This window comes from Hyaena hyaena, unplaced genomic scaffold, assembly GCF_003009895.1.
Source record: "Hyaena hyaena isolate Hyena2069 unplaced genomic scaffold, ASM300989v1 scaffold_177, whole genome shotgun sequence".
Classification (NCBI taxonomy): domain Eukaryota; kingdom Metazoa; phylum Chordata; class Mammalia; order Carnivora; family Hyaenidae; genus Hyaena; species Hyaena hyaena.
Window position 1 is genome coordinate 1,302,667 of NW_024080810.1, and position 72,089 is coordinate 1,374,755.

General features: G+C 39.2%; 1 protein-coding gene and 1 long non-coding RNA gene across 7 annotated transcripts in view; one reads left to right on the forward strand and one right to left on the reverse strand.

Moving 5' to 3' along the window:
- The window catches only part of LOC120237340, a 72,920-nt gene extending 53,860 nt beyond the window's left edge, over positions 1–19,060 (reverse strand). Inside the window, exons 1-4 of one of the 2 annotated variants that reach the window (XR_005529927.1) lie at positions 18,910–19,060; positions 8,350–8,588; positions 5,871–6,046; positions 4,169–4,259 (exon numbers count right to left, since the gene is read on the reverse strand). This is a non-coding gene — a long non-coding RNA (uncharacterized LOC120237340). The remainder of the gene's footprint in view (positions 1–4,168; positions 4,260–5,870; positions 6,047–8,349; positions 8,589–18,909) is intronic. The other variant, XR_005529928.1, reaches the window with a different exon arrangement.
- Positions 19,061–21,614: 2,554 nt separating this feature from the next.
- Positions 21,615–53,506, forward strand: TMEM64 (transmembrane protein 64). Of its 5 annotated transcripts, none has more exons than XM_039240576.1 (4): positions 21,617–22,635; positions 40,524–40,679; positions 46,672–46,840; positions 49,140–50,547. In XM_039240576.1, the coding sequence occupies exons 1-4, from the start codon at positions 21,838–21,840 to the stop codon at positions 49,298–49,300; spliced, it is 1,284 nt and encodes a 427-aa protein (XP_039096507.1). In that variant the 5' UTR covers positions 21,617–21,837; the 3' UTR covers positions 49,301–50,547. The 5 variants fall into 5 exon arrangements, with proteins under 5 accessions (XP_039096510.1, XP_039096507.1, XP_039096511.1 ...); XM_039240577.1 differs by lacking the exon at positions 49,140–50,547 and adding an exon at positions 53,389–53,506 and having other exon boundaries at positions 21,618–22,635; XM_039240579.1 differs by lacking the exon at positions 40,524–40,679 and having other exon boundaries at positions 21,615–22,635.
- Positions 53,507–72,089: the final 18,583 nt, after the last annotated feature.

Sequence of the window (72,089 nt, forward strand, 5' to 3'; positions counted from 1 at the left end):
CCTGGGTATCTCCCACCTGCAACCTACCAAGCCACATCCTCCACAAGAAACCACTTGGAGTAGCCTTTGCATAGACTATATTTGCTCATCCCCATTTAGATAATGAAATGACACCTTTGAAGCTTCCAAAACTTTACCTAATTTTAGATCAAAGTGATCATCATGATCTACCACATACAAAAAAGTAGCAAAATGGTGTTCAGTGCTGCATATAGTTCCGTACAGCAACATTGCCCATCCCCCACAGAACTACATACATACCCAACACCTTAGACTCAGAAAAAGCTGGGGGCAGCTTGAAAAGAATTATCATTTAAACATATTCTAACCATAGCCCTATTCTATTTTTATTTTATTTTTTGTTTTTTTTTTTTAAGATTTATTTATTTTGAGAGAGAGAAAGAATGACAATGACAATGAGCACCGGATGGGCAGAGAAAAAGAATCCCAAGCAGGTTCCACACTCCATGCTGAGCCTGACTCAGGGCTCCATCTCATGACTGAGAGATCATGACCTGAGCCTTGAGATAACTACCTAAGCCGAAAATCAAGAGTGAGACACAACCAACTGAGCCATACAGGCATCCCTATTTTTTTTTTTAATTTTTTAAATTTTTAAAAAATGTTTTAATTTATTTCTAAGAGACAGAGAGACACAGTGTGAGCAAGGGAGGGCCAGAGAGAGAGGGAGACACAGAATCTGAAACAGGCTCCAGGCTCTGAGCTAGCAGTCAGCACAGAGCCCGATGCAGGACTTGAACCCACGAACCGTGAGATCATGACCTGAGCTGAAGTGGGACGCTTAACTGACTGAGCCACCCAGGTGCCCCCTATTTTTATTTTTTAAGTAAGCTTTATGGAGGGCTTGAATCATGACTCCAACACCAAGAGTCGCATACTCCACCAAATGAGCCAGTCAAGCGCCGCACCATAAATCTATTCTAAAGCAAGATAATAAATGCTAAATTCATTGTTTATCTGTTTTCTTCTCCTTTTATTCTGTGATGTGAACTGTGAAGCAGGCTGGCCCTGTGTTAGTTCTTGAAAAAAATAAAAATTTTACATTGACTTGAAATAAAATCTAACACTGTATTAATTTTATTATATAGAAGGCTATAAAATAACTTTAAGTATCATTGCCATAGGATGTATATATGTTTTTTAAATTTTATTTTAATGTTTGTTTATTTTTGAGACAGAGACAGAGTGCAAGCAAGGGGAGGGGCAGAGAGAGAGGGAGACACAGGATCTGAAACAGGCTCCAGGCTCTGAGTTCTCAGCACAGAACCCAAAGTGGGGCTCAAACCCACAAATCACAAGATCATGAACTGAGCAGAAGTTGGATGCTTAACCGACTGAACCACCCAGGTGCCCCTATAGGATTCATATTTTAAGTGCAACTAACACCAGTTAAAAAAAAAAAAAAAAAAAAGTCCCGAAATGCGAATGCCATTTTAGGATCTCACATAAAAAAACCTGACAAAGAGATTTTAAAGAGCATTTTCCTAGTATGCTTTTGCCACACACAAGAAAACAGCATTCCCAGTATGATAGTACATATTAAACCAGATTAGCATCCCCTCCTTACCTGTCTCCTCCTCTAATCGACTGCATATTCCTTGAAGGCAAAGAGGTCTTTGTATCTCCAGAGTTGAGCAGTCTTAAGCTCCATTAACGAATAATAAATGAAAGCTCCTGGAGCTTCCAGGGTCAAGGTTAAGAGTACTAATCATGTAATTAGTACTTCAAAAGGCATGGGAAATTGTGTCACGTGCTGAATTTTACAGCCCAAGTGACTGGCAAGGTGTGACAACAGTATTTTACTCCTCTCAGGTGTTCACCCTCTGTTCCTTCATTTCTGTGTGAAATGTATTAGTTTTTGGTTTGTATTTTCCTTTTTCCTCTCTCCTGCTTTTATCCCTCACAGAAATAAATTACATTTAAATGTTTATTGAATAAACTTGAGTATTCCCAGACTAAATACTAATAATATGTTTCATTAACAACTTTTTCTCAGAAAAAGGGTCTTTCTAGACTGCTTTGACTTCTTAGGACTTTATTATTTAAGACAATGCTAGTTAAGAGGTACTTAATATGAAATATGGTAAGTATATTTTTTAAAAGCACATAATGTATAAATAAGATATTACCACTGCTTCCTACTTTCTCCATTTGCCTCCTTAAAGACACAGAATCATTTGTATGAGGCAGCAACAGGCCCTAAAATAGACTTTTTAAGTTCTACTTCAGTGGTTATACATAAGGTATAATTTACTGGAAATTCAGTAACTCAAGAAATTAATAGTCATTTTGGTATTTATGCTTAAAAACTAAAAAGTACTTTATATAAGTTACCTTAAGCAAGTGGAATTCATAAAAAATTATCTGAAATAGAAATACCACTTTGAACCAAGATTACTTGTGGACCACATGTAAATATGAAAATGGATTTTAACATCATTAATGTATCTACAAACTTTTATGCAGTAAAAACTATTATATTGCCAGATTTATACAGATATGTGTGCTACTTTATGCCAAAAGTTAGAGGTATGTGTTTTATTTTTTTTAATGTTAATTTATTTGAGAGAGAGAGAGAGAGAGAGAGAAAGACAGTGAGAGCAGAGGAGGGGCAGAGAGAAAGAGGAAGATGCAGAATCGGAAGCAGGCTCCAGACTCTGAGCTGTCAGCACAGAGCCCCATGCGGGGCTCAAACCCACGAACCATGAGATCATGACCTGAGCTGAAGTTGGATGCTTAGCTGTCTGAGCCACCCAGGCACCCCTTGAGATACGTGTTTTAGAGCTGAGTTTCAGATATCTTTTACAATGTACTTCAGCTATACTGATATTTCTTTTTCCTTTGTCTTTCTAATGAAATATGAGAATTGCTGAAGCATAAGCCTAAAACTGTCTTGAACATGACTGGCTACAGTCACTCCAATAGATAGCATACACATTAGTCTTCTAATGGTCTGTGACTAAAAACATGGAGGCGATCCAGTGGGTAAAGTAGCTTTACAGTTAATGATCAGTGTCTGGAAAAAGATTCCTGAATGCTTTGCTCATTCATTTAACGGATGCTTATTAAATATAGGCTAGGCCAGGTGATGGGTGCTAGGAATTCAGTAGCAAGAAAACTAGAGTCTCCTGCACTCCTGTAGTTCACCGTCCAGCTGAAATGTAGATTTTTATGAAGAAATTATAAGAAGTCTATGAAAGGAGGATGGCCAGGGGTTAAGGGCACATACACCCTAGTCTGAGGGGTCAGCAATGAACAAAACCTCTATGTATGAGATTTAATTTTCCCAACCTCATCAGTTATGCAAGTGATAATACTTCTAGAGTTAATGTTAGCTAAACACTATGCTTTGGAGGAGGTGAAGAAATCCTCACCTGAAATACCTTTCTCAATGCTGCTCTGAATAAAAGTTATAGTCAAGGGCACAATTTAAATGTTATTCAATAGGAAAAACAGTCCACTGAGTGCCTACTAAGTGCTAGAGAAGACAACAAACAGTCTCAACCCTTAAGCTTCCAACCTAAGAAAAGATGGTTGTGGAAGAACAACAAAACTTGACGAGCATCTCAAGAGAAGAGGCTGAGGGAGGTTATAATGACGAAGCAGAGTCGGTCAGCCGTTAGCAGAAGGATTCTGCTAATTCCAGATGAGTCAACAGCTCTGATTTTGGCATCCTTAGGGTTCTGTGAGGATCTCAGTGCCACTGCTCTGCCTCATAGAGCGTGTCCTTTCACGTAATTTTTGTATTAAAATGCTCCCCAACACACACACCCTCCCCCGTGTTGAATGGCCTAGGACTTGGTAACTCAAGGAAGATCATTTCTAAGTGTAAGAGAGAATGATTATTTTACCCTTGGTGCTCTTTTTCTTAAACTTTTCTCTCCTCCCTTCTTACTATTAATAAAGTAGCAAGACTCTTAAAGCAAAAATTCGAGTGTAGGCCTAGGGCAGAGAAGTCAAAGAGACTTCTTTGCTTTCTTTTTATCTAGGCTTTAGGCCAACAGCACAAAAGGAGTCCTTGTAGAAATCTATGACTCAGCCTTGCTCACTAGGGCTCTGGGCTAATGCCAGAGACTTATTGTAAAGAGTGTGTGTGTGTGTGTGTGTGTGTGTGTGTGCGCGCGCGCGCGCGCACGCATGTGCTTACACTTTTCCACTGGTACCCAAGGAATCAGAAGATGGCTGATTTATTTTTCACAGACTTGGGGGTCCCAAAAGAGCCTCTTTTTATCAAAGATCTAACAGAAGACAAGAAGGCAACAATACATTGCTTTCTTTTAAGAAACATCTCAATTACTTGAAATAGTTTTGCTGTTCCTTCGATATAAAAACACCATTCCACATTCACATTCTTTATGCCACTTTAAGGATAGAGGAGGGAGGAGGGTTGATTGCACTGGCAGATCATAGAATATTGATTAAGCTGCTTTTTTCAAGGGTCAAAGTTTTCCAAGGGGCTCCAGGTCACAGCAGGCCTCTGTGGCTTCCATTTGGCTTGCTGGCAGGACAGGTTAGAGGGGGGTGAGGGGTCAGAGGGACACAGAAAGGTTATCCTCTCCCTAAGTTTGGGGCACCACAAAAAGTTTACTTCAGCTACACACAGGGGAGCTAACAGGGTCCTCTTTGGCTTTCGCTCCATTTCCATTAGTGCTCACTGGAGTTTAGGGCTGGCTGCCTTTGAAGCTTGAAAGGAAGAGAGAGCAATCCTAGGAGCCTGCCTTAGCCTGAGGCTGTTTAGGCCAAACAAGCTTAAGAAAAAGAAGGCTTTCATGTGTTCAGCCCAGTTTACTAGAGCTTTGTACTGTGGCTTGAAGCCAAATTCCCAACTAATAAAATTTTTCACTGTTGTTGTTTGGTTATTTTTACCCTTGAATTTGCTTTATGAGAATAGACCTCTCAGAAGTATTGGGGAGGATATAATTACTTGAGGCAATTTCAGGGACATCCTTGGTACTCTTCAGCAACACATCATTAAATAGTACCCTGAACTCACTCAAACTTCTAAACAATGTAAGCAGGAAAAATTGATTAGAAGTAAAAATGCTATTTTTGTTTGCAGAATACATTTTACTGGTACTGGTGTCAGGAAAGGCCTTGATAAGAAGGTATACAAAGCAATAAAACATTTACAAACCAGCCCACGGAGTTCAACAAATCTTGACAGTGAACCTAGGACCACCCACACAGAACAAAGGTTGCCCATGCTACTACTCATACCTGTTCATCTGCTTTGTGGGGTTTGGAATTTGAGAGCTATCAAAAATTAAGAGAAACCCAAATTATTTGAATACTGGTAATAAAATTACATCTACTGTGAGTCACACGGTGGCCACACTGAAATTGTGCGACGAACTGAACTACTAATCGCCATAATACACCAAGCACTAATTTCCAAAAACCAATGCTCAAGATTTCTCATTGCACATATGTTTAGAAACAGATATTCTCTCCTCCTTGCAAGAGCATCCTATAAATTCTTACTTTTGTAAACTGAGTCTCAAAGATATCTGCCCAGATGTTTCTAGAAAGCCTGGGAGGTGGATAGGAACCCGCTAGTCCCTTAGTTGAGTTACTAGCTGCTCTTCTTATTCATCAGGGAGTTTGCATGTATAACCTGGAAATGCATATTAAATTTTACAGTATTTTGAAAAAGAAGCAAAAATATTAGTTTTATAATATAGACCACAAAAACTAAAGCTGGAATAATGCGGATATTGTTGTTATGATTCTCAGTTATGATGTAAAGGTGCTATTGTTTATTCAGAAAGCACATGGATTGTCGACAGCTGATAAAGATTGTCCTACTCCCTTTACTAGATGACCACACCCACTGCCATGGCTTTACTAACCATTAAAATGCTGGTGCTGAAATTTACATCTCCAAGTTGTATTTCTCTTCTGTGTTCTGACTCGTATATTCTAATGCTTGCTGAACTTTTTGGGAAAAAAATGCCAGCTGGATTCAAACTGTTTAAAGGCATGATCAGGGCTGGTCTTACATAGAGCGGAGGCTCCGTGGCAGCATCTGCAGATAAGTAAGTTAAAGAAGGCAATTTATACAGGCAACAAAAGCAGATGGCCTTCATAGAAACTGATGTGGGGGTGCCTGGGTGTCTCATTCGGTTAAGCGTCCAACTTTGGCTCAGGTCATGATCTCAAGGTTTGTGAGTTCGAGCCCCATGTCGGGCTCTGTGCTGACAGCTCAGAGCCTGGAGTCTGCTTCGAATTCTGTTTCTCTCTCTCTCTGCCGCTTCCCTGTTCATGCTCTCTCGCTCCCCAAAAATAAACATTAAAAAAGAAAAAAGGAACTGATGTACTAAAACTGCTTTAGTTTATTCTTCATAACACATTTTCTCTCTTTGTGACAATATGGATTGTGTTTAATTCCAAATTATATTTGTTGTTTTATAGACCCCAAAAGTCAGTTAGATAAATCATTAAGCTAAAAACAGAAGACTTTAGAGGCACCTGGGTAGCTCTGTTGGTTTAGTGGAGTACTCTTGATTTCAGCTCAGGTCATGATCCCAGACTCATGGGATCTAGCCTCATGTTAGGCTCATTGCTGAGGATGGAGCCTGCTTGAGTCTCTCTCTCTCTGTCTCTCTCTGTCTCTCTCTCTCTCTCTCTCTCCCCCCTTCTCTCTCTACCCCTCTCCCTTGCATGTACTCTCTCTCCCTCTCTAAATTAAAACTGAAAAAAAATTAAAAACAATTAAAAAAGATTCCAAATAAGCACAGTTTACCAATAGGTTGACCCATGATGGACAGAGGAAATATCTCCCATAGATGCAATATCTATATAGACATTACTGAAACGTAACATGAGGTTACCTGGGGTTATGCTAACATGTTCAAACAATATTTGCACGGCAGGTTTGCAAAAGAAAACAATGTAATTAATTGTTTACAGCTGAAATAATGATCATCCCCTCATTTTTAGGAAGTTGGTATTTCAAAATATTAATTCACGGAAAAGCTGAACATGGAAACAGGAGCTCCTGCTTCAAGTAATTAAGACAAAAAATTTATATAGTCCTTTATATGAGATGTTAGTGATCATTAAAAAACCATATTCTAGCCAGAACTGTATGAAGGCATGATTTCTGCTGACTTCAATAGACTACACCTTTGCATAAACTCAGCTGAAATATTTATACCCAGGGAGGTATGTTTTTCCAAGTTCATTTCTGAGAATATTTACACAATGAAGTTTCTCTTTAGTATTTGTCTATGCTTGCCCTTATTTCTCGTTTCATTTGACTATATTTACTATAATAGCAAACACTGTTTCACCAGGGGTAATATTTTTCTATTTGTCTGAGAATATGAGTGTTTTTATAAGTGAATGTTTTAAGTCTTTGAAACACAGGACAATTTTATTCTTTGTCATATCTGATTCTTGCTCTTTTGTGTTTCAAGGTAGAAACTGAACACCTGACTGGCTTCACATTTTTCCACTTATATATTTTATTTGAAAACATCCATAAGAAAAGCTCAATGAAAAAGTATGAAAGAAGATTCACTCCAAGAAGCAAAATGGCTTTGAGTCGAACAAAACTCTTATTCAGAAGGAGTGAAAAAACAGCAACATCAGCACAAAACTAATTTTATTGTTGGCTGTTACTTGAGTAGGTGTTGAAAATACAAAAGTTCTCCTTACTGCTTTAATTTCATAGAACAAGGGATCTCCTAGGGCGCCTGGGTGGCTCATTTGGTTAGGCATCTGACTTCGGCTCAGGTCATGATCTCGCAGTTCATGGTTTCTAGCCCCACCTCAGGCTCTGTGCTGACAACTCAGAGCCTGGAGCCTGCTTTGGAATCTGTGTCTCCCTCTCTCTCTGCCCTTCCCCCTCACTCTCTCTCTCTCTCTCACAAGAATAAACAAACATTAAAAAATTTTTTTAAAAAGAACATGGCATCTCATGTTACCCTTTCCCAAAAGGTTTTATCAGTTGATCGAACATTATGTTATCAAAAACCAATACTACTGAGATCAGCTGTATATACAATTTTAGTGGAAAAAAAAAAGACAATTCATTAAAATGCTATGCATCTACAAATATATACAAATAGATTCGATGTTTCTACTTGATAAATTAGTAACCACCATATGGCATTCTAAGATTATCGCAAATACCTAGCCATTTAAATGAAACTGTAATTCCATTTCCTTTTTGAGGACTTAGACTAAATTTGAGCACATCACTGATGTCATTTGTTTCTGTTTTTGTTTTCCTACTGGGACTATAGTTTCTCAATATCATGGTAAATATTTTACTTAAAATGAATTTGGATTGAGTAAACTGTTGAGAATGTTGTTTATTTGTACCTGCATGCCTCGTGCACTGGCAAGGAGAGCTCCTTGGCACCATTTTTGCCCTGCAAGCCACCCTGGCAAGACTGGCAGAGATTCCTTAGTAGGAATTCCTCACAAGGGACACTCCAGCTTGGCCACCTGATCCTGGAAGACAACGTCGGACCCGGTTGTGCTCACTTGAGCATGAGTGATAAAGACCACACGGCACTCTCCTCCTACTTCCATTCGTAGAATGAAGTCGATACCTTAAACTGCCAATAAACAAACATCAAAATCAATTAAATTTTTAGTATAGAAGGCCAGGATAGAAAGCATGGAGGAGATTTTTCTAAAAATCATTCATAAATCCAACACACAAAGGAGAGCATTTTGGTGTATTTCCTTACAGTATTTTTATGCATACTTATTTTCAGTATATGTTTCCTACACAGTAAATCCTCATTTTTTGTGTCCAAGATAAGGCTGCCTAGTATAAAAGGAAATACGATACAAGTTGAGCACTGAGTGAAAAATAGGAAGTGAGTCAAAATAAAAAATGAAAGGTGTCTGAATGAATGGCTCAGTCGATTAAGCCTCCTACTCTTGGTTTCTGCTCAGATCATCATCGGGCTCTGAGCTAACAGTGCAGAGCCTGCTTGGGATTCTCTCTCTCTCTCTCTCTCTCCACCCCCCCCTTGCTCTCTGCCTCTCCCCTAATTGTGCTCACTCTCTCTCTCTCAAAATAAATAAAGTTAAAAAACATTAAAAAAGGTGATATGAAACATTAAAGTACTAGGGGAGAGGGTAGAACCAGGTTTTCACATTACCTACATCAGGTGGAAGACAGCGGGATTTATTAAGGAAGATGTCCCTCCCAATAAAAGAATCCAGTAGAGACCTTTGGTTCCATAATAAAATTTAGAGATGACTTAGATAATAGATTCCATATTGTTTAGTAGTTTATTTCTATAGGGGAGAATCTTGCATTGCTCATACCAAAGTCTAAATGTAGTCCAAGATATAATACTCAGTGCATTCTTTCTATGTGATCATAAGAGCAATTTTTGTTGGTGTCAACATAAGTTTGAAATAGATCTCGATTTATGGGGTTGCCAAATATAAAAAGTGAATTTCATAAACTGGGAATGTGAAAAGGAATTATGAACAATTCTCTTTACTCTAGAAAAAAAATCTCTTTATTAAATAGATTTTTTAAAGTTTTATTTATTTATCTATCTATTTATTTGTGTGGGGGGGAGGGGCAGAGAGAGAGGGAAAGTGGGAATCCCAGCAGGCACCATGCTCCAGAAGGTGCACTGAGTCTAACAATGGGGCTCAATCTCATGACCTTGAGATTGCAACCTGAGGTGATATCAAGAGTCAAACGTGTAACCGACTGAGCCACCCAGGCACCCCTAAATAGATTTTTAAAACTTATTCTAAATTCGAGATGTTCCCTAGTTAGAACAGAATGTTTTTTCATCAACTTACTTATAAGTTAATAAAGATACAAAAACAGGAATCCAGATCCATAATAATCCTAACTTATAAAGTGAAAGCTTTACAAATACAGGGAACCATTATTATTACAGTTTCTGTCATATTCCCCAGACAGAATGATTGCTGCGGAACCAACTGAATATGTGACTTTCTTAGTTGGTCAAACATATTTGCCCAACAATTCGGTGGTTGGTTTTCTCATTGCTGAGTAGTCTATAATTGTCACAAAAAGAGTCTTTCCTTTTAGTTTCTTTTTTTAAATGAATCAAACAGTGTTGTCTAGGTACATATATCCTTTCCAAGGAGACTATGAATGTCTTGAAGGTTGGGACCATGTCTCTCTAATTCTTATATACCCTGTATCTTTCAGTGGCTGATATACCTCAGGCAATCAGAAGGTGTCTTACAAATGAATGAATGAACCACTTTCATATTAGCGCTCTATGCTCCTTTCAGTATTGCATAACAAAACAAGAAAGGATTTTTTAATTTCTCTGTCTTCATTATCAAATTCTATTAGATAGCTGTAGTAGTTTCTTAGGGCTGCTGTAAGAAATCACAAAGTGGATGTCTTAAAAACAACATAAACTGACTCTTTCACAGTTTGGGATCCCAGAAGTCTGAATTCAAGGTGCAGGCTGCGTCATGATCCCTCTGTAGGTGGGGAATCCTTTTTTGCCATTTCTAGCTTCTGGCAGCTCTAGGATTTCTTTGGCTTGTAGATGCATTCCTTGAATCCCTCCCTATCTTCACATGGCCTCCCTCTCCTCTATTTTCCTCTTCCGTCCCTTGTAAGGACATGTGTCATTTGATTTAGGGTTCACCCAGTTAATGAAGGATGATCTCACCTCTAGATCCTTAGCTCTTTTTTTTTTCCAAGTAAGCTCACATTCACAGGTTCTGGGGGTCTCTATTCAACCCACTACAATAGTTAATTGTACAGATTTCTTCCCATTGAATATTTTAACACTTTTAAAAATAGGCATAAATATTTGTACTAGTTGGTACAAATGTTAGGCTAACATTAAAAATAGACTCAAAAAACACAGTGGCCTAAAGAAGGTGGAAATTTGTTTCTCTCTCATCTTAAAGTCCAGCCAGTCTAGGCTGGTAGAAAGGCTCTACCTTTATTAAGGGTTTATTAAGGGTCCCGATGCCACTGGTCTCTGTCACTGCCCAAGTATCTCAGCCCAAGAAGAGGAAAGAAATGGAGAGCAAGGCATTTCCTTTAAGCAAATGAGGTTGGACTTGCACGTATTGTTTACACTCTGCTATTCCATTGCTAAGAACATGCTTACATGGCTACCTCTCACTGTAAGAAAGACCGGGTAATGGTTTCTCTCATGGGGTGGCTGTGTAGCCAGGTATAACTTTACCACTATTGGAAGGTAGAAGAATGGAGTGGGGATAACTAACAGCATGTGACAGCTTAAAAACAAAACAAAAAAAACAACCAACTTCAATTCCCTGAATCATATATTTCTAAATTAAATAGATTATTAGTGGAATTATCACAAGTTTTGCATCTAATTAAAGCATTCATCATCTTCATTCATAGACTGGGAAATTAACTTTCCTGATTTTTTAAAATTCCAAATGTGTTTGACATTACTTATCTTAAAGGAAGAAATTAATTTTCCACCGTTCAGAAGTCAATTGTTAGACACTGTCACGGTTAGTTGTTGTTATTTTCTTTAAACTACTGTTAAAACATTATTAGAAGACATATCTGTCTTGAGTAATTCATTGCCTGATTTCCATGAAAGAGGTTTGTTTAGCTGGACTTTTCACCCTCCACCCCTTTCCTCTTCCACATGGTGGTGGAAGATTGAATTACCTGGGAGGAGGGTGACAGCCACTGGCTTAGGTTAACATGTCTGCACTAAGGATTCAGACTTTCCCTCTATTGAGCTGTTCAAAGGACTAGGTAGCAGCAGGCTGTCATTAGTTGACTTTCACTCAAAGACACAGTCCACATCAATCCGATCAGGAATAGAGTTTTGATCTTCCTTTTCCTGATTCATGTGTCTCTCTCACTCAGTTCAGAATTTAAGTGCTGAGGAGAAGGAGGAACATACGAATGCCTCTAACCTCAACAATGATAAATGTATTATGAAGCTTTTTTGTTTCCCACATAATTTGTGAGCATAAAATAGTGAATCAGAAAAGTTCCTGAAAGGCTACAGCCAAAGATTATATCTAATGTTGTTAAAGAAAGGGTAACATTTTCTTCCAAAGGAGAGATTTGCTTTCAGTTTACACCCAATCTGAAAGTTATTCTAGTCAAAAGGAGCAAAATAGGACATCTTACCATGACCCTACTCCATAACTTCCTCCCACCCCACTCCTACCTACCTCATCACTACCAGGGGGCAGCACACAGTCCAATCCCAAAGACACAGAGGGTTAATGGGCTACAAAAACAAAGAGAAGCTAATGGGTTGTAAGTATTTAGCAATGAGAACTGGACAAAGCAACCTCCTTTAGAAATCCCATTGGCAGAGATTATATTGATGGGAAAATTCAAAAATTGCAGAAAGATGAAAAAGGGTTTGTACAAGGAAGTGACCATAGCAACAGTCCTGCAAAAGGAAAGAATGGCACAAAACACAAGAAAAGGGTCAGCAGAACCTGGCACCTTAAGAATAATAACCAAGAGAGAAGAGAACAGAGATGGATCTGTAGGCACACTTGGCTGAGGAAAACTTGAAGCTAAAACCAAAACTTCACTGAATGTTATTATGGGTTCAATTTAGGAGCAATTTTCTCATATATTCTTCTCTTTATATGTTGTGGTTTCAGCCAGTTGCAATTTATCCTTCATGTTTTATCTACAAAGTCCTATGTAGTGGGGAAAATGCCTACAGTTATTAAGAGTATATTGAGGCTGGAGAGACCACACCTGATAACTTGCAGCCAAAGTTCTGATGTTCAGGGTGGGCACAGTGGGTAAACAGCACCCCTAGACAGTGCTACCTTAGGAAGGCCTGACCATATCCGCGTGGGCTTCATGGCACACATTTTTGAGTAGTGCCTGCCGAATGACCAGGGCCAAGCCATCTCTCTCTCCTTAGCTATAAAGGCATCACACATAACACCGGCAAGAAAGTCATCTGAAATTTTGTATTTGTTCGATCTCATTTTAAAGATTTTGGTAGCATGGGATTCTTCAAATACATAAATATTATGGTATTTGATTTACATTATGGAACATAACTTTAACATTCTGAGACTCCTTCCCTTTCCCTCATCCCATATATTCAATCATTCCAAGTAATTTAAGTTTATTTTGAGAGAGAGAGAGAGAGAGAGAGAGGAAGGATGGGAGGGACAGAGAGAGATGGGGAGGGACAGAGAGAGAGGGAGAGAGAGAGAATCCCAAGCAGGCTCCACACTGTCAGTGTAGAGCCCAACATGGGACTTGAACTCATGAACCATGAGATCATGACTTGAGCCGAAGTTGGATGCTTAACTGACTGAGCCACTGATGCCCCATCATTCCAAGTAATCTTGATTATGACTCTAGATCTTCTCAAGTGTATTTCATTTTCCCATAAATGAGTTGAGGCCCATTTACTTTGTCTCTTGGACATGTGAAATAATATACCATGTGGTTTCCCTCTCTCATTCTCCTCAAATCGTATTCTTTCTTTCCTCAGACTACACACATTCCAGGTACTCCCAACTGACTACAGGATAAAATCCAGACTAAAGAAGTGGTTCTGAAAGTGTGGTCCCAAGACCAGCTGCATCAACATCACTAGGGAATTTGTATTAAAAAATGCAAATTCTTGCCCTCTCCCACCCTAAATCTGCAGAATCAAAATCTCTGGGGACAAGGCCCAGTGATCTGTGCTTTTAAAAAACCTCCAGAGGATTTTGATGCATGCTCAAGTTTGCAAACCATGGTTAGAGGTTGGCACGATCATTAAGCTATCTGCCTCACTTCCCCCTGGCTCACACATGAACATCACAACTTCAACACCCAGCTCAAGTACCACCTTTGCTGCAAAACGTTTTGTGATTCCCAAATTTAGTCACTCCTTCCTCTGTGCTGCCTTGTACCTAACACTCCACGCTATAGCTGTTTATGCCTCTCACACTGCAAGAGGGAATCTGTGAGGGTGGAATCTCACCCTCAGTGGTCCTTTAAAATGCTGAAATCATAGATATTCCCAGTAAGTAATTACTAATATAAGACCTTATTTGGTGGTTTAACAAGCAAGCCTGTCTACTCCTGTTTGTTTTTGTTTTAATTCCTTTCTTTTAACTGAAGATGAATCTTCCTCTTCCAAGGTAGATTGCTCTATTCTTCCACTTCAAATGGGAGCACGGATTTGAGAGGGAATGACATGAAGAGATAAGGCAAAAGAATATCAGCCAGATGGGCCACTTTATGCCCGGAGGTCAGCAGAGTATGGCTTTCCTCCTGAACTCATACTTCATAAATGAAACAAATAGTCTTGATGTAATCCAAGCTTTAAAAATATTCTCTAATCATATTTTCTTCATACATATTGATTTAATAGAACAGTTGAATTGCCATGAATATTTAATAAATGTTAGAAAACATAATTATGTGTATGGTGTGCCTAAAAATAATAGACTTAGTCCACAGAAATACTCAGTATCAGTCTCTGATCTTATTTTCTATACTGGGAAACAAGGCTCATTGTCGATAAGATATTCTGATTTTCTTTTATTCTTTCTTTTTAGACAAAGCTTTAAACATAATATTTTGTACTTATTTTCTCTAATATCTTATATCATGTTTATTAATGTACCAGCTAGACTAAGCCACACTTGGTGTGTACATCTATTTGTATAGTAACTGATTTATAATAACTGCAAAGAATGGCATTTTCATCCACTATCTTGAATGAACAACAGTTTTCGAATTGAACCTTGATATACTGTTTTCACAGAATTGAAAATACTTGAAATTAGAAATACCAAATCTTCTGACTGTGCCTGACTGGAAGGTAAATCTGTAGCATCACCCTGTAATCTTCCATTTTCTTACTGTGAGTGGTAATTAGCTAAACAATTGCTCAGCTGTTATGAGTGGGTACTTCCCCCTTGTCCACTAATTCTTACCTGTCACCTCCATCAAGACTCACTTCTTCTGGGTCAAATATGTATAGAAGAGCAGTGTAAGAGGAGAGGGAGATTGGAGGTATACTCTTGGGGGAAGATGTGTACATAGTAAAGGAGGGACAGGTGTGTGAACAAAATGATGGCAGATCAAGGTTGGGTAAGATTGTAGCATTTCCCATCACAACTGTAGTGATAGAGGGAGTTATAGAAGAAGACTGGTTATATTCATAATTAGCTCATGGAATTAAGGAAACCTTCACTTTGAAGTATGTAGTTAAATATAACCCAGGAGCAGAATGAAGAACACGTGTTAGAAGTGGCCAGCTGTCAGGAATCATCTACCTTGCCCTGCCATCCCAAACCTCTTGACATCACTTTGATGCACCCATTACCCATGCTGGGTAACCGAGTTAATGTCTTCTTCACAATTAGACTGTGCTTCCTGAAGACAGAAATGTCTTAACTTCATCTTTATAGTCTCAAGGCAGCTAGCAAAGTATATATTCCCAATATGCTCCTGTTGAACAAATAAGTTCAATACACATCATTCAAAAAGAATTAGTTGCTAACACTGAAATAGCCAGGGTCCAGATACCCATTAAGCAAGACTGAAAAGAGAAGGGATGTGTCTTATGTGAAGTGTTCCAAAAGTGTTCAAAGACTTTGCCTTCCTGTCTGGAGACCTTAAGAACAGCACTGCTCTGATACCACTATTTGATGTATTGTTCTGATATCACACTTTGATTTCGTTTGGCTGCAGGAGTAATCACTGAAGGCTGCTTGGCATGTGTGTTTATTTGGTACAGAGTTTCACGAACTTTTGGAACTCTATCACAAAAGAAGCCAGATTCGGACACCTGGGTGGCTTCTGTAACTCTATTACAAAATAAGCCAGATTTGGATGCCTGGGTGGCTCAGTTGGTTAAGCATCCAACTCAGTTTCAGCTCAGGTCATGATCTTACAGTTCATGGGTACGGGTCCCACGTTGGGCTCTGGGCTGGCGGTGTGGAGCCTGCTTGGGATACTCTCTCTCCCTCTCTCACTACCCCTCCTCTGCTCATGCTGTCTCTGTCTCTCTCAAAATAAATAAGTAAACTTAAATTTTAAAAACACACAAATAAACCAGATTCTAATTTCAATCCCAGAACCCTATACTCTCACCTAAAACATACCCATCAAAGGTATAAATATGAGACGGAGAAAAGTAAAGTCATCACAATTGTGCAAAGACTCTAATTGTGCATGAGAAACAATTTGCATGAATAACAATAAATCTCAGCAGATTCACTTGAACTATTAATTTCAATGCCCACATATCACAATGTATTTATCATTAGGGATGTACTTAAATTTAAGTGGAAGTAATATTGTGAAATATTATGAAATCCATAATTATAAAATAATTTAGAGTTTGCAGAGTAAGACTGAATTAGTTTTTAATAGCATCTTACCATTTTGCATTCAAATGTGGTTAATTAACAGTGTTTGGTTGGATTCCCTCTTCTGCCTTCTTTCCTGTCCTCACAGATACTAACAAAATAAGGAATCCAAATGGCAGCTCAAGGGAAAGTTCATAACAAGGAGGCTGGAAAAATTTGCCCACTGTAAGACAGATACCTGAAGAGCTGAGAAGATAAATCAGGGAAATTCTTTGTGATCAGGGTAATTCATGGAAATCATGCCCTGAGCTATCAAACGGGAGAGAAAAAATGTCTGCATCTCTCCAAATAAACCCTCCAATGACAGACTCCATTACAATTATAAATCAGCACTGGCAAATTTGCATTCATTTCTACATCGTTCCTTTAAACCTCAGAGAAAGCACTGCCTCATCTCCATCTAATCCTTTCCCCAGATCTTCATCCCATCCCCCCTCATCTTGTTCAGAACCTAGGTTCATCACTTTTGTTTCTCAGACCTTTTCTCTCCACAGGCTTCTTTATCTCAACTTACAAACACACTACAACATCATCCAATCTCCCCATCTTCCTCACCGGGCATTTCCTTCTAGCTGTCACCTCTTTTTTCCTTCCTTTCTGTTCAGGATCATCAGAAAAGCTATTTAAACTCTGCTATATCCCTTTCATTCACGGTCACACCTCTGCAATTTACCTTTCATTGAAAGTACTTTCCCTAATGCCCCAGTGGCTACTTTTAAAACAGATTATCAAAGGGACACTTATTGGTCTTCTTTCACATTGAACCCTTTGTAACATTGAGCACTGCTAACCCCTGCTTCCTTCTTAACATTCTCTCTTCCTTGGATTTCTAGTATAACAATTTCTTCTTATCTTTCAGAATCCCTGAACTTTGGGTATAAAACCTGGTTCCATCACTCCCTCTGTGTAGCCTTGGGTAAGCTGTGTGAACTCAGGCATTAGTTGCACTGAACTTAGCAGCCTTTGACCTTTCCAGCTGTCAGTCTGGGTCCCAGTGGCCAACAGAAACCATAGTAAGGAGAGTCTTATCATGGGAGCATTATAAGGATGGTGATGCAACAGGAAACCATTACCAGAGCCAGGATGGAGTTGGAAACTTGATAAAGGAACTTTGATCGTGGAAGAATTCAGTCACTGCCAAAAACACAGTGAAGCTGGCTCGGGAAGAGGTAAGTGCCCTGACCATCTCTTACTCCTGCTATCCTCCAGCCTTCTTCTGATGCCTTTCATTGGTCAAACCTAACTGGAAACCCAGAGCACAGAAGAGGCCGGGTGATGCAAACCCTAGAGCTCAGCCTCCTGAGACACAGCAAGGCGGGGACAAGGAGAGAATGAACAGAGCTGGAAGACCAACAGAGTGCAGCCAGGGCACGAGCACCCTCCCTGCCACCCCCTCATTCACGCAAAAATATTTAAGGTTCCACGGACTATTCTAGGGCATACAGAGGATCACAAGACAGAAAAGATGGCCATTATCATTGTGCTTTCATTCTCCTTGGGGAAGACAGGAAAGCCATAACCATATAAATTTGAGGTCATAGATACAAATGAAGAAAAGGACTGACTACCATGACTCTAAGGTAGACTCTATCTCTGAGCCAACAGAACTTAAAATAAATAAGAAGGAAGGAACAGTAAACTTTCTAAACATGAAGGGAGGAGTATTTAAACAAGAGAGATTGGCAGAGGCAGAGTGCAAATACGCTGAGGTGGAAACCCATTGGGCTTATCCCCAGGAGAGACAGGAAGCCAGTGTGGCTGGAAGGAGGGTGGCGGGGGATGAGGTAGGAGTGGTTGGCAGAGACTAGATCATAAAGGGCTTGGTAGGCCAGGCAAGGAGTTGGGGGGCGGGGGAAGGGTTGTTAATGCAACAGAAAAGTTTTAGGCTGGGGGCAGGAGGTCAGAGTGTTTGTAAGTTGCGACGTATCTAATTTCCATTTGTAAACTATGCTTCCACAATTCCGTGAAAAATAAGCTGTAGCAGGGCAAGACTGGAAACATGCTGGTACAGTCTGCATTGCCCCGACTCGAGTTCTCACGTTCAGGAGGGCTAGGTGGTGTTTTGCGTAGGGGCCGCACTGTTTGCGTCAGGTCATGTGCCTGACACAGGGGTAACACAACTATTGACTGGTTGGCAGCCCATGATGTGGTTTAGAGATAAGGGCTCTTGCAACTGGACTGTGCTCCTCGGAAATGTGGATTCGAGGATGAGAAGATAATTAATTAGTAGTCAGTAGTGTGAGGACAGATCAAAGAGGCAGAGAAAAATGGAATTCCAATGGGGAAGAAATGAGAACAGCTTCTATTTAGAGGTGACTTGGTTCCTAATAACTACTCATATATCCATGTAAACATTCCTGCTTTCATCCTTTTAATTATGGTGGTTGCTGGGTCTCTCTTTTTTGCATGCAAAATAGTCTAATGAGCACACTAGTGTCCTCAAGATTTCATTCTTCTTCTTCACAATAGTCAGAAGTGACAAAGATCTGCTCTGGTAACAAATAAACCCCTCAAATCTCAGTTGTCTAAAACAACCAGTGTTTACTTCTCACTCACTTTAAATAGCCATCATGAGGTGAATGGGACTCTTTTCTGCATCATCCTCTCTCCAAGACCAAGGCTTACAGAGCATATACTCTCCGGAACATTGCTGATTGCCATGGCAAAGAGAAAAGGAGTTCTGGAAGGTTTTGCATCAGCAGTTAAATGCTATGCTCACAATTCATGAATTCAGAATGTGTCCCGTGGCTCGTCCCAGCTACAAGGAAGCCAGGAAATGCAATCCTACTTGTACCTGAAAGAGAACAGAAAATATTTGATACACTTACCACCATTCACTCGTCTATAACCATGGTTTTAACTGCTGCCTATACAGCAATGTCAAAATTTCTAGGAGATGCCCCATTTTCACTCCTTATCCATATTTTCAACTACCTGCTGGAATGCCACAATTGGACTATATCATAGCCATTTCAAATATCAAGTACCAAGACTGTACCCTTTATCTTTCCCAGAAATGTTCTGTGTTCTTTCTGTTGGTTAGGGGTCCCATTATCAAGCCACTATATCAAAAAAGAAACCCAGGCGTTATCTTTGACTCCTCCCTCTCTTCCCACATCCAGTTAGTTGCCAAGCCTATAGATATTTTCCTCTAATTTATTCTCATCCTGCTAACTCTATGACCATTACCCTACGTCAGTCCTTCATGGGCTCTTGCCCAGAAAATTCTGTTAGCCTCCTTTCTGGTTTTCCTGCCTTAATCTTTTCCTATAAACTGTGATCATTGATTCATTCAAGAAACACTCATAGAGTGCTTACTGATTTTTAGTGCTGAAGTAAGTAATGGGTCCACCTTGATGAAATTCAGTCAAAAGACAGAGATTGCTGTAAACAAGTTTCAACACAGTGGACAAATGTGATAATAATTATATAGCAAATAGTGTAGAAATGTAAAGGAAACATCAAGTTGAGCATGGTACTGATGGGAAGGTAGTTTTGGAAGCTTTTAGAGCAGAAGTAAAACTTCAGCTAAATGAGGAGGCATTAGGAACTGCTCTGCCACGTGAGCCACAACAGCTAGAAAAGGTAAAAGAAGTAGCATGTGTCTGATATCATGGAGGTACTTTTCCTGATTCAGCCAAATTAAGGTGGATTGAGACAAACGCCCTGAAGGAGCAACCAGGAACCTGATCAATAAGGACCCAGTGTCCCAGTCAGTTATCCAGAAGGCAAGTGGTGGAAAGTCATTCATTGAGATAAGAAACTCAAAAGGAAGAGCAGGTCTATGGGGATGATACTTTTAAATATGGATCCCTTCTCATAGTTGAACAGTGATTCCGGGCATAGTGACAAGTATCTTACTTTAGTACAGCTGACCCTGGAAAAATGTGGAGATCTGACCCCTACACAGTCAAAAATCACAAGGTGTAACTTTTGACCTGCCCCCAAATTAACTACTAATAGCCTACTGCTGACTGCAAGACTTAGCAATAAATAGATGGTTAACACACATTTTGTGTGTGTATTATATATTCTTATAATAAACTATGCTAAAGACGTTATTATGAAAATCACCAGGAAAATACATTTACTGTGTTTATTGAAAAAAATCTGAGTATAAGTGGACCCATGCAGTACAAACCAGTGTTATTCTAGGGTCAGCTGTATTTTTTTTTTTATCCTCACAACAATTTTATGCAGTAAAGTTGTACCATTATCTTCATTTTGCAATTTAAGAGCAAAACACTGAGATTCAGAGGGTAATGACCTGACTACATACGCACTTAGTAAATCTGTTTTGCATTGGAGCCCAAGTTGCTCTCTGTCAACAAAGCCATGCGGAGTTTGAGGTACCTATAGGAACTCCACCTGCATGTGTCCACAGACTGGGGCACCAGGGAAGGACTGGATTGGTAGTCACCAACACATGGGAAACACGGTGGGGTCAAAGTGACGGGCATGAATGAGATGGCTCAACCAACTCTAAAAAGAAGGAAGAAAGGAAAGAGGACCTGGGAACGTTAAAGTTAAAGGGGAGAAACGAGCAAAAAAAAAAAAAGTTTGAGGAGTCATTTGATAATGTGAATCCTTAAGAAATGTCCTTCTGTGAACCTTTCTGAGAAGTCCCTAGTCCAGGTGTCTGGCACTCCGTAATGGACCCTTGGGGTCAGCAGGGGCATTCTGTCAAGGGTGGGCCTTTCTACCTAAATTCTTCAGCTCCTGAAGGGCCAAGTGATGACCCGAAACTTGCACGAGGACTTCACTACCTGGGTGGGTAAACAATTAGCAAACTGTCCTCAGAGCAAGCACATCAAGAACTCTTCCTCCTCCAGAGTCGCCAAAGGAGCTGTGTGGATGTGAGCGTCCCGAGTTGCTCCACCGGATCAGAGGTTACTGCAGAAACCGCCCACAGGCCATGGGCCAGGAGCCAAGCGGCTAGCGGACTGGGACTGGGTCCCACGCGGGTAAAGAGCGCGCGCCCGCCACGGGAGGCCGAGAGCACGCAGGGCCCCCAGCCCGTCACCGCACTCTCCGCTTCACCGCCACCTCCCCCCTTCTCCGGTGCCCGCTCCCCCTCGGATCCCTCTCCGCTCCAAACGGCCCGCCCTCGCAACCCCAGCCGCGGCAGGCTCCGCCGCTCGCAACACCCCTCCAAGCCCATCCTTGTGGTGGGCCGGACTGCGCGTCACGGGGGGGCGGGGCCAGAACGCCGCTCGCGCTAGGCCCCGCCCCCGCCCCGCCCGAGGCCCCGCCTCCTCTGGCCGAAAAGGGGCGGGCCGGCGGCTGCTGGGTCCAGAGTTTTCACACTCTCCGCCGGACCCGTCCCTCCGCCGCCGAGTCCTTACCCTTACTCCGGGCCGTCTCCTGCCCCCTGAGCGGACGCAGGGACTCGAGGCAGGGCGTGAGGGGCGCCATGAAGGGCCGCCGCCTGACAGGCGCCGCGGCGGAGGGGCTGGCCGGGTGAGGGCCCGCGCGGGCCGAGGCATGTGGAGCCCCGGCGGGAGCCTGCTCCAGGCACTCCCCCGGCTCCTGCAGCACGCCGCCCTCCGGGGCCGCGCCGAGCTGCCGGCCCGCTGGGCCACGCCGCGGGCGGCGGGCGGGGACGGCGCGGCCGATCGCCACCCCCGCGGGGGCGGGGCGAGCGCGGCCGCGGCGGCGGCAGCTGCCTCGGGCGCCCTGCTCGGCGCCTATCTGGAGCGCCACGGCCCGCCTGCGGCCTCGGAGCTGCCGGCGCCGGGCGGGGCTTTGGCGGGCGGCCCCGGCAGCGGCGGCGGCGGCGGCGAGGTGGTCGGCGTGGCGGAGGTGAGAAACTGGCGCTGCTGCTGCCTCGGCAGCACCTGTTGGTGCCGGAGCCTCGTGCTGGTGTGCGTGCTGGCCGCGCTGTGCTTCGCTTCCCTGGCCCTGGTCCGCCGCTACCTGCAGCACCTCCTGCTCTGGGTGGAAAGCCTCGACTCGCTGCTGGGGGTCTTGCTCTTCGTCGTGGGCTTCATCGTGGTGTCGTTCCCCTGCGGCTGGGGCTACATCGTGCTCAACGTGGCCGCCGGCTACCTGTACGGCTTAGTGCTGGGCATGGGACTCATGGTGGTGGGCGTCCTCATCGGCACCTTCCTCGCCCATGTGGTCTGCAAGCGGCTGCTCACCGCCTGGGTGGCCGCCAGGATCCAGAGCAGCGAGAAGCTGAGCGCCGTGATTCGCGTGGTGGAAGGAGGAAGCGGCCTGAAGGTGGTGGCGCTGGCCAGACTGACCCCCATACCTTTCGGGCTTCAGAATGCAGTGTTCTCGGTAAGTGGTATCCCGCTGCCCCCGTCGCTTTCCGGGACTGTTTTCCAGCGGTCTTGTGACGGCCCCGGGAGGGCGCTCCATCAGATACATGCCAGAAGAGAAGTGACATTGACCACACGAGTTACAGTCCCGCTGCGTCGCACGCTGAGAAATCTTACGCAAATAAAACAAATTGAAGTCGGAGCCTCAGAGGGAGATCTGGTACAGAAAGAAGTACTCCTTTGTGGCATAAAAGTTTGATTAAAAACGAAGAGTCCTTTTAACTTTAAGGGGAGATGAATGGAAATGTCCATTGTAAACATTTGTCACCGTCTTTCTGTAGCAGCTTTGGCAACAGCCAGGGAGTGAGGGCTTCACTTAACTAGCTTTTTCTCTTGCTGCATAAACGCATCCCGGATTTTGACTCAAGTTTTTAAGGACGCGGGGCTAAAGGAAGTGTTTGGGTAAACAGTGGAGGGACTAGCTTCAGGCTCCATACTACGGAGTTTCCTAAAATTTGTAGTAGGCCTTTTCTTCATAAAGTAGTTGGCTTTAGTACGGTGCAGAGGGAGAGAGTCTCCAGTTCATTTTCCTTTGGAGGAACTTCGTTTTGAAATCACCAGGTAGGGGATAAAATCGGACGGATGACCTTTTGCCTAGGGAGCATATATTTTCTTCTTTATACACACGTTCCACCTCTCTCTTTTTTATTTTTGCCTTATATTCATATGTTCTGTTTCTCCAATCTAGTTTTCTCTAGCTCAGTGCAACTGAGGGTTAGGAATACTAGTGAGGAGATCATCTGACTGGAAGAAAGGAAGCCAATCTTTACAAACTTCGTGACTTTGGAATGAACTATTAACTCTCTCTTAACTTGCTTTCCTCTTTTCTAAAGTGAAAAGGGCTGAACTAGATTACCAAGTTCTGCAAATTCAGTGATTGTAAACTACAAAGAGTTCATTTAGAGGTTTCTAGGAACTCAATCCTTCAGCTTGACTTGAATGAAACTGTTATGGAAGTTAAGAGATACAGCATGCAAAACCATAGGGATGGATGTATTTTATATTGTGTTAGCAATTGTGATACATTGTATTGTTTCAAAAATAAGTTCTCTAGAAACTTTCTCATTTGGTTTTGTATTAATCATTCCAACCACCGATTCCTAAAAGATAAAAATTGGTATTTTTAGGAGTGTGGTATCCTTTTTTTTTTTTTTTAATATTTTTATTTCTAGGAGAGAGAGAGAGAGACAGCATGAGCAGGGGAGGGTCAGAGAGAGAGGGAGACACAGACTCTGAAATAGGCTCCAGGCTCTGAGCTGGCAGTCAGCACAGAGCCCGATGCAGGGCTCGAACCCAGGAACCGCGAGATAATGACCTAAGCGAAAGTCGGACGCTTAACCGACTAAGCCACCCAGGCGCCCCTGTGGTATCCTCTTAAAGCCCAAATGTCTTCTGGTTCATTTTTGTGAATAATTTTTTATCACCATTAATAGCTCCTAAAGCAATATATAACTTTAACAAACCGTAACCACCACGTTAAAAAACTTGGATAAACAAGTGTTTATCCAAAAAAAAAAAAAAAAAAACCAAAAAAACAAAAGAATAATTCTAACCAACCTCCCATTTTTGTGATGAAATTAAGATAGTTTTTTCTTTTTTTCTTAAATGCCTTTTGTAAATCTCATGTTGGTTCTAACCAACAGCAACAATGATTGTAGAATGAAGCTCTTGGAGGCATGGAAATAGCTAAGAGGTTTTCTGTAAACAGAGTTTGGTGTTTATGGTGGTTTGATATGTTTTTTGACTTAAATTTTCCCCTTTTACAACAATCTGTAATATGAAGTGTAAACATGGAACTTTGACCCACCCTTGGGTAATAATGGATCAAGTGTCCTAAGACTTTGGAAGAGAGTTGGGACTAAGGAACCTGAATCATTTCCTTCTGTTAGTTTGCTTTGTTCTCCAGTATAGCTTGCATGCTTGTGTGTTTTCCTGTTCACCTACTGTGTGCTTACTATCCTAAGCTCTTAACAAATATTGTTTGTAATCTTTAAACCCGTCCTGGAGAACGTGATTGTGCATATAGTGTAGACTGTTGTTTAATAGTTTGGAGCACAGGACTGGTGCTCTAGAGGCCTGCTGTCTGCATACAATCTGCTGACCTTGGTCAAGTTGCTTATCCCCTCTGTGGTCAATTCCTTATTTGAAAAATGGGGGAAGTGGTACCTACTTCACAGGATTATTGAGACAATTACATAAGATAAATACATGCAGTAGAGCCTGGCTTCACAAACACATGTTGGTTTCTGTTACCATTACTATTGTTATTACCCAAGGGCACCTCGGTACTAACTAAACGGTAAAGTAAAACTCTGCACTGTAGTTTGACGATAGGGTCTCAACCCATGACTCTATTTCTGGATTGCATATTTAGTACCTAATGTAGCCCTGAATCCTCATTATGTATTTATTAATTAAAGGTGAGACAGATTATTATAATGTCTTTTTAAATCTGTGAATAAAAAGTTATAGTCTGTGCTTGTAAATAATGTAAGGTAATTATGTGGTTGAAACCACACTTGACAAGAGGCAAGTCTCAGGTTGGGTCCATGGGTTCAAGAGAAAAGAAGGAAAAAGAGAAAAATGTTCTCTTGAAATAGATATTATTGGCATAGTTTTACTGGGGAAGAGACAGAGGCTCAGCCCTCCAGGGACTTGTTTAGGGTAACTCACCTACCAGGTGGGGAGCTGAGGTTGGAAACCAGGATGGGCTGATGGAGGTGTGTTATACTGTAAAATTCTTACCTGTAGCCCGAAGCAGGGTGGCTTGTAAGAGCCAGTGGGTATAGTCTGTTACATTTTGTTCATTTCTGTTATTCTTAATTATCTGCTTAGTCGCTCTTGCAACCGAAAAGTTTACTGAATTCACCCAGGGTATATGGATGAAAAGAAAGCTTAGTTTAGACTGATTTTTGCTTCGTTTGACTTTCTCTTCTGCTTTCTACAACTTCATTCTACTTCCGTCCTCTGTGCCCCATACTCCTCTGCCTGCCCATAGCTGCCTGCTTCCCAGGCATATTTCTCTGGTCTTCTTCTTCCCTTCCTGCTTTTTAAAGATCCTCCTCCCCCCCCCCCCTTTCTCCTCTATTCCACTTAAAACTCATTTTCTTAATGCCCACGATTAAAGAAATTTATCTGAGCTTACCTTAAAGAGGAAGTGAGATATAGATCATGAGAGGCATAGGCTTTGGAAATAGCCCTTGATTAGCCCATGAGGAGTTATGAAGGTTAACTAAGCTAGTGCAGTGAAGGTGGTATTTGCCTGACACATAGTCAGTCCTCAGTGTTTGTTAGCAATGATTATTTCTAGAGGTGGAGGTAAGTGGTATTTACGTTTTAGAGGCAGAAGTTGATTGTAAAGGTTAACATACAGAAGGAAAGGGGTTTTCCCTTGCTTTGTGTCTCTTATTAACAATATTTCTTTGTTTTTCCCATGTCTGCTATAAAGGGATATGCAAGCTGACACGCCACTTATGAAACTGTTGAAATAGGAAAAAAGTACACAGAACTTTATAGTATCAATTCTTAGATCATAAGAAATATAATTTCCTAAGTACGTATTTAAATTCTTTTCTTTGTAAAACAGGGACCTATTGTTTTTGCTGGAAAACAGTTAAAGCCTCCCGCCCATTTTAGTGTAGTTATTACTGCCTATTAAGACAAACTTATAGATTTATAGTTTATATGTGCTTCTAACTACTGTTCTTATCTGGATACACCCCTAGGATGAGCATTTTTTTTTTTTTTTTTAAGTTTATTTATTTTGAGAGAGAGAGCGAGCACAAGTCAGGGCGTAATAGAGAGAGAGAGAACCCTAAACAAGCTCCTCACTGTCAATGCACAGCCTGATGCAAGGCTCGAACTCGCAAACTGAACCATGGGATCTTGACCTGAGTCAAAATCAAGAAATGGCCGCTTAACTGACTGAGCCACTCAGGCACCCCTAGGATGAGCATTTCTTACAACTTCGGTCAGGACAGGCTACATTATGCTGTAGTGAAAACCCCTAAATCTCAGTAGGTTAAAAAGTAAAGGTTTGCCTACCTGTTGACAGATCCAGATTCAGCTTGGTTTGGGGAAGGGGCAGGAAATCCTTGCTTTTTGTCACTTTTACCCTGGGATCCAGGCTGACAGATCCACCATCTTTCACTTGGTTACTGTGACATGGTGAATTGCATACTGGATTTTAAAGCTTTCATCTGGACATAATCTCACTTTTCACTGGCCTGAACAAGTTACGTGGCCAGCGCTAATTTCAAAAGAGCCACACAGGTGCCAGGAAGGAGATAAAACTGGGGTGTTTGGGAAGCAATCTTCGTGACTCTGTCACTGGATTACCTGTCTCTCCCGCAACTAATCTTGGCCAATCCTGTGGATTCTGCCTCCTGAACACTTCTCTGTGACCCACTACCATCAGTCTGGTTCAGGCATCTGAGCCTCCTACCTGGTTTCCTTGCCTGTGGGCCAAGAATTTCCAGTGTTTCTAAAATGCAAATCTGATTTTGTTACTCCCCTGCAGGAAACTCTCCGGTGGGTTTTCTTTTCTCCTCAGGAAAATTCCAAACCCTCACAACATACATACCTCTGCAGCCTGTCTCCTGCCATTCCTCAATTACTAAGTGCCTTTTGATGTCTTAACTTCTTGAACCCCCAGCATTCTAAGAGGTACATGTGATATTTCTGATTGAAACAGCCAGTCTTGCCTAGGTAGCCTTGAAACTTCCAACTTTTCCTTTTTATCAGTTGCTGGAAGGGACACTAGTTCTATAGGGAAGGATGGTTGATGGAGGTGTAGAAGGAGCTGGAATCCTAAAAGAGTAAAGCCATCAAGCAGAAACTTGTGTTTAAAGTTGAAAACTAAAAACATTCATGAGAATAACATCTCATCCTATATTTAGTGAGCATTACAATGGTCTTGTAAGATCTGTTCTAAGAGGCTCCCCTTGGAGACATCTGGACTTTTCTACAGTTTACAGTTACCTTCTGTGAGATGTCAATTTTAATTCCCAAAATATTATGTGATAATTGGTTGTTATGGGTAACAGAATTCATAATGATACTTGCAGCTTCCAGAAGAGAGATCCTAAAAATCATTCTCCATCTCTTTAAACTTTGGGCACAGAAACACTTAAAAAGTCAAGGATCTGATAGGTTCCTTTTCTTAAATAGTTCCCCATGGGAAATTTTGTTCCCATCATCTTTTAGTCTTTGAAACCTAAGCATGAAAGATTCTCTTACTCATATGTTATATACCACTTTGCAGTGTGCAGAGCAAATTTACATTTATGATCCCCTTCATCATCACAGCAGCCCTTTGAGGAGATATCCATGAGTAAATAGAGGACAGATGTCACACACTTGAACTCAGACTTGGTCCTAACATTTACTGTGACATATTGAGATACTTACAGTTACTCTTTTGAGCCATACTTGCTGTTGTAAAGTGTGTCTAGAGAGACCTGCTACATGATATGATAAGATACATAGTTTGCTCATTATTTACCATTTCCTTCTCTCTTTCCTCTGCATTCCGAAAAGAGGATGTTGAAAGTCAGAGCTTTTTTAGTCTTATAGCTTAAAGAAATATTTGTATTGTGTAGGCACTGTTTTAACGTGAACATATTACTTGTTTGATGCTCATATCAACCCTAAACCTCATCTTACCACTAAGGCAACTGAGTTACCAAGTGGCAAAGTAACCCAGGAGCATACAGTTAGTAAACAGTAGAGTCATGAACTTACCTAATATTCTATCGTTGGTCCAAGAAGAGCTGCATTTCTCAGAGATTTCCTAGTTGCAGATCACTTGCCCTATAGCGCATCACATGAATGTTACGGAGGGCGACCCGTGTGTCAGGCTCTGGGCAAGGTTCTACGTGGTTGCATTAGACATCATCCCAGGACTTTACAGCAGGGGTCAGCACCCTGGAGTCCCTGGCTCATCCCAGGACTTTACAGCAGGGGTCAGCACCCTGGGGTCCCTGGCTCATCCCAGGACTTTATGGCAGGGGTCAGCACACTGGGGTCCCTGGCTAGGCCGGCTGCCTAATACTGTATGGTATACAAACCACCAAGGTTTATTTCATTTTTTAAAAGTTTATTAGAGAGAGAAAACACATGCAACAGGGGGGTCGGTGAGGAGGGATGGGGGATGGGGAGGGACAGAGAGACTGAGGGAGAGAAAGAGAATCCCAAGCAGGCTATGCACTGTCAGCGTGGAGCCTAACACAAGGCTTGAACTCACGAACCATGAGATCATGACCTAAACTGAAATCAGTTGCTTAACTAACTAAATCACTCAGGAGCCCCCAAATTTTTTTAAATGATTGGGGGAAAATGTCAAAAGAATATTTTGTGCGTGTGAGAGTTACATGAAATTCAAATTTCAGTGTCTAGTGTTATTGGACTATGGCCATGCTCATTCACATTTATATTGGTTGTGGCTCATTTTAAGCTAAAATGGCATAGTTGCAGTAGAGACCTATGGCCTACAAAACCTAAAATATTTCTTGCCTGGCACGTGATGGGGAAAGTTTGCATGCAGGCAGTCACCGTAATAAAGCACCCGTTAGGTCTGAGCCCCGGCAACTTTCCCGGCAACCGGAAAAGGCCCTTCCTCTCTCCTATGTATCTTACTTACTTTGTACTTAACAAAAGTATCTTCTCTTTTTTTTTAATACTGTGACTTTTCTTTCTTTCTTTCTTTCTTTCTTTCTTTCTTTCTTTCTTTCTTTCTTTCCTCTTTCTTTCCTCTTTCTTTCTTTCTTTCTTTCTTTCTTTCTTTCTTTCTTTCTTTCTCTTTCTTTTTAGTTTATGTATTTGGCGAGCACACACACACCCACAGAAGCACACACACATATGCAGAAGTGGGGGAGGGGCAGAGAGAGAGCGAGGGAGAGAGAGAATCCCAGGCATGTTTCACTGCCAGAGAACTGGATCCCAGGGTCACACTCATGAACCATGAGATCATGATCTGAGCCAAAGTCGGCCGCTTACTGGACTGAGCCACCCAGGTGCCCCTAACAAAATTATCTTTTTGAAAATAAAAGCAATAAATATATAGGTACTGTGAGTAAAATGCAAACAAAATAGAAATGAGTAAATTTAAAAGTGCACCGCCAGGCCCATCACCCTGGATTACTTCTCAGTGGGACCATTTTAAAGAATTACGTGTTAGCTGGAGTGCCTGGGTTAAGCATCCGACTTCGGCTCAGGTCATGATCTCATAATTTGTGGGTTAGAGCTTCATGTGGGGTCTGCTCTGAGAGTGTAGAGCCTGGAGCCTGCTTCAGATTCTTTGTCTCTCTCTCTGTCTCTCTGCCCCTCCCCTGCTCATGCGCTCTCTCTCTCTCTCTCTCTTAAAAATAAACATTAAAATAAAGAATTATGTGTTAGCAAACTGTTAATTACTTTGGTTATTTTTATGAGCCCATATTAGGTTAGAAATAAGCAACAAAAAGATTCTCTATTGGTTTTGGGAGGGGCAGCTGTGAAACTGGTATACTAACTAAATTACAGCAAAAGATGATTAAAGATGAAGTTGAAGCAAATATAACTCATGAATTTTCCTCAGGTTTGCGCTGAGTAATCAAGAAAAAGAAAAGTTTTAGTAATTTAGTTTATAGTCAAACTGAAATTGATTTTACAACTAAATAGAAGTTTTTGGCTAGTGATTATAAGACCACAGTTATAGTAGTCTTAGCCTCAAGGACTCTTTGGGGACCTGAAGTTCTCAGCTCCTGTGTGACTTTGGTGAAGTCATTTAATGATCTGGCCCCAAATTTTCTTATTTGTAAAGAGAGAGTTTAGACAAGGTCTCATATGGTTTGCTCTTAAGAAAGCAAATGTTCTGAGCAACAATTTAATGTCACCTTTTGCTTTAGCAGTTTGGTGATAGTATGTTTATAAAAATTTTTTCTCAGCTTATATTCTTAGTCTGTATTATGCATATAACCACAGGGTCAGATATAGTCAATGGGTTATGATACTTGTCACTGTCCTAATGTGTCTGATGATTGTTTCTTCTCACTGTTAAAATACACTGATTCACTGCCAGTGGTACAGTGTGGATGCAGTAGGAAGACACAGATCAGGTTGTGCTTTGAAGGAGTTTGGGGTCTATCTCTGAAGGGTCAATGATGGCCAAGTTGACAAATGTGATGCTACCTCAGCCCACACCCTTAGGCCACACGTACAATGAGTACAACTGGCCCTTACTTCCTTGAAACTGTTTGCCCTTCTTTGTGCTTTTCTTCATTTATCTTATCAGTTTCTGTGGTTTTTAGCTTCATCTTTGGGCTTACAATGCACAAATCAGTATCTCTAGTCTACTGCATCTTTTAACACATACTCTATGTCTTATTGTCCCTTTCTAGGAAAAAAAATAAAATAAAATTCTTTAAAAGCAGACGAGTCTTATTAAACACTTCAACAATATTTGTTTAGCAGTGTTCATTGTAAAATTTGAAAAGTATAGTAAGTGGAAATAAGAAAACAACATTAACAGTTTAGTGTTTATTTTTCTGGTCTTTGCATTGATGAGTGCATGTGCTCTCCTTAGATAACATTGAGTAAACGTTATAAATGATTTTTGTGACCTCTTACTGAATGTAATGAACATTGTGGTTATTACATATGGCACCAGAATGACAGACAATGACCACACAGTCAACTATAGTTTTCTCTCTTTTTATCTTTATCCATACTGAGAGCTGGGTCTTCTGTATAGAAGGCATTTCATAAATTTTTGTTGGGTGAGTAAAAATAATAAGCCCATATAGTTTTTCAACTCTATAAATAAGAACTTTTTGACTATGTTCCAGAAATTATATGCAGTAAAGTAGGAGTGTATTTTTTTTTCCCCTGGGGAAAGGGTTTATTTAGTGTGTGTGTGTGTGTGTGTGTGTGTGTGTGTGTGTGTGAAACACAGAGAGAGAGAGAGAGACAGAGAATCAGATTCTCAAATGGATCGGTGACTCCTAAAATATTTAGGAACGATTAAAAACAATTCCTACTTTAGGGACATCAGACTAATGAAAAAGTCTGTGTATGTGAAGATGGTGTGTGCATTGTAGGTAGACTACTGACCTAACCATCTTTGTCAGTAGAAGCCTGTACATTGAAAATGTCTTCAGCTGGTAGAGGCAGAGTCTCTCAGAGTCCCTGCCTTGTTTTTCCTTTCCAGTAGCAAGACTTTTCCTAACACTTTCACAGTTGCCACTTAACCAGAGGGTCTCAGCCTTGACATTGGTCAAAATACAGAGATTACTGGAAATGCTTTTAGTATTTATTTAGTGTTCACTTAATAAGTAACTGGTAAGTATCTAATCTGTTCCCACTGCTATTCTAGATGCTAGAGTTATAACAGTAAGTAAAGCAAAGTTTATCCCAAATCCCTTAAGGTGCTTGCAGTCTAGGGAAGAAATAGCATTCTAAGTATACTATGGCATACATTTTGATGATAATTTCCATTTATAACATTATTTCCTTTTGGGGGACAGAGGAAGGCAGTCTCAATTTCAGAACAGATGATTACAAGTAGACTCACATCCTAACCTGTTTATAAGCTGGCAGTTATTATAAGTCTCCACATGTATAAACAGTTCTGATGTTGATATAGTCAACATCCAATGAACATATATTTAGCACCTAATATATAGTGGCATCACGCTAAAGACTAGAGACACAGTGAAGAATAAGACAGATAGGTCCCTTTCTTTACAAAATTTATAATCTGGGGAAGGGGTGAAGGGCAAACAGATGGTGAAATCTTCAGGTATTCACTAGAGTGAAGGGGACTGGGGAGTGACAGTGTCCTGTCAGAGAACTTGAATGCTGTTCCTAATGCAGTCCTGGAAACTCAGGGAAGGTTTACTAGAGACGTTGATGAGTGGGCAGTGAAAGACAGTTTAGGACTTTGGCCCAAGTAAGAAGAATGGAGGAAGGGTGCAGATTTCCTTGCCAGAAGGAACAATGTGCAGTGGCCCAAAAGGAAAAGAGAGCAATTCTAAGAACAAGAGAATTTTGATGTGCCTGGAACATAATGTGATTTGAAGCTTGAGATTATCAGAGGCTGGATCGTGAAGCACTTTGCCTGTTGGATAACTTGTACCTTTTTCTGATGGCAGTCAGAAAGAGTTAAAGCAGGATTAGATTTGCATCTAAAGTTTATCTTTAAATTATTTAATTTTTTTATTTTAGAGAAAGAGCAGTTGGGGAGAAGGGCAGGAGAGAGAGAGAAAGAAATTCAAGCAGAGTTCACCTCAGTGCAGAGCCTGATGCAGGGATTGTTCCCATGACCCTGGGATTATGACCTGAGCCAAAATTAAGAGTTGGATGTTCATTTTGAACAAATCAGAAGACTGTAGATGCTGGCGAGGATGTGGAGAAACGGGCACCCTCCTACACTGTTGGTGGGAATGTAAACTGGTGCAGCCCCTCTGGAAAACAGTGTGGAGGTTCTCAAAAAATTAACAATAGAACTCCCCTATGACCCAGCAATAGCACTGCGAGGAATTTGCCCAAGGGATACAGGAGTGCTGATGCATAGGGGCACATGTACCCCAGTGTTCATAGCAGCACTCTCAACAATAGCCAAAACATGGAAAGAGCCTAAGTGTCCATCAACTGATGAATGGATCAAGGAGGTGTGGTTTATCTATACAATGGAATATTACATGGCAATGAGAAAGAATGAATCTGGCCATGTGTAGCAACGTGGATGGACCTTGAGGGTGTTATGCTGAGGGAAATAAGTCAGGCAGAGAAGGACAGATACCATGTTTGCACATACAGGTGGATTAGGAGGAACTTAATGGAGGACCGTGGGGGAGAAGAAGGGGAAAAATAATTGGGGAGAGGGAGGGAGACAAACCATGAGAGACTCTTCAATGCCGAGAACAAACTGACGGCTGATGGAGGTGGGGGGGGAGGGAAAGAGAGGTGATGGCCATGGAGGAGGGCACTTGTTGGGATGAACATTGGGTGTTATATGGAAACCAACTTGACAACAAACTATTTAAGAAAAAAATTAAAAAGAGTTGAATGCCCAACAGACAGAGCCACCCAGGCGCCCCCACATTTGCATTTTTGAAAAGACTTCAGCAGGAATGAGCATAGGTGATGAGTGCACATTAGGTCTGGTTGTGGAGACTAGAGAGGGGAGACTGAATAGGAATTGAACAGATTACTTAGGTATTTAGAAAGTGGAATTGATAAGACAGGGCAAATGATTGGATTCGGGAATGAGGGAGGAATGAGCTGTGTGACTGACTTCTGATATGTCTAGCTGGAGAAACTTGAGATAGAGGTATTTTGGGAGGGAGGGGAAAGGAAGGGAGAATGGGCAATTAATATTTTTTCTTAAACTGGTTTTGAAATTTTTCTATTTCTGGAAGTGAATACTATAGTTGACCCCCAAACAATGCATTGATCCCTGCCCCCTGCTCAGTCAAAATCTATATATAACTTTTGACTCCCCCAAAAATGTAACTATTAATAGCCTCCTGTTGACCAGAAGCATAAGGAGCCCATTCATAAATATTTTTGTATGTTATAATATACAAATAATGTATTATCTACTATATTTTTACAATAAAGTAAGGTAGAAAAAAGAAAATGTTATTAAGAAAATCATAAGAGAAGTACATATATAGTATTGTACCGTATTTACTGGAAGAAGTCCCATGTACAGGTGGACCTGCACAGTTCTAACCCTTGTTCAAGGGTCAACTGTAGTTGCCATTTCCAACTGTTTCTGAAACACTGATAGTAAGTATTTTGAGCATGTATATGTAAGAAAACACAATTTATCAATAAATAGTAATTCTATGAAAAGATCAGACTGTACTCATTTTTATTTCCTTTGATCATTCCTTACTTAAAAATTATTTTGGGGATTCATAATTTTTTTTCTGTATAATATTATTAAATATGGTTTTAATTGGAATTTACCTTCATACAACCTTGTCAATAAAACAGCCTCCTATTGTATAGACCAAGAAAATTCAGGAAGGCATAATTTCTAAAACTAATATTAGATTCACAGAACTGTGGATAAAATTTGAGTTCCTCTGAACACAGTAGATCACTTTTATATTCTTTATTAGATCTATGTCAAGATATTCTGTGTAAAAATTAAATAAAGTTTCTTAGTGGATTAAATTAAAGCTGGTAAAAACATTGCATAAGTAGCTGTAAACTGAGAAAGTGGAGGGGCGAGAGACAGGGTTGCCTGGCGAGGGTACTTTGTGCTGTGCCCCGGAGTCCGCAAGCATCTGAGTGATCTATCTGAAGACAGAGGTTCTCTTACTGTGAGCCCCAAACATAAGTCAGCTCTTGCTCTTCAGAGTTCAGCATTTTTCTTTTTCCTTTTCCGGGTTTTTTTTTTCCCCTCCTCAGATGGGCTATTTGTTTTCAGGATTTATTTGGTATAAGGTAATGTTATACATTAGCCCTTACGGACCCAGAGAAGTGAATTACATCTCCAAGTACTATTGGGAATAAGAGTGCACAGGAGCATCTGGGTGGCTTAGTTGTTTAAGCATCTGACTCTTGACCTCGGCTCAGGTCATGAGCTGAGAGTTCCCGAGTTCAAGCCCATCAGGAATGCATACACTTTGTGCTTCTAGAGTATTAAAAGCAGGGGAGGATAGCAGTCAAGTAACATTCACCATCTCTCAAACTCTTACTGGAGTATTTATGATCATAGAAATCGACTAATAGGATAACAGTGGTATCCTAAGTTGAGATTTCTGGAAGTTCTTTGGAGTAGGAAAGTAATCTTGAGCCAAGATCCCAGGATATTGTAGGCAGGAATTCCAATGGAAATATTCTGGGCTCACATTTAATATCTTTCTGGCAAGTAGGCAAGCAGACAAATTTTTAAGAAGTTGGTGGATAAGAACTTACTGGCGAGAGAAGTTTGGGTAGGTCTCTTTGGGAACAAGTATTCTCAGTTTATTATGGTTTTCAAAGAATGAAGCTAGATGCAGATTCTGAGTAAGGCCTTAGCATACAGGAAATGCTGTATTACAGTAATCTGGAACCTGTTTAGCTTAGTATGTTAGTAATAGTTGAAAACCTGTGTGTGTATGTGATTCTGTCTCTGTTCTGGTTAACTTATTTGAAGTCCAGCAACATGGTTTATAATGATGAGCCAAAATTAGTTTTTTGCTTTCTTTGGATATACCGCTTTTCAGAAAGGGCATATATATATTCATATGTGTATATGTGTGTGTGTCTATATGTGTGTGTATATATATATATATATATGAACAATAGCACTTGCTTTTTCCCCAGGATGAGGTTTTGTCGAAAAGGATTTTGGTGAACTTTGATATCTGCTTTGGACAAAGGGCTGGTTAAAGAGTTGAGTTGCAGAGCTGTTTCACATTTATGAGATCTGTTCTTAACATCGCCATTTGGATAGTACTGATGTCCTATCTGAATGTCAATTTTACGTCTTAGAGAAATTTCATTATATTTAAAGACTATGGACTGAAGCTTTGCATTCTGACATTTTGGGAATTGAAATGTTTATTTTAAAGACAAATTCCGGGGTACCTGGGTGACTCAGTCAGTTAAGTGTCCGACTCTTGTTTTCAGCTCAGGTCATGGTCTCATGGTTCTGTGAGTTCAAGCCCCACATCAGATTGCACTGATGGTACAGAGCCTGCTTGGGATTCTTTCTCTCCCTCTCTCTGCCTTTCTGTCTCTCTAAATAAATAAATAAACAAAAGAAAAAAAGATAGCTTCCAAAACATGTAATGTCATATTAACTGCAATATCATAATGTTTATGATTCATTTTTTATCATATTTACTCATTTTATATATTTGACATGTTTATTCCAAAGAAAGGTCTCTGTTCCTATAAGTACTCCAAACTGACAGAGGAACCTTTCTTCACCCCATTCACATGATTCCTTGACTAGAATCCCCAGTGCTTTTCTTCTGGGTAGAAAGTCATTTCTCCTTTCCCCCAGGCCCCTAATAAGTATTACCCCAAGTATTTGTCCTGTACAGTATTCCCTTGCGAGTGCTCTGTAAACAGTCAGAGCCTCACTGCCAACTTCACTGATACATCCTGTACTTTCTGTGCCACATTGTCCTTGTTCGTTCTCTTCTTAGAGTGGCTTAGCTTCCTCCTCCCACCGGCCTCTGCTTGTCAAACGCGTATTTAGCTTTCAGAGTCCATTCTGAATGCTTCTTTTTTCACATGGTTGCCCTTTGGCCTGTATTCCTGCAGCTCATGTTAATCCCTGTTTACTCTTTAATGCTCTACACATAGTTTTTCTCAAGGCTCCCTTCCTGAGGTAGTTGATGTGTCCTTGTCGGTATGTAAATCCTTTGAGGTAAGAGCTAGATCCTTCTTTCTGTCCCCTGCAGGTACCTACCAGAACATCTTGGCCTGGGCAACATGGAGTCCGTGATTGTTTAGTTGAATTGTTAACCAGTCACTGTAGTGTTCTTTCCAAACCAGCAGTGGCCCATCTCCAGTTAATCGTCTATGGGTAGAGATGAATGTAGCTTTACTAAAAATAGGACTTACCTGATTATTAGATAACATTAGATTGTAGTTAGACTAGCGGTAGGTTACTCTTTTAAAGTATTAGATCTAGGAGCACCTGGGTGGCTCAGTCAGTTAAGCGTCTGACTTTGGCTCAGGTTGTGATCTCACAGTTCGTGGATTCAAGCCCCGCGTCAGGCTCTGTGCTGACAGCTCAGAGCCTGGAGCCTGCTTTGGATTCTGTGTCTCCCTCTCTCTCTGCCCCTCCCCTGCTCATGCTCTGTCTCTCTTTCAAAAATAAATAAACATTAAAAAAAAAAAAGAATAAATAAAATAAAATACCAGATCTTAACATTAGCAAATAAAAGTTTAGTAAAATGGCCAAAATCTTTCTTACATACAAGTAAACCTAGATGGGGCTATAGAAAAGTTACTCTCAAAATTGATAGCAGTACCAACCACAACACAAATGCCTAGAGATAAATGAATAAGAAATATATAATATATGTGAATAAAGCCATCAAACTTTAGTAAGAGATGTAAACGTTTTGAATAATTATAGGAACATTTCTGGATAAAAATATTGAATATCACAGGGATTTCAGTTCTATTCAGATTAATTTAGAAATTACCTTAATCCCAATATAAAATTTGCTGATTTTTTTTCTTTTTGAATGATAGAATGATCCTAAAATTTATCTGTAAAAGTGAATAGGTATGAATAGTTATAGCAGTTCTAAAAAGAAGAGTAATGAAGGAGTTTGCAGGATAGGAAACTGTATCCAGATATTAACTTATAGTCTTTACAACAATCTGGTTTCAATACAAGATTTAAAATGTTAGAGCCCCCAATAGATCCTTTTATATATACCTACTTCATTTATAATAAAGTAAACATCACAAATCATAGGAGAAGTTATTAATTACTCAATAAGTAGTGCTAGGAAAACTGGCTACTGCGGAATGAATAAGGCTGCATTTCACCTTTAATTAAATTCCAGAAGGGATAAATGGTAAATGTTAAAAAGGAAAATAGAGGGGCGCCTGGGCAGCTCAGTCAGTTAAGCGTCCGACTTCGGCTCAGGTCATGATCTCACGGTTTGTGGGTTTGAGCCCTGCATCAGGCTGAGTGCTGACAGCTAGCTCACAGCCTGGAGCCTGCTTCGCATTCTGTGACTCCCTCTCTCTCTGACCCTCCCCTGCTCACACTCACTCACTCTGTCAAAAAAAAATAAAACATTAAAAAAAATTTTTAAAAAGGTAAATAGAATCAGAAGAGAAATATAAGTAAAAAAAATAAATCTAAAAAGACATTCTAAAGCTAAATAAAAGGGTAAGTCAGAGGAAAAAAGGTAATATATGATTATGTAAAAATTATGAAACATTTGTATGTCAAAACATAAAGTTAAAAGATAAGGAGCACTTTAGAGGAAAATGTTTGCCAAATATAATAGACAAAGGTTGCCCTTATATATAAAGAGCTCTTATAATAGAATATATAGAGAACATATATATTCTTATATAAGAATAAATAAGAAAAAAATTAACATTCCAATAAAAATGGACAAAAATGAAAAAGGAAAGCCATAAAGAAATGCAAACAGAAAAATGTATATTTAAAACTAGTATTAATATAAATTAAAATGTGTAGGTTAAACGGTCATAAAATATCATTTTTACCCTATCAAACTAGGAAAGATTGAAATTTAATACTTTAAGTTGGTAAGAGTATGATCAAATAGACATACTCATGCATTACTTATTGATAGATATATAAATCAGCCTGAACTTTTTTGGAAAACAGGTTTCATTGCTGGGACCAATAATTCTTTTTTTTTTTTTTTTTTTTTTAATTTCTAGGAGAAAGCGAGAGAGAGCGTGAGCAGGGGAGGGTCAGAGAGAGAGGGAGATACAGACTCTGAAATAGGCTCCAGGCTCTGAGCTGGCAGTCAGCACAGAGCCCTACGCGGGGCTCGAACCCATGAACCGCGAGATCATGACCTAAGCGAAATTCGGACGTTTAACCCACTAAGCCACCCATGCGCCCCTGGGACCAATAATTCTACTCCTAGTGATCTATCCTAAATAGTGGAGATACATATTGTATTAGTCATTTCTTCCTATGTACCTCTCCAGAAGTGGGTGACTTAAAAATAAGCTTTTATTATCTCATGGTTTCTGTAGGTTGGGAATTCCTATGCAGCAGAGCTGGGTGCCTCTGACTCAGGTTTCTTTCACAAGCCTGCAATCAAAGTGGCGGCCAGGACTGTTGTTATCATACTGCTTGGCTGGGGGAGAATCTGCTTCCAGGCTCACTCAGGTGGCTCTTGGTAGGTCTCAGGTCTTAGCTAGCTGTGGGCTGAAGACTTATTTCCTTGCCACATGGCACTCTCCACAGAGCTGCTTCCAGCATGGCTCACCTGCTAGAGGGACAGCCGGAGTTCTGTTTTTTTGTAACCTAATCTTGAGAGTTACATCTCCTCATTTCTGCCATAGTCTGTTTGCCAGGAGTAAGCATCAGGTCCAATCCACATTCTAGGGGAAAAGATCACACAAGAGCATGAAAACAGAGGAAAAGTTGATGGGAATATTTTAGACACTCCCACACAGGTTAATATACATTTCATTGGACTTTTTTTTAAATTTATAATAGCAAAAATGCACATACATAATCACATATATACAAAGAAAACAAAGAAGCAATGTAAATATTCCATAGCAGAATGCTTAAATTGTACCACATCCACACATTGGTAGTGTAATTGCTTAGTAATGATGTCTACCTTTTCTGAGCATCAGTCATGTGCTAGGCATTTGCTACCGACTGTACAAATATTTCTGATCCTGACAACAACCATGTTATTACCCTCATGTCACAGATGAAAATACTGCTGCTCAGAGTCAAAAGAGTTCATTGAAGTTCAGCACTGGCATGCCGTTAGAGGGTTGTCTGGCTTCAGAGGGCAGTAACCACACTGTCATTGAAGCTTGCTTACGAAGATTACTAATGACATGAGCAAGACTTACAGAACTGTTTTTACAAAGTGATCCGTGTATGTGCACATTTATTTACATCGAAGAGAAAGATTGTCACAGATATTATCTTTTAATGGTAGAATCATAGAATATTAAAATTTTTCTTTAAACTCATATCATTCTACATCTACATCCTGCATGTATTCCCCTTATAACCATTTAAAAAAATCAAAATGCTTTGTAAAATATTTCATCTCCTTCTCCTCCCAAGGAAAAACCATTAGCAAGACTTGTACACACAGTTTTATGTAAAATTGAAATTTTACTTGATAATGAATCATTCCCTTTAATCTGCTCTTCTAGATTACTGATCTCTCCTTACCCAACTATCTGATGGCATCTTCGGTTGGACTGCTTCCTACCCAGCTTCTGAATTCTTACTTGGGTACCACCCTGCGGACAATGGAAGATGTCATTGCAGAACAGAGTGTTAGTGGATATTTTGTTTTTTGTTTACAGGTGAGTTTAAGGTTAAGGGTTCTCTCTCACGCTCTTTTTTTCTTTTTATATGGCTTTGCTTATTTAAACCTACTGGATTTCATTGAGAATAATTTAAGAGAGTTTTTCCTTTTAATCTCTTTTCTTATTTTTTCAGTTATACTTCATAGTTTTACAACATTTACATTTTAACTGTGTGGACATATGGAAGTGTATAGAACTCAACTGATGCTTATTAAAAATTCTCTTGAACAAAACAAAAAAGGGAATGACAAAAATAGGGTTCTTTTTGCAGCAATTTTCAAAGTCATCGCTCTATTTTGAGTTTTTGTGAAGTGTTGGTAATACTATGTTTCTGAAGATAATTTTAGTGAGATTTGGTAGGGTTGAGATTTTAATCTTTATTTTCAAATTATTGAACTCTCCAATTTGGTATTTTTTTAAAGTATTATACTGGGGCACCTGGGTGGCTCCATCAGTTAAGCATCCGACTTCAGCTTGGGTCATGATGTTGTGGTTTGTGAGTGTGAGCCCCACGTAGGGCTCTGTAATGACAGCTCAGAGCCTGAAGCCTGCTTTGGATTCTGTGTCTCCCTCCCTCTTCCCCTCCCCTGTTCTCTCTCTTTCTCTCTCTCTCTCTCTCTCTCAAAAATAAATATTTAAAAAACATAAATAGATAGATAGGTAGGTAGATAGGTAGATAGATAAAAAAAAGTATTATACTGGCAGTGTAATTTTTTTCCCAGTACAATTTGATGTAGAACAAAATATTTTTTTAGAAAAGATAGCTTTATAAAAGTGTCTGAAGTTTTCCATTACAAATTCAAATAAGATTTGCATAATGGATTATTGCCATACAAATTATAATATAGTTTAGGGTACATACAATTCCATATAAAAAGTTGATAAAAGAAAAAATCCTGTTATGTAGGCACATTTATTCAGCGCCTTTAAGTTGCAACAGGAAGAGTTCAAAATTCATTTCTTTAGTTGTGCTATAATTTGCATCCTGAGATTTACCAAAGTATAAAATCACCATAATTGTTGATGATTTAGTAAGATGATGATAATAACTTTTCAGAGCTTTATATGCCATATATGTATGTTCATGTAATCCCTACCAGAACGCTAGGAGGTTTGTCCTTTTCATATGTCCAACTAATTGTGTACCTCTCTTCCAACTCTTCAGTGACGTCAGCAGTGGCAGGAGTATTTATACTATGGAAAACGGCAGGTGCTCCAAATCCAGTGATCTACCTGTGATCTCCAAGAGCTAGTTTATCAGCACACCAGTGAATAGTAATTGGTCTAAAGTCTCAGCTGCAAAAACATAAAAAAAAAATTTAAAAAAATAGAAAGGGGCACCTGGATGGCTCAGTCGGTTAAGCGTCCGACTTTGACTCAGGTCATGATCTCATGGTTCGTGGGTTCGAGCCCCACATCGGGCTCTGTGCTGACAGCCAGCTCAGAGCCTGGGGCCTGTTTCAGATTCTATGTTTCCCTCTCTCTCTGACCCTCTCCTGCTCGCTCTCGCACTCTCTCTCTCTCTCTCTCGCAATCTCAGAAATAAAAAAAAAAACATTAAAAAATTTAAAGTCTCAACTGCAAGGAATGGGACCAAGACACAAACCAAGGCAGTTGGTTCTAGGAACCATGCTCATAGCCAGGACGATAGTTTACTGGTGTGATATTTATTTATCAGAGTTGATTTTCTCTGTGCTTATGTAGTACAAGTTTAGTAAACCCATAAGCCCAGGAATGTTTACATTGAACTATAAATAAAGCTTATCAATTGAATGGCTTCCTTTAAGAAAAATTTTAGAGGGGCGCCTGGGTGGCTTAGTCGGTTAAGCGTCCGACTTTCGCTTAGGTCATGATCTCGCGGTTCGTGGGCTCGGGCCCCGCGACGGGCTCTGTGCTGACTGCCAGCTCAGAGCCTGGAGACTGTTTCAGTCTGTGACTCCCTCTCTCTCTGACCCTCCCCTGCTCACGCTGTCTCTCTCTCTCCTAGAAATAAATAAAAAATATAAAAAAAAAAAATTTTAGAATATTTTTACTATTTGGGAATCTATTTTGTTTTTATGTTTTTTTATACAAAGTTATACATATATATGTATATATATGTATATACACACACACACACATAATATATATGTGTGTGTATGTGTATGTATTTTAAAGAACCTGAATGATAGATTTTTTTAAAAAGTTTATCTTAATGTTTATTTTGAGAAAGAGAGAAACAGAGTGTGAGTGGGAGAGAGGTAGAGAGAGAGAAAGACAAACTTGGAAGCAGGCTCCAGGCTCTGAGCTCTCAGCACAGAGCCTGACACAGTGCTCGAACTCATAAACTGTAAGGTCATGATCTGAGTTGAAGTGATACTCTTAACCAACTGAGCCACCCAGGCACCCCATGAATGATAGATTTTTTTTAAGTTTATTTATTTATTTTGAGAAAGAGAGAGAGAGCACCTGCAAACAGGGGAGAGGCAGAGAGACAGAGAGGGAGAATCCCAAACAGGCTCAGCGCTGTCAGCACAGAACCCAACGCAGGGCTCAAACCCACGAACTATGAGATCATGACTTGAGCTGAAATCGAGTTGAAGCTTAACTAAGTGAGCAACCCAGATGCTCCTGAATGATAGATTTTTTAGCATATATTTAAGCACATATTTATGTTCTTTTAGTTTTTTGAAAATGATTAATCCATTTGAAATACCTATTTTCCCATTACATTATACTTGAGTAATTAGAATGGGTCATTATCAGTAATTTTCATAAGATTTTCATTATTTGATACTTTGTTTCTATACATCTTAGTAAATCACTTAACTGTAATTAGTTGAGTTATAATAGAACAAAATAGTTCATGGATTTGTCAGTAGTGCTTCTAAAAATATAGGGTCTTGGTTTTTTTTCCAGTGATTTCTTATTACCCCTTTGAGCTGACAAATTTAAGCTTAGGATATAAGGGGGGGGGGAAGGCACCTATTTTTCAGTCCAGATGTTTATAAAAACAACAATAACTACCACCAAAAAAAGGCATTTTTATGCCTCAGATTTGTTGATGTTCCTTATAGTTTAGTATATTTCAAAAAGGATTTAATTCAGCTTACAAAAGATACACAGAATAAAACAAGAGAGGAAAAGAAGTCATCTTGAAGGGGGAAACTAACATAGGAACAAAGGATGAAGCTTAGGTTAAAATTAGTAGAATAAGTGTGTTCATGAGGCTTCTCATATTTGCTAGAAATAAGCCACACATTTGCCTCTGAGCTTTATAGCCACCTAAATAGAATCCACAGTGTCTGTAAAATTAAAGGAAATCAAAATAGATGTTCAGAGGAAGGAACAACTATTTCTTGTACAGAAATCCAACTTAAGATTCCGTGGTCTTGCAATTCAGTTATTCATTTCCATGCCCTGTATTTTTCTGTGTGCCCACCAGCCAAAATCCTGGATAAATCCAAGTTTTGATATGTTTTGCACCTGTTGTTCTGGGAAAATCATACAACCAGATTGGTAATATTTAATTCATAGTTGCAAAACTTATGCTGGTTTCTCAACATTTCCCCGTAGCCTGTTTCCTTGTCTTCCCACCACCCGTTTGCTCAATGACCATTACAAACCTATCTTAGCTCCTCACAATTTTGACTCCTGTCCCCATTTTCCACTTCATTCTCAACAGATTGCCTTTCTTGATTAACAGAAAAATCAGGAGCCTTCAAGTGGGAAACCCATCAATTTCCACCTAAGAAATCTGCTAACTCTCTGGTGTTCCCCTCATGCCCTCAGCCTGCTCTCTAGTTGACAGTGGAGGAGATGCCTTTTGGTAGAAGGCTGGTCCCTTTGTTTGTGTTTGATTCTTTTGTGTTCATCGGGAAGCTTTGTAAAACAGGTTTTTGTTTTGTTGTTTGTTTTTTTTTTTTACACTTCAGTAAGGGAGTGTGTGTTCGGGGAAAGAATCAGCACAAATTGCCAGGCCCTGGGTCTACAAGGGCATCTGGGGAAAATCCCATGTAAAGATTTTACCCTCACTGGGAACGTGAAAAAGTTTTTCACTAGATCTAAGCCTCCTTTCTGTGGCTGCATCATTAGCTTTGTCAAAATCAGATGTACTTTCCAGTTGTCACCCGGCTTGAACTCTTAGCAACTTAAAATTCTTTTTAAAACCATTTTTTCCCTTAACGGTTTTGATTTTTTTTCCCCCTACTTCCCTGGTTCATTTATCACCATCCCTTCTTTTTACCCCACAGTTTGTATTCCTCAAGATTCTAGCCTAGGCTTTGTGTTCTTACTCTGAAAACTTTCCTTCCTGGAAATCCAGTTATTATGGTGGCTGCTGTTATGTTTATTTGAATAAGGACTCCCAAATACACATCTTCAAGTCAGTCTTCTTTCTAAGCTTTGGACCCATTCACTTCACTGTCTTGGATATCCAATAGGTACCTCAAGTCCACCATGTCTGAGGCAGAGCTCAGCATCTCATCCAGACCATCCCCAACTTAGTTTTCCATGTCTTTACATGGTGTCACCATAACACTGATAAGTATCAAACTTACATATCAGTTAGTATATCTTATTTTTTTTTAGGAGAGTAAGCACATTTGAAGGCCCACTTTTAAAATACCTAATTTTCTCAGAATTAATGGGGACCTGGGCGGCTCAGTTGGTTAAGCATCTGACTTGGGCTCAAGTCATGATCTTGCGGTTCACTAACTCAAGCCCACATTGGGCTCCATGCTCACAGTGTGGATCCTGCTTTCAATTTTCTCTCACTCCCTCCCTCTCTCTTCCCTCCCCTGCTCTTGCTGTCTCTCTCTCAAAATAAATAAATAAACGTAAAAAAATAAGAATTGTATTGAGTATTGGATACCCATTTACTAGTGCCCCCCCTTGCACAAATTCTAAGTTACCACCCCCACTATGCACTCCCTCTACACTTCCCTCACTGCTTCTATTTAGAATACTGTTCCCGCAAAACTGTTAAATTATGGATAGGCATTTATTTTATATTATATTTTAGTGCCACTATGGTTGGAGTGGCCTTTGAACTTCTTTGAAACTTACTGGGACATTAAACATCACCTGTCCTCACCTTGTTGCCTGAGAATATTTGCTCCAAACTCTAAAGAACTGATTTACAAATGAAATTAGGAATAAACACCATTTAGAAGATACGTACTGCCTAGACATTCTGATGAACTGTACGTAAAATGCTAAAGCACATTAACATATAAAGAGGGACCCCAAGTTCCTATTAGACAGTGGGAGAAGCCCACATAGTGATGTGAAGTCACATCACTAGTTGAGTAGTTAGGTCAAGACTGCGCCTGATTTTGATTTCGATGCTTTTTCTCATATCTCTTTGACAGGCATTTTTTTTCTTGATTATCATGTTTTACCTTGTTTTTGTTTTTCCCTAAGTACAATTTCATGTTCATGATCTCTTGTTAATTTCTTTTGAAGTTTATTGGTGTTTCACTTTTTTAAAGTGGTTCATAATATTTTAAATTTTGGCAGCACTAGATAGTTCATTTGCAAATGGTAGTGCTTCTCTCTAAGTGGGCTTAGGAATACCTATGGACATTTATAGTCCTGCAAAGATATGATATTATGTTAATTACATTAATAAAGTTTAGCCAGATGTTGCCTCTATTTTTAGACTTTTTTTTTTTTTTTAATTCCTTGAAGGAAGCTGCTTGGTACAAAGAGACAAGTTTGACTTGTATCAAGCAAACCTCATTTATATAGACTACAAAGGATGTATGCTTGCCTTGTGCTAACCTGATATCCTATGATGGTTACTTCTAGATTTCAGCCCTCCACTCCCAGTAGAAGCAGCCAAGGAAAGAATGAATGGACTGTGTATAACCCATTTAAAAATCTTACCTGACCATATTTAAGAAGTATCCTGCTTGAAACATTTCTAAGCAAAATATTTATTGGATTTATTTCTCCTTTTTTTCTGTATAAAATATTATTAACTGTAATGTTTTATTTTTATCCACAGATTATTATAAGTATAGGCCTCATGTTTTATGTAGTTCATCGAGCTCAAGTGGAATTGAATGCAGCTATTGTAGCTTGTGAAATGGAACTGAAAACCTCTCTGGTTAAAGGCAATCAACCAAATACCAGTGGCTCTTCATTCTACAAGAGGACCCTAACATTTTCTGGAGGTGGAATCAATATTGTATGACTCTAACAAAACGTATGATTGTCAAGAGCTAGTATGCTGTCCAAGGCCTAGTGGTCACCTTACCAGCGGGCAGAGACAAGTTCTAATTGTATTACGGCACAAACAAAACTGACTAGTTTTTAAATTGCACAATTTTTTAAAGGAAGAATCATTTTCTGGATATGTAAGTGTAAATGTAGATGCAAATTTGGGCTGCACCTCTTTATTGTTTATTATGCCCGCAATGGCCTATAGGTCTGCACTTTAGTGTCTTTTAATTGTTTTCTTTCTGGGTACTTATGAACAAAGAAATAACCCAAATATTTTTCTGCTTAGCGTCTTTATTTATAAAGTCCCTGAGTAGTTGTATGCATCTTCCCTACTTACAATGATGAGTAGAAGTATGTAATTTTAAATGTATATTCTTTAGATGTTCTTTGTCCTTTCCAGAAAAGATGGTGTTTTGTTCTATTTTGTTTTGTTATTTTAAGAGGGACCATTTTGTTTCCCTTTTCTTTACTAGTTAGAAAACAGACATTAACTTTTGGTTGAATGTATTTTTGCAAGCATCATTGCAGGGCCATTTACACCTATTCACACAAGCTTAAATCCTACATTGTGGGACTGAAGTGCTCTTAAGATACCTTTTTATTTTCACTGTGTAATATGCAAGGCAAAAGGGAAATTATTTAATGGATGGTGGCTCAAATTAGAACTCGTGTTCTAATTCCATTACATTGGCTTTACGCTTGTTAGATCTTTCATCAAAGGGCTGTCCCATTGCAGTCTTACTGAAAAATTTTAGTAAAATAGATTTCTTTTTCTTTTTATACTCATCATTAGGCTTTGAGATAAAGATCTACTCTTTTAAAATGATGGGCTTTCCATCATTAAAGATGTCACTCAGGTGGCCTTGTTTGATCAAATCGCCTTTTTAAAAAACCAAGCTTTAAAATCATGTTTATAATCCCACTGAATTACATATATATTTGTCCCCGTAGTCTTCAGCTTTAAAACTATAAATAGAATATTGACTTAATACCCAAATTTGTATTATTTGCCCTACTATAAAGTAGGTTTATTTTGTTTGTTTTTTGGTACTTGTTTTCCTCTGACAAGACTCAGGAATTCTGAAATGTGAAATTAAGTCTCAATTCTTTCTCTTGTAGCATGAATTGAGTGTATTTATTAATAGCACTTAGGAGTATAGCATACAGTAATTTGGCATATGATCCATATGACATATGTAATAGTCACTTATCATCTTATGTTTTAAAAATGGTTTAATTGTGAACTTAATGATTATTTTTTTTACTACCCTGATTATAGACATGAATGCACATTTTCTGGTTGGTGTCTTTTTTGGCTATGAAGAGTCTACCTTATCAGAGACCTCCCATTTGCCTTTTCATCAGAGCAAAACCTTTGCCCTTATTTACTAAAGTGCAAAAGAGTTCTTTGGGAGCAGGTTATTTCTAGTCTTATGCTAGAAAACACATTGCATTTAGTCATTTTAATGCCTAAGTTTTTTGCCCTATTGCAGTTTTAATTGTTTTCCTTTCCTTTATAATGCATAAATTTTCCCACTTTTGGATATCATTTATATGTTCATACCAAGAAGACCTCAGTGCAAATGATCTTAGAGGCACCTAGGTCTATAGTACTTAATTGGCCTCCAGTCTTTCTTTCATTGGTTTTATATATATATATATATTAATATATATATATATTAATATATATATAAATATATATATATATAAATATAGTACTCGAATATTCTTATTCTTTTTTAAAATTCTGATTACTTGCTTAGGTGTTTTTATTTTTAAAAATAATTTTAGTTTAATAATCCCAGTGAACAGTATGCTTGATTTATTCTTTTCTGTCTAACTTGACAACATTTTTCTTGTGCTTCTTGTGTGTTGGTTAGTTTTTGTTAAAGGAATCATTTAAGATCACTACTTTCATACTTGTGTTACATACACTTCATGTGTTTTGAAGTGCGTTTATTTACTTAGTATTTTGTAACTTGAATAATTTCACCAAATGGATACCTTTGGGTAGTTTGTAATGAGTTCTTCCAGTTGTTACATTTTGCTTCCTACTTAAATATGTAAAGAGAAATACATTTTCTGTATTCTGCCAGTCATAATTTTATATAAAAAAATCATCCATTTTTACTTAAAACAGTATGGATTTACTATTTCTAAAATACTTATCTAAAGCTGCAGTTTTCCTGTTCTTCATTATTTCTGGCCTCCAAGTAAATAACAATCCATTACATTCATTCTGTTTGCTAGCTGAGCTTGGTTCCTGGGGTTCAGACGTACTCTCTAGAAGTTGTACGAAGCATCGCCATGCCTTACTCACTCCACCTTTAACCCTGCGCCCCAGCTTTATGGCAGCAACAAATTCTCCAGGATCTTTTTATGTGGCCCAGATAATGCCTCTAGTCATGTAGTGTGTGTGTTTGTAAAATAAAACATTTTTGATTTCTCAAACTGCAGTATAAAGTTGCTTCATGCACATTTTTTAAAAAGTATATAATCTACATAATTTCTAAATCCGATGAAAATATGGCTTGATTTTTAATTCCTTGGGCCTTTCCCCTAGTTTTCCATACTTTCTGTTTTATTGTTAATGATTTTGTGTACTCTGCCAAATTTTGTGATGTAAAATTACTTTAAAAGAGTACCTCTGTTTAAAAACATGTATATAATAATTTACTAAGTGCTTTCGTGTCCATTTTCATTTGATCATCCGATTTGTGAAATAAGTTGAAATCTGTACTCTTTGGTTTATGAAAATAATAGAACCAAATCTCTTGTCTTTAGAATGTGTGTTTTCAATTTGTGTTCAATAATGACTGTATGGGTTTGTTCCACATAGACTTGGTTTATGCGCTTTGTAGCCAACTGCAAACCTCTCTAAGGTGACTTTCCTTTGATAGGGTCAAATATAGAACTATAAAACATTTCCTTCCTTGAGAGGCTAAGTTCAGGAGTCACTCTTACTTGTCCTTGCTGTAACTGAGCTATGTGGTGAAGCTACAAGCATTTCCCGGCATTTCTCTGTGTGTTAATGTGCAATGCTGATTTGTACTGTTCTTGGGGAAGGTGCCATGGCTTACTTATGTCAGTATTTGTGGGACTAGCTTTACAGTGCTTGAGAAGATAGCTAGGTATGTGCTGGGGTGATACAGGTAAATCCTTATGCATGGTAAATCGTGCTACTTATTCAAAATCAAGTGGCATTTGCAGAGAAAAAGAAAAGCTTATGAGGTCCTCAGGAATAGTGGTACTGACCTAGGTTGATGACTTTGGTGATGGAATCAGACAGGCCACTCACTGTATCAGAATGATGGTCAAAATAACACTATCTGGTTTTGAGATTAGATGTTGCTAATTTCTGTTATAATTAGCTATTTAGGATATAATTTTTTTTAACAGTCATTTCTTTAAGTTTAAAAGCCTTTAAAGAAGGGAGAGGAATCATGTGTTCCACAGGATATTTGAAACTCAGGAGTTCTAATAACCTTGCATATTGAACATAAACTGTTAATTTATTTCACAACTAAATTATAACATGGTACTTCTGAACTGCAAAGTGATTGCCACAAACTATTTTCTATGGTAGCTAAAGATTTAAAATAGATCATTCTAAAGGTGAATCAGTAAAATCTTTGATAATTGATATCCCAGATCACTTGTGTGCCTAAGAAAATAAAAGGTAATATTTTATTTTCTTTCTTCCTTCTCTTTCTTTCTTTCTATAATTTGATGGATATAGAGACATATGCCATGGGAGGGAGTAAGTCAGGAAGAAGGGAGGACATGCTTCTAAGACGGAACGGTGGTAATTGACCTGAGGTGGGGGTGGTGACGGTGTATAGCAGAAGTCCTATGGAGAAATGACCCTGATGTCTAACATTGGCACTTGGTCTTCCATTTTGTTTTATTTTTCTCCTGACAAAATTGGTCATGAAATTGCTACTTGTCCTTCAAAAAATCGTTAGGAATTTGTCCCAGGCTGCAGTAATGTTTATGATGTCTTCATAATGTCAGAAGACTTAGACGAAGATAATTTCCTGTTGATCTCTACCCTGCTTCTGTGACTGTTTCCTTGAGGGCATATTCCTGCTGTCATAGCACTTTCGTCTCCACACCTAGAGTACCACTTGCCCTTGTTGATTTGTAGCAGGTCTCATACTGTCCAGTGTATGCCTTTTTTGGCCATTATTGGTCAACATTCCTTGTGAAAACACAAAGAAGGGACACCACACATTACAGACTGCTTTCAAGTAGAGAGGTGCAGTGGAGTGCTCATTAGATAAGGGTGTTTGGCAATGAGTGTGCTCATTACCCAAGGCTGTACAGTACTTTCTGCCATGCTTGCCCTCCTTGGTTGAGACCACCTGTCAGCACTTGTTGCAGGGAAAACAGGTATAAGCAGTATACTGTATTAGGACTTCAATACCGAACATGTTTAGAGATAGCATTAAATGCATTGTAGTGCTAAAACAGCATATGTGTATATAGTGAATTTAATCATTCTGCCATGTTTCAACATAGTTGATTATCCAAACTGAGTAATTACTGATACTGTGGTCTTTGACTAATATTCTGTAGGGTAATCTGCTCGGTGAAAGACTTAACAATCACAAAATATGCAGAGAAGTTGAATAGAAAAGAGTAGAATGTGCATTGAACAAAAATGGAATAATTTGAAATTTACAAAATTCTTACAGTAGGTATACAATTAGAGTGGTATGTTGTAATGTGAGTGTATTATCCTAGGATGCATAAAATCGATGACTACCATATAGTAGAAGCCAGGAGGGAATTCTTGGATTCTGTCTTTATCAATCAGGTATAAAGACATTTTCAGTAGAAATGTTTTGAAGCATGACCTGTTCCATACTCCTGATCTCTCACAGTCCTGCACTAAGTTGACCTCAGCAAGGAGGGCAGGGAGCTGAGAGGTTTTCCATTAAGGTTTTTCAGTTCATTACTCTGATTTTAAGTTAATTAACTGGTTTTGTGTCATCACATTTCTACTTCAAGCTTACAAAAGAACAGCTTTGCTTGGGATTCACATTCTAGGTAATTTTCATAGCAGTGCATTAAATTATTAGATGGACTTGGAACAGATTGTGGGAACATTGAACCTGAGATTGTCTTTCCTTCCCTCCACTTGGCTGCTATGGTCTATAGACTGCTGGGCACAGATGAGGCTTGCTTTCTGGTGGGGGTTTTGGCAGAGAAAACCAGAGCAAGGCCTTCTCCGCAGGGAAGAAAGACCAGAGAGCTGCAGACCTTGGGGAGACTTTCACTTTGAAATTGTGGGCTTTCTGAATGGAAGTTTGATATGGGCCCCACCAAACTATGTCCACTCTCCATGACCTCCAGTAGGCTGAGAGCAGCTAAGCAGCCTGAATGTTTCCTGCTGCGTGAGGAGGAGAGAATTCAGGAAGACCATACCCAGAGAAGCTTCCTGCAAACTTCTCCAAGGAATTCATGGCTTGCCTGCTTCACATTCCATCCCTGGCATTTCTGAGATCTCATGTTAATTGCAGCATTGTTTTTAGCGTCAAACAACTAGAAACAAAGTGCACACCGCCATAGGGGATTGGCTGCGCAAATTATGGCATACACACCCCATGGAGACGAAACAGCCACTTCGTAGAAAGGAAGAACTAGGTGAGAGCCAACGAATGTGGAGGTTCACTTCTGCCAGCCAGTCACTGGGCGAGGTGGGGATGCTTGAGCCTGTCCATTCCTGCCTGATGTGGGATTCCTTTGAAAGGAGACATTTTCTTAGGGACACCCCATCAGTCTGTCTGAGGCTTTCTCAGGACTGAATTGCAGTCTGAGGCCAACCTTCTCTCCTTTCACAGCCCCTAGACTTGGTCAAAAGGCCCTCTGCCAACTCCTGCTTCCTCCCCTTTATCTTCACAGGCCTCTTCTCCCAGGAAGTCTCTTGTGTTTAGTTCAACGTGCATCTGTTTCTTAGATGATCAGAACCCATACAATCTGCTGTGATGCACTGAGGGAACAAAACTCGCCTCTGTGATATTTCTACCAAAAATGCATAATGTGACCCTCTTTATGAGGAAACACCGGACAAACCCAAACTGAGGTACCTTGTAAAAGCAGCTAGCCTGTAGTCTCAAAAGCTGTCAAGATTGTGATAGAAAGTGACTGAAAAACTGTTCCAGGTTGAAGGAATAAGAGAGAAGATAACTTAATGCAATGTGTGATCCAGTATTGAATTTGTTACAAAGGCTATTGCTAAGATAATTGGAAAACTGAAACTGGTTCTTTGTGTTAGAGAGTGACCCCTGTCTCGATGGCGTGGGAGGAAATACTCACTGGAGAATTCAGGGATAATGAATGGGTCATCGTGTCTGAAACTGGGTTCAGAAAGTCCCTGGAGAATTCAGGAATAATGAATGGGTCATCATGTCTGAAACTGGGTTCAGAAAGATAAAGATCTTTCTTTACACTATTCCTGAAACTTGCCTGTTACTTTGAAATTCTCCTCTTTCAGAAAGTAAATGTGGGATGTGGAGAATGGACTGAGAGGGGCCAAGAAGGAAGGTCTGGAACAAGTTGGAAGGCTATTGCAAATGCCCAGTAAAGGATGAGTGGGCCAGCAGGTCTGGTAAGCAAAGAGAGATTCAAGGTAGATTTAAGTGATAGAATTAGCTGGACTCATTAATGAATTGGATATGAGGGATCAGAAAAAGGGGTATTAAAGACAATTTTTTGTTTCTGCCTTTAGCAACTGAGTGGAGGCTAGCTACTCAGTGTAGCAAGGAAGATTGAGGGAATAATAGGTTTGGGAAGAAATTCAAGAGTTCGCTTTTAGGTATTTTAAAATTAAGAAGCCTGGTATTAGGGGGTAGTTGGTTATATGGGTCTGGAACTCAAGTCTGGGATAGAGATTTAAATTTAGTAGTTAACAGGATGTAAAGCCATTGAGGTGGATGGGATCACTTGCAGAGAAAAAGTAGGCATTAAGGAAAGTCTCTAAATTAAACCCTGATGACCTCCAACATTTACAGGTCAGTTAGAAGAGGAAATGCAGCTAAGGAGACCAGTTATGATGAAACACCAGAGTCCTGGATTTGTCGGCTCCTACCTCAGAAAATGTTCTTTACTAGAACTTTCCCTCAGGCTACATGAGCCTACCATTCCTGCCTTCCAGCATCCTCCTTCATTGTAATAGTGGCTGAAAACAAGTTGAGCTCTGAAGGTGGTTTTAAATTTGCACTCGTATTAGGCTCACTCTTTAAAAGAACTTTGGGAATTACTATTTCTCCTGGGTCTCATTAGAAGCTTCCTAGGTTTAGCAAACAGATAACTAGTTGACTTACTACCTACGTAAGAGGGAGAAGACTATCCTCATTTTCAATTCACTATCATTGTTACCATCAAGGGGAATTGTACATGTTTTCTTAAATACAGTTAGCTTAAGTAAGTTTACTTAAATATTCTTTCAGAAAACCTCATTTAAAAGTTTTTAACTCTGGACCAGGACCCTAGGTGGCTCAGTCAGTTAAGCGTTTCAACTCTTGATGTTGGCTTAGGTCATGATCTCATGGTCTTGATATGAAGCCCTGTGTCAGGCTTTGCACTGGGCTTGGGGTGGGACCTGCTTAAGATTCTCTCTCCCTCTCCCTCTGCCCCTTCCCCACTGGTGCTCTCTCCAAGAAAAAAAGAAAAAAAATTAACTCCGATCTGTGTCTGAAAGATATAAACATACATAGATTTTATATATTTTTATATGTTTGCTGTTACACAAATTCAATAAAATAGCCAATATTCTATAGATAAAGATAGGTGGTAGTTCTTTTTGGGCTCCCCAGTAATAGTTGAGTAGGAAAGCAAAAACAAAACTAAGTAAGCAGGAAAACAGTTTCTTAGGAGTGAAAAAAAAGGGAGTGATCTTGATGATATTTCGATGAGGGGATTTTTAAAAAAATTACTTATTTACTTTGAGAGAGCATATGCGCAAGTGGAGAAGGGGCAGAGAGAGAGAGAGGGAGAGTGAGAATCCCAGGTAGGCTCCATTGCTGTCCATGCAGAGCCTGGCGGGGCTCCAACCCAGATGCTTGGCCAACTGAGCCACCCAGGCGCGCCTGGTAAGGGGATTTCTAGGAAGATGTCACAAATACTCATAGTGATCAGGAAATCCATTCCAGGGTCCTGTAAGGTGTGTACTTTGTATAATCCCTACTCAAGATTGCCTTGAGAGTTCTTGAGAGAGCTGATGTTGAAAGACTTAAAGCATTTCACTTAAACTGTCAGTTTAACAGTAAGAGTTCTGTCTCAGCTCTGCCATTCACTAGGGAGAAGCTTCACTAAATGGACTTTGGCTCTGGCTTTTCCCCAGGTTCCTACTCTCTGGCCTCTCACATTTATAAACAAGCCTAGCTAAAGTTCTTTGCTCCTAAGCCTCTAAAGTGTTAATAGTGGAATCAGTAGTAGTAGTGTGTCAAGTTAGTTGAACGCTTGCCATTCAACTTGCCATTGCACAGAGCAAAAGAAGAGACCAACTGGACAGTCTTTCTTCCATGTCACCAGTGTATACATGATTGCTTTCCTCCTTTTTCCCAGAGTTGACCAAGGGCCCTGAATAGGGCTCCGCTGAAGCAAATACATGGAGATAACGTTTCATGAAGTTTTAGAGATGCTTACCAAGGCGCACAGTTCTCTTATTTCACTCTCACTCTTCAGAGGCGTCTATCTGTCTTGTCTCTGCCTTGTTCATCACTGCATTGCCGGCACCTAAAATAGTGCCCTGAGCCTGGTAGATGCGTTAGAAATATTTGTTGACTTAGTAACTAGACTAAGTAGCATAATCTCGTGTAGATTGTGTAGCAAGGTTATGATGTGCTTGCATTACTGGATTTAATAAATATTCCAAAAAGGTTGGCTCTAAGTCATTTTTCACTTTCTATATGTTATATAAAAGCCAGAGAATACAGTATAATACTCAAAATTATGCTATGCCAGAAGGTCTTTCTTTTTCTGGACTACTGAAAACAACATTTAATTTCCTGTGAATTTAATAAAAACTTTCTGAATATTTTACAAAATTCATTAAAGGATATTAGAGAACTCACTATAATGGAAATAAATGGTCATTAGGTTTAGAAATTCATTTTCTTGCTTTGCCATCAGTAATTCAAATGTTTACATATTTAAAATCTACCTTTATGTAAGAAATTTACATATTTCATAAAAATGGAGTAATTTCTTGATTAATGTATTTATGTTAGAGATGCAGGGGAGAGAGAAAATATGAGTGAATTGCCTTTTTGTGTCCTTTGCTGAGGACATTCTCTGTCACTGATACACAATTGCAAAATCTTAACCCTCTGATATTTGTAGAAATATTTTTCCCAATCTGTTTTCATCTGATTGATAATTTACATATATCTATAATTTTAATTAAACATTTTTATCGAGTTGTAAGAAATAATAGAGATCATGTTCCCTTTACTCAATCTCTCCCAGTGGCAGCATCTTCCAGAACTATTAGCACAGTATCACAACCAGGGTATTTACATTGATCCAGTCAAGATATAAACGAGTTCTATCACAGGGTCCCTCATTTTGCCCTTTTATAGCAACATTGCCCCTTGCCTCTACCCCAGACCTAACCCTGGCAAGGGTTAATCTGGTCTCCATTACTACAACTTTGTCATTTCCAAATTGCTACTAGAAATGGAGTCATACAGTATGTAATCTTTTAGAACTGGCTTTTTTTTTTTTTTTTTTTTTTTACTCAGCATAATTTTCTGGAAATTCATCCAGGTTGTAAATAATTAGAAAAGAATTCAGTCTCACTAATAATTAAGGAAATTTAAATGAAGATGACAATGATACTATGCTGTTAAACCACCAAAGCTTTAAAACACACACAAAGAAGGGAGACTGGGTGGCTTAGTCGGTTGAGCGTTCGATTCAGTTTCGACTCAGGTCATGATTCCAGGCTCATGGGATGGGGCCCCAAGTGGGCCTCTGTGCTGAGTGGGAAGCCTGCTTAAGATTCTCTCTCTCCCTCTGCCCCTCTCCCCTGCTTATGCTTTCTCTCTCTTTTTATAAAATAAAACACACACACACGATAACATCAAATGTATGCAACATTGGAGGAAAATGTACACGTTAGTAAAAACAATAATAGCTAATCTTGATTGATTGTCTGCTATATGCCAGACAAGGTTCTAAGCGTTTTACCTATATCAATTTACCTAATCACAACAACTCTAAGAGGTAAGTGCTATCTATCATTATCTACATTTTATAGATTAGCACACCCAGCACTGAGAGGTTAAAGTAATTTGCCCAACATCATGGGGGCACCTGGGTGGCTCAGTCGGTTAAGTGTCCAACTTTGACTCAGGTCATGATCTGACAGTTCATGAGTTCAAGCCCCATATTGGGCTCTGTGCTGACAGCTCAAAGCCCAGAGCCTGCTTCAGATTCTGTGTCTGCCTCTCTCTCTGCCCCTCCCCTACTCATGCTCTGTCTCTCTCAAAAAGAAAATAAACAGTAAATTTTTTTTTAAATTTTGCCCAAAGTTATGGAATGTGTAAATGGCAGGGCTAAGGCTCAAACATTTATTTCCTAGTTTCTTTTTTAAATAATAAATATGCATTATTGGTAACATCAAAAATTCATTTGTTCACAATTGATGCTCCCCTAAGGTAGCAACTAAATATTCTGGAAACATAATTATTTCAATCCTCCACTCCATCCCCTGCATCCTACAGAGGCAGTCCAACCAATCTGAATTGGTATTATCACCACTGAAAGTTATATGTAAGTTATTTCTATGCAATCTATAATTTGAAAAATATTTTCCTCTTGTTTCCAAAGCTCTGAAATCATGGCTATCAATATCTCATAAAATATATTACAAAATAAAATGTATGAACATGTTACTTGGTGTATTTCCTAAGGTCCATGATATCTGAGGCCTTTATAGTAAAAACAAGTTTGTAAGGCTCATTTTTAAAAAGGCAAGGGGGAGGGAGAATTTATTTTAGATATATAGATTCAGATTTTCAGAAATGAGAAAATAAGTCAACTGGCCTGCTGGTATCATTCTCTCAAAACAATGTTTTAAAATTGTAAGCTTTGTGGAACCAGAATCTATACTAACTAAATGAGTTCTAAATAATCAAAAGTATAGAAATTACCTAATTGATTTCTGAGTATGGTAAATGGCACATAGTAATTTATATAGATTATGTTGATGATATAATATCTGTCTACAGTTGTAATAAAATTTACCATTTTCCCCTCTGATAATAGAAATTAATGAAAGGCAAACAGTGTTCTTCATTGAACTTTTGTCACTATGGTTGATTTGCTTTGTTCTCAAAGTGTTCTTTTTTTAAAAAAAATTTTAAGTCTATTTTTTTATTTTGAGAGAGGCAGAGACAGCACAAGTGGGGGAAGCGGAGCTAGAGAGGGAGGGAGAGAATCCCAAGCAGGCTCTGCACTGCCAGCACAGAGGCCACTATGGGGCTCAAACCCACAAAGCCGTGCAATCATGACCTGAGCCAAAACCAAGAGTCAGATGCTTAACCAACTGAGCCACCCAGGTGCTCCTAAAAGTGTTCTTATTTTCTTTCGAGTTTCAAAACTTTTTTGATATGTATGCTAATCAGAGGAAGAAGAAAATTATATGAATGGTTTAGCATTACTCGAGTAGTTAAAAGTAAATTCTTTATTTTTCTATACTTAAAAATACTATTTCATGATTACTATGGTTTGTCTGTAAGTTGTGATTAAAATTATGACCAATCATTTATGTTTCCAGGTAAAAGTGTTGCCTATATGAGCTGAATATTATTGTCATTATCCATATAACTGGGCAGGTGTATTGGCAGTGTAGCCGATATGAACACAGTAAAAAAAAAGTCACTAAGATGTCTGTGAGTCAGAGCACATTTGAACAATTCCTATTTAACATGTCATGTGATAGCTCTTATTCAGATTCATGTTCTTAATACTGTCACTCAAAATAATCACAATAAATGTATTCTAGTATTTTGACCCTAGTGCCATTTTAAATTAATATTGACATTTGTTCATCTTGGAATTTCTTTTTTGTGCTTCTTGAGATTTGTATTATCTCACAGAATTATTATGTTATTTTGTAAAAAGATTTCTTTGTAGAAACTCTCCATACAGAAAATATAAAGTACTCAAAATAATTCTCAACAGATTTCAGATATGGATTATGTGTTCTAATTTTATCTATTGGGAAATAAAGTACTAACTAAATTTGCCCTTCACCCATAGAACATATGAATTGACTAAATGAGATGCTAATTATATGAATAAAGTAGAGATAGAAAGTCTGAGAATTAAATCCTATTTAAGTATTATCCCTTCTTTATATTAACAAGTTCTGTTTAGTTCATATATTATGGCCCTAGTTCCAGATAAGTAACTTTATTTCTTGCCTTCATTAAATTCATGTTCAGATACGTAAAATTTTCACATTAAGTTATTATTGTGCAAAGCCCAAATTATCTTAGATTCTTAATAAGAAAATACTGTTATGGTCAAAATAAATAACTCAAATGATATTTAATGTAGAGAATAGATTCATTTCTGAAATAGAGATCTGTGCGGTAAATCCTGTAAGTTAGATCCTGTTTACCCATTGAATTCTATTATGTATCTGGAATTATTCTTTGGAAAAACGTACACCACAATCTATTTTAGCTATGGTACTGCTCTTAGGAGCAGAGTAGGGACATTTCCATGGTAACAATAAAGCATTTTCTCTAGTGACCCACCCATCTCCTGGGAAGTTCCTGTACTTCTTTATTCTATGCGATCTGGCTTCCTCCTCTTTGGATAGTCCCAAGGTAACAGCTAACAGTTTTTGAGCTCCTACTGAGTACCAGGCACAATTCTAAGCACTTTACAGGGATCATTGAAACCTGTGAGGTAGAATTTGTTAGCCTCCACAGATGAGGAAACTGAAGAGCAGGGAGCTCTCATGGCTAGGAAGAGCTGGAGAACACAGTTTAATTCCAGAGATGAAATTAAGACCAGTGTGCTATGTTAGCTTCCCATTTTCTACACTAGAGCCTATGCTCAGGTATGGGTCTCCTGGGTTTGCTGGAAGGACCTGCAGCCCAACACCCCAGTCTGTTCTCTTGGCCATAAGCAACTTCATCCACTTACACCAGCACTACACAAAGATGATTGTTTTCAATTGTCATCATTATCCATATAACTGGGCAGGTGTATTGGCAATGTAGCCAATATGAACACATTAAAAAAAAAAGTAACTAAATTGTCTGCCATAGTGTGAAAGTATTTGGCAAGCACATCACCCTAGAATAAAGTAAACATTCAGAGGTAAACATATTAACTGTGTTTCCTAATGGGTAACTGACATTAAGATAAAGTTTCAGATTCAGCTGTCTTTTGACAAGAGGTCACATGTACACCTTACATAATCACACTTTATGTCGCTTCCTGCCCAACTATTACAAATGAAAAAGATTTGAGAGCAAAGGCTAATAATTTCTTCCATTGATATTTTGTTATAATTTATATTCATTGTTCTTCCCTGGCAACATTAACTCTGACTAGATGCCCCACAAAGTCCTAACATCATTAAAGCTGACTTTATTTCATTATTATTGATAACTCATTTTGACTGTTTATTTGGGCTGCCTGCTTCCCAATTAATTGAACTGACAAATATTTCACCTGGAATGTTGAGGTATGACAAAACACATACCATAAGGGTACATAAGGTTAATAAGGGAATGCTTTCGGAAGAAAAGGTGTTTGCAGGTTCAGAAAAACAAGAGGAAGAGAAAAGGAATGTCCTTGCATAAGAGCTCTTGTGTAGCAACTAAAGTGACTTTGGAGACTTCACATCACTTCGGTACCAGAATGAAATTAAGACAAAATACTTTAGAATCCCTGGGAACCTTAGCTCAGAATGAACCCAACTGATAATTCCAGCTGGCTTAAAATATAGACACGTGTACTCAAACGTTTTCATTGTGTTTAAAATGATGAGTTCACAACTCATAAATCATGTCACCTCATCTGGAAGTGTGGTTTGTGGTTTTCCATATTTTACCTCAAGAAGTTTTCAGGTAAAGATAAGCATGTTACAGAGCAGTCAAACAGGAAAAAAAAATCATTTCCTCTTGATTGCAATAGCCAGCAATGATTGCCCACTTACACGTGTCCAATCCTGTTTAGTAACTTGGTGGGGGCCATCTTTGTAGCTTTGACTCTTTGTCATCTGGGGTGGATAACTGAGTCCATGTGAAATACCAGGAAGGAGGAAGCAAAGGTGACTTTGAAGTTGTAAGCGTCACTAATTCAATGGTAATGGGACATTGTCAAGGGAAGTATTACCAGGAAGAGGAGCTGGTGGGGTGTGTTTGGGGTGAAGATGATGAATTCTTTGGAAAACATGTAGATCTGAAGGAACCAAGGAACCCAGAAGAGATTCAAGTGGCAATTTCATGAAAGCAATCAAAAATGTTTGTGGGGGATCATGTATAAAGATTAGGACTAGAAGTTTCAGTTGGGGACATCTACGTATAGCCTTAGGGGTAAAAGAGACATTCTGTCTAAGAAAGAAAGGATAAGGATAAAGAGCCTCATCACGTTACCGGGATACCCAGTTTCACAGGAGGAGAAAAGTTGGTGACAAAGGCTGACAGAGGTGATACAGTCCACTTTGATGTTCCTAAACCCACCAAACATAAGCCCCCTTCATCCTCAACCTGGAATGCTCTCCCCACAGAGTTAGGAGGCTTCCTTTGTGCTCCCATTAATACTCTGTATCTGTTTCTGATGCTACATTCACCACAGATCATGACAGTTACCTGGTCAGGTTTCTTTCTCACCTGCCACACAGCAGATCTTCACTGAATGCATGAACTGGGTGAGTGGAATGAGAAGACGCTGTGCTCAGGCCACATTTCAGAAATCGAGATCTTGGCGTTCTTGTAAATTGGTCAGATGACATGTTATTTCAAGGAAAATATAACTGAATGCCCATTGTGTGTCAGCCATTCCTGGGAAAAAGCCAGAAATTTTTCAACAGTGTCAATAAGCCTCTTCATTTTTTGGCTCTGGTTTTCTAGGTACTGGCCTCATCTACATGAAGGCAGCCTTTCCCCAAGAAACAACAAAGTTAACATTCACTTCTCCCAAATGACTCTGTCCCTACAGAGGTTGAGGTCACTTTCCTGCCTCTGTGAGCCTAGAGCAAGCGGAGGTGGGGGCAGTTTGAAAATAGCGTGAGATATGGAGACAAAAACAATGCAAAGTAACAGAAGTCCATTCTAGAAAGCAGCCAGAGGCCATCTCCTGAAACAACAGTGGGGGACAAAGGGAAAGGGAGTAAATTCATTTTCCCCCTCTTCTGTCTTACTGTCAAAATTACAAAATTACTGTCAGAAAGATGTGGAGCCACAGCATTGCCTTTGCTGTGTGTTTGAGATTCTGTAGATGGAGGAGAATTGAAAAAGGATCAGCTGATAATAAAGCCACTTTTTAGCATTAGAACATTGAGCCTCAGTGTTTGTTTTTATTTAAAACTTGCTTTTGATTCGATATGAAAATATTTCTTAAATGTGAAAGTATTGTGTAAACTTTAAAAAGTTCTCTAAAGCTCTAAATATATATTTTTTAATATGTATAAATATTAACATAGTATAATAATGGTATAAGTATAGCTTAGGCTTTGTTGTTGTTGTTTTTAAATTTTTTTCATATTTATTTTTGAGAGAGAAACACAGAGCATGAGTGGAGAGGGGGAGAGAGAGAGAGAGGAAGACAGAATCTGAAGCAGGCTCCAGGCTCTGAGCTGTCAGCACAGAGCCCACTACAGTGCTCCAGCTCAGGAAATGCAAGATCATGACCTGAGCTGAAGTCGGACACTTAACTGACTGAGCCACCCAGGCGACCCTTGGGTGTGGGCTTTGTAAATAGACCCACGTTCAAACCCTGCTCTACCATTTGCTATTTGTGTGGAGCTGAGACAGATGACTTAAACTTTTTATCTCATTCTCTTTGGTATTAACCCTGGGGGTTAAATAGGAGAATGCACAGGAAAAGCATTTAGCCCACTGCCCAGCACAGCAGTCAATACAGGTAGGCATGATTGGCATTATTGTTGTGGCTTAAGGATTTTTTACTGTGGTGAAATATTCATACCATGAAATTTGCCACTTTAACCATTTTCTACGCATATAGTTAAGGGGCAGGAAATATATTTACATTATCGTAAAACCATTACCACCATCCATCTTGAAAACTTCTTAATCTTCCTAAACTGAAACTGTACCCATTAGACAGTAACTTTCCATTTCTCTCTCGCCTCCAGACTTTGATAACCACCATCCTACTTTCTCTCTCTCTCTCGAGTTTGCCTATTCTACATACTTCACGTAAGTGGAAACATTCAGTATTTGTCCTTTTGTGTCTGGCTTATTAAAATTTTTTAATAAAATAAAAAACAAAAACATAACAGTAATAGCTAAATCCATACTGTTTAGTCATAGATTCCTGGTGCTTTTGTACTAAATGGGCCACATTCAAAAGGCCTAACTTTTCTACCCTCCTGATAGTATTTACTAATTAAGGCACAATCTCAGTAGGAAAGTCTCTTCAGTGCCTCTTAATGCCCAATCGACTTCTGCAAGTATCGCAGACGCCAAGGTTTTTCTTTTTCCAGAGACTGTAAAATCTGAAAATATGTTCTGACAGGGAGCTCGAATGCTTCAGTGCTTTAATTGTGGCTGAGTTTAAAAGTTTTCAGCTTGAGTATTGCAGCTTTTTAGCCATCAGCCTCACGGCTCCTCTCCCGAAGTGACTGTAAATTTGCAGTCAGTAAGCAAAACAGCAAGGAGACATAAATATTCATTACTAAAAAATGAGGGGCTAAATCAAGGGAGAGGATTAATTATTCAGAAAAAAAGCTCTGTTTTAAAAGTTTCTCTCACAGATGTGCAGCAAGAACACAACCTGTCTTTTTATTATGCATATGAGTCCACGGCGTGTCTCCCTGCCTGGCGAGTCTGCATTCCTTTCTGCACAGTGATGCCAATTTCTAATTCCCGGACAAAAAGTAAGAACTGCTAAGCCTGTAGCCATCATGGACCAATCAAGTTGTTTTCTGTCGCGATGAATTACCCACATGAAATCTCCTAGGGCTTTTACCACTTTACTCCAATGACTTTTCTATGCAAATGCAGGTCTACCAGGTGGAAGGCCTTAAAACTGCTGTGTCTGGGAGCAGACTGTTTTCTCCTTAGCTCAGCGCCTTCACGCCTGGTCTTCCGGATGCCCGTGACCCAGATTACTGCAACCGTTGCTACAAACAACAGATGCCACCTCGGAATGCAATTTCTGCTTTCTTTGTGTGATCTGGGGCAAGCAATCATCTCTGAACTTTGGCTGTTTCACCTGTAAAATAGGTGGATAAAGACAGCCTGTGAAAGTAACCCAGTGCCGCGTGTGGCAGGTAGTGAGGAATGCAGGTAAATATTAGATTTAGGAGAGATGCGTGCGAGTCTGCATTGTACTTTTCCAGCACTCTTTCTCCTTGAGACTGTTTCTCCATCTCTGCCAACAGCCATCTCACAGCCTCTCCCTCCAGTATTAGGGAGCTGAAATTTCCACCTCATTTGCCCTTCTGCTAGCAAGGCCTGTCCGGCCTTCAGCTCTCTGGCTAGCATAAGCTAAGACTGTAGGCTGGAAATCACTGCCCTTGTGATTTAATTACCTTTATCTCATCCATATCCTTGGCCCTCAGGACTCTGCTGCTTTGCAGAGCAAGTTGGATAGCCTCCTATCTCTAGCTTTTAATCTACACAAAGTGCCAAAGATTCAGACAGACATTTGAAAGGAGACTGTGGTAATGAAGAGAGACAAAAATTCTGCGAGAACAAAAGGGGGAAAGAAGTGTTTATGTTTTATGTTAACTCTGGGGTCTTTGTCAGAAAAGGTAATGCTATGTTTGCTATAGACTTCTATTTCTTTGAACAACTATGCTGATATTTTTTGAGTCTTACTACAGCCTAGGCACTGTGCTAAGCACCTTACATATATTATTTCATTCAATCCACCCCAGGACTTTTAGAAGTAGATGCCACTCATACCCACTGTATAGACAAAAACCACAAAGGTTAAGTAATTTGCCTAACTTCACACAGTAAGTGGTGGAGCTGGATGAAAACAGCTGACCCAAGAACCAGGGGCTGTGCCAGAACATTCAGTGGCATGTTCAAATGCAGGATCTCAATCAGAAACAGTAAAGCAAGTGACTCCTTTAAATTTAAAGCCTCTGGAGGGCTTTAAATGATGGACTGCCACACTTAAATTATGTATTCCACTTCACCCTATTATCTTCTTTATTTTTCTTTTATTGAGGTCCTTAGGTTTAATTTTTTTTTTAATACTAAAATCCATCTGGTCTCTGTTTCTTGCAGTAGGAAACAAGAATTCAAGAAGGGCCGTACAACCATAATGTTTGAAATTCCTTGTCAATCTAACATGCTGAATCCATTCAGGAGTAACTGGTGACCTCAGTGATTCTTGTGATTGGAACTTTTTTTTGTAAGCAAAATAGAACATTTGGATAATTTTCTGTGATGTTGTGCCTATAAATTAAGAATTAGGAATGCTTTCTATTCAAGTAAGAAATATATAGTCCCATTTGTAGAATTTATTGTCTCTATGTAAAAAAAAAAAAATCAAGAATCACTTAGGAGATTTTATGTGTGTGGGTTATAACAGTTGTCTCCAGACAGGGTCCAGAAGATAGCCTTCTCAGAAGATTCTATTTCTTTTATTAGAATTTCTATTTCTATTCTTTCCTTTTAGCTTATTATTCTTTTAGTTTCTATTTTTGTATATACTTTATAATGTATATATTTTATAATATACATAATATATCATTTATATTTGAAATTATGCATTACAGTGTACATTATAACATATAGAATATATTCACATATATCCATATATTTTTATATATTTAGATTATATATATATATATAACATATATATGAAGGACATGCTCAAAAGTTTTATAGATGGGGGTACCTGGGTGGCTCAGTCAGTTAAGCATCTGACTTCGGCTCAGTTCATGATCTTATGGTTTGTGGGTTCGAGCCCTGCATCAGGCTCTGTGCTGACAGCTAGCTCAGAGCCTGGAGCCTGCTTTGAATTCTGTATCTCCCTCTCTCTCTGACCCTCCCCTGCTCATGCTGCCTCTCTCTCTCTCAGAAATAAATAAAACATTAAGAAATTTTTTTAAAGTTTTATAGATGAGTGATCAAAGAATAGTCTAAAGAGCATATTTAAAAGAACTTTCAAAACTATAAAATATTATGAATTCTCATGAATTTGAGTTAAACTTCCAACATTTCTAACATAACAGCATTTATTTTTGTAACCCAAAGGACTAGAACATTGTTTAAAGATAACATTAGTTTCCTAAGAAAGAGCTACATCATAAATAAATATCCTAGGCGATGAAGCTAAAAGGCCACTTGTAGGATATGCCAGGTTCCTCTACATTCAAATATAATGATGATTAAAAGCCATAATGAAATTCTTGGAGCTTTGCAAAATTCTTAGTTCTTCTCTATCCTAAACGGTCTTAATTCCTCTAGTCTAAAAGTAAAACTATACATAGTGCCAGTTATTGGTAATGTCCCTGATAAGATTTTCTAGTATTCTGATGGTGCCGTTCCTACCTCATTGCTCTTCACTGGTCTCCTCCAAGTCTGTGCTGCATTCTAACAGTTGTCTTGCTGTTGGGTATTTGCAGAATCCATCCCCTCTTTATGAGAGAAACACCCTTCCCTGCTCTTTGCCTGGCTAACCTCTTTTCCATCCTTTCAGTCTCAGCTGGAATATTAGCTGCCTCTCCTGTGTGACCCATGGCATTCTGTTCTCTCCTTGCCTTTAACATTGGTCGCAATGCAAGTTTAATGTCTGTCTTCCAGCCCTAAATTTGTGAGACTCACCCCACATTTCTGGCAGGTTGGACTATCTGGTCTTATTTCCCTGGACCCAAGTCTAGGTGGAGAAATAATGGGGCATGGCAGAAGCCTTCGTACTTGCAGGATAGAAAAGTTTCTCCAGCCCTTACGTTGTATGGCACACACTCCCTCATCAGCTGGTTTGCACTTGATGGATGGTTTATTAGATGCTTTGATATCTTCACTTAACTCAATTATTTCTCATTCTTTTTTTTCTTTTTTCTTTTCTGCTTCTTGTTCTCTTTTCTTTCTTTAGCTTGTTAGACTGACAGGTTAACCCTGCTAGTATTTCCGGGTTTTGTTTATATACTTATAGTCTATAGGAAATTAACCTTGGTCCTCTAGGTAGAGTCAGCAAAAACTTACGCGCTGATCCAGAGTGTGGCCAGCTGGGTAAGGCTGCTGCGCAGAGAACAAGAGAATGCACTTAAGTAGCACAGTGAAGGATCAAGCTGGTTTGGGGTGAGCTCAAATTTAGTCTGCCATTTGACCCTTGACCTACAGTCAGTTTTTTAATGTAAATTTTCCCTGATATCGAAAAAGACGTATATTTTCCTTTCTCAGTTCCTAACTGTTTTTTTTTTTTTTAATCAAGAAATGCATTTTCTTTATCTTTAGATCCAGTTGACTCCAGGGCAAGGATGTTAGAAATTACGCTGTCAGCAAAATTGTATTTGATTTGGAAGGCAAAAACATCGCTGAATTATTTGGAATTCTGTTTTATGTCCTAATTCAAGTATGACCTCGACTTTGTTTAATTGTAATAGATGGTGTCTTATAACCGTTCCTCAGCTGTTTTTCTGGATCATGAATTCAGATTTATGTTATATGCCTGTTAGTTGATTTGAAAAGTGTTCTACGTAAGTTTTCATTGTGTTGAATAGTTCTTCTGTGGATCTGAATTGCAGATATGCTCAAGCCCCTTCTCCCCAAGGCTAACTTAAACAAAATAGACAGATGGTCCTCAAATAGGTACCATTCTACAATCATTTTTTGTTGCCTCTAGTGATATTGTTTACTTTAATATCTTCTCAAGATTATACCTTACAAAGCACAGAAATTGATTTGTCAGTTTCGTAGTGTACAAAGCTTTCTTTAGATCTTTAATAAACAGAAAATTATTTTACGTGGCTGGAAGTTAAAGTGTGAAATTCTTATTTAAGGGTATTGTTTGCCTTTTAATGATTGAATGCATAATGAAGGAAGCATCCTAAGGCTCATATTATTATAGTTATCATCATAACTGTCAATGACATACTTCAACTAAAAGTACAAACGATTGGTTGGGAGACCACGTATATGGCAGAAACATGTCTGTTAATAATCATAAACTATGAACAGCCTGAGCTGGATTTACATATTAATGAGTCTATCCTTCCAAAAATATCGTGACTTAGTTATCTGGTTTGAGGAGTGGGGTCACATAGTGATTTAAAAAAAAAATAATTGAACAGGTTCCTTTTTAAAATATACTCTTAGGGGCGCCTGGGTGGCTTAGTCGGTTAAGCGTCCGACTTTCGCTTAGGTCATGATCTCGCGGTTCGTGGGTTCGAGCCCCGCGTCGGGCTCTGTGCTGGGGGCGAGCTCAGAGCCTGGAGCCTGTTTCAGTCTGTGACTCCCTCTCTCTCTGACCCTCCCCTGCTTACGCTGTCTCTCTCTCTCTCTCCTAGAAATAAATAAAAAAACACTAAAAAAAATAAAAATATACTCTTAAAAATCGTTTTTCTTGACGCATGATGTGGAGAATCTAGAAAATTCAGATAAAAACGTCATCACCCATAATTTAACTATGGGTAAAGACAAATGTTAATATTTTAATATTAATACTTACAACATTGTTAAATTTTAATCTAAAACTTTATGTGTATAAAAATAAGTGAAAATAATAGTGTAAAATAGTATATATGGAACACCTATTTGTCAAAAATGATTTTAAAAAAAGGCAGGCAAAGTCTCCTTGGTTCATGGTTATTGTTTTTGTTTTTGTTTTTTTTGATAGAACACATCCTGATTTTAGACATCTTATAGAAAAAATATGTATCTCAATTCAATACTTCTTGGCTAAGTTTTAAACAGAGAAAAAGATTATTTATGTCCACTAAACTATAATACCATATTTTGAACAAAACGATGCTTGGGAAAACCTTAAATAAGAGTTCAGCCACAACTGGTAGGTTAAGAATCAAACATATACTTTGGGGAAGCTCACAAGTGTCAAAAAAGGTCATCTACTTCCGTGAGGCTGGTGCTGGAAGGTGCCCTACTCATCTATATATAGCAAAAGTTTGCTGATAACTCTATTAATTGATGATTAGGAAGCAATGTTTTAAGCAATTTATATTTTTATGTGATACTTTGCTATGTATGTAAACATTCTACTGTGGTTGATATGTGGTTTGGGAAATTGGAGATTGGGCTTTGCCATAACACAGTATAACATACATTTGAATCACGAAAAATAGAGTAATGAAAATGCTTAACATTGTCTGGCATATTTTCAGTACTGTATTATTAATGTTAATAATACATCACATGTATTAACATTAATTATGCAGGCATGCAAGATGCCTACATATGTAATTGTGAGTGCATCAATAATTTCTGGAAGCATATACAGAAACTATTGTCATTGGTTGCTCTGTGGCTGGGGACAGGAATGCCCATTTTAAACCATGTGCATTTGTTAGCTGTCAAGGATGGAATTATAAAAACACAATCGAATCTAATGTGAAAATATAATTGTAAGACTCTAAATATGACTAGTTTTATCTATTTACAGAAAAAGAAAACATGATTTTATCTTAGGGATTCAAGGTCTCCCTCAGTATTAATTGTGCAATGATTTACTCAGAGGCTTTTGAGATAAACCCGTTCATTTCTATAGCAGACTCAGACTGGTGGTTTCTGGAGTCCTGGTCAGGTGTCCAGTAGTCCCTTTAAGGAGCCATTGGACAGAAGATGGCATGCTCTTGGGTGTCTCATTAGAGAGGACCTTATGGGGAGGAGAGACAGAGAGAGGCAGACAGAAAGAGACAAAGACAGAGGGACAGAGACAGAGAGAGAGAAAGAGAGGATAAGAAGGAGGAGGGAGAGGAAGAGAGTGGGAGAAAAGAGAGAGAGAGAGAGAGAGAGAGAGAAAGAGAGGGAGAGAGGAGAAAATTGCCCTGAGAGCTTCCCATATTTCTGCTTCTTTTTTTTCTGGCTATTTCTGAGTCATTATCCATTGCTCTCAAGTGCAACTTTTGTTACCTCTTCTTATCAGCTCCAGGCATTTCTTAATGACCTCCCAGATGCTACGTGAGCTGCCAAGTGAAACCCTGCCTCAAGGAGCAAAGATTGGACTTCCTTCCTGTTCAGTGATTTTTGGAAGCACCCTGTATAATCCTGGTCCTGGCTTTGTGCAGCTCCACCTATGTAGGGACAAGGTCCTACTATGCAGGGACAGAATGACAGAAATTCTCAAAGCCCTTGTTTATCTGCAGATTTTTGGAGGCAAGTGTTCTAATTGTTCTGACTTATTTCAAAGAAGTCAGGCTTCTATCCCCATGTGGGAAAAGAGTAATGAATAATATGACTCCTGGCTGCCTTTCATCCTGTTTACTCCACTATTGCCAACCTTTCATCCTCCACACCCTTCCACCGATGCCTATTTGAACTTTTTCCTTTTGCTTTTAGTTACCCTCATGAGCTTTGGTTATCAGGCACCCACCCTTTGCCATATGCCTTATATACTGGCCTATTATGGAAATCTAGTTCTAACTGAAATAAACCACATGGTTGGTGGCCCCAGTAGATAAGTTTGACCTAGTTTCATAATGGAAATTTCACTAACTGATCTATACATCTGTCACAGCCATGAGAAGATCTGATGACTAGTTTTATCAAGGCTTGGTGTCACTTCCTCATGAGGACTCATGACAGTCAAGGCTAATTACTTCAACATAATTCATTTCCAAACCATGAACAGCTCCCTCAATGACAAAAAGCTGTAGCAAGTCCTCCAACAGCCCACATGACACTGTCCTGCAAACTTTATCGGACCTTCCTAGAAACACTGTCCCGTAAGCAATTCTACCCTTCAGAATTTTGAAGCAAGCCACTTTTCCCAGATCCCTTTGTTGTCGTCGGCTGGAACATGTTTTTATTGAGAAGAGGTTCATTATTGCCATCATGTCAAGGAAGTACCAGGCTCATGTGTTACACATGTGCAATGACACGCGCCTTGCATCACCACACAAGCACCCTGATGCAGCCTGAATTCCTAGGACACGTCCTTACCAGGTCTCCCTTCTTATCTTCCCCATCACAGTTCCATCTGCTCTGCTTCTACCTAATATCACTGTGCACATCTCATCACTTTTCCAGTGGACTTTTTGGACTTTAACACTGTGCAAAGCTCCATGCTTGTAAATGACAATCCTTGCTCTTCAGGAACTTACATTTAGGAGAGAAAAGGCATGCCTAAGTTACCGTGATGCAAATCCACTGACAGTGTGCTGTATTAGGAGTCCTTAGCAAACCATGACAGCCATTCGGAGGAAAAGGTCTCTGACTGGAGTGGAGGAAAGCTTCATGGAGAAGGTGGCATTCTGATCAAAGATTTGAAGATTGGCTAGGGTTTTGAACCACAATTAGAAGGGGGGGTTGGCAATCCAGGCAGAAGAAATATTCAAGCAAGTGCAAGAAGGTCTGAAGTTATACTGCTCAGAAAACAGTCAGCAGTTAAGTTTTGACTGAAAAAGAGAGTACTGAAAAGTAATAAACGCAAGTTAAGGCTGCAAAGACATTTTAGGGTCAAATTGAAGCATGCTTTGATTTTCAAAATTAAGGAATTTAATAAAATTAATTAATTAATTAAAGTAAAATTACTTTTTTAAAAATAATAAAATTATAACTAAAGTATTAACAGAAGTAATAAAGGGGTCATGTCAGGATTAGAGTTTAAGAGATTAATATGGTAATAGAATGCAGAATTGATGGGTCAGGAAAGATGAGAAAACAATAAAAAGATTACTGAAATAGCAGTAAACCTCTGTTACAGTGTTGTATGTGGGGAGGTAACATGAGTGAGCATTTATAAAGGAGAATAAAATAAGTTATGCGAGGGACACTATGAAAAACTATTTCAATGTCTGGCCGCCAGCGAGGTGTTGAGATAGTGACTTGATAGTGACTTAGAAAG

Excerpts from the sequence above, each read along its gene's own strand:
- TMEM64 (XM_039240576.1), top strand. The coding sequence starts at position 21,838 with ATGTGGAGCCCCGGCGGGAGCCTGCTCCAGGCACTCCCCCGGCTCCTG. Across the intron at positions 22,636-40,523 it reads TTCAGAATGCAGTGTTCTCG|ATTACTGATCTCTCCTTACC; the intron begins GTAAGTGGTATC and ends CTGCTCTTCTAG. Across the intron at positions 46,841-49,139 it reads GACCCTAACATTTTCTGGAG|CTGAGCTTGGTTCCTGGGGT; the intron begins GTGGAATCAATA and ends TCTGTTTGCTAG.